The following is a 72,089-nucleotide window of genomic DNA, read 5'->3' on the forward strand; positions in this document are numbered from 1 at the left end:
CAAAACAAAACCAGTGACTCACTACCTTCAGGCCCTGTGACATAGTAAGGATATCTAGGGGGTACCATGCTCACCATAGGGCACCACCTCTGCCTGAGAGAGGGGCCAGGCCTGGGGAAGAGCAACAGGAACAGGGGAAATCCAGATTCCCCATGACCATTCATGTGTACAAAACTTTTCCTGGTTCTATTGTCTCTCCTCTAATTCTGGTCTCTGAAAATTAACCTTTCAGGACTATTCAGGTGCCCAGCAAAAGTGACTGTTGCAATGCTCCAGAAACAAACAAAAAAACCCAGAGAGCTCACCAAGTCTCCCAGATCTGTTAAGAGGGACAAATGAAATCTCAAAAGCTACCTAATACCTCACATGACCATGGAAAAGATACTTAAGCCTTCGTGGTCTTAGTTTCCTCATTAGTAAAATTAAGAGCTTGGACTAAATGACCTCCAAGGTCCCTTCTATGATTTCATTTAAAGTTGTTCCTAGTTTTCTCTAGGATCTTGAAGAGGCTTTCAGAGCCTGATCTTAAAGAGAGAAAAAAGCAAGAGAAAAAGGAGTTCATTAAAATACACCATTTGATTCATACAGTCAGTCCGCAAAGGTTACCCTCGGTCTTTGTGATGAGAACAATCATGATGATAATAATTCATATATATATACATATATATATATATATAGAGAGAGAGAGAGAGAGAGAGAGAGAAAGAGAGAGAGAGTACTCCATAATTAATAAAATATTTTCTTCATAATCACCCTGTGAATTAGGTAATGTAAGCGTTATCATCCCTGTTTGGCAGTTGAGAAAGCTGAGGCACAGAGAAGTCAACTGATCTGGCCAAAGTTGCACAGATAATGTGAGCAGTGATGATTTGAACCTAGAAGTTCTGATCCCAAATCCAGTGTTCTTTCTTCCACACAGTGCTGCTTTGTAAACTGCAACACACACACACACACACACACACACACACACACACACACACAGCTGGCTTTACAAGTGTGATTCAAGCTGCCCCTGACCCCTTTCTAATGCCTTTTATTTGAATTTTTACTATTAGAGATCCATTCCTTTGGTTCTTTGGTCTACCTAATCTCTCTTAAAATGAAATTATTCTTGAGATTGGTAACATGGGGCAATGAAGCAGTCTAACACTTCTGTGGCTCTGGATAGGAGGGTAGCCAGAGAACGTGGAAGGGCTTTGAGGGATGAGAACAAATATTAAAAGAAGGAAAGGGAAGAAGAGGCATTCTGAGACCAAAACATGTTCCTTTCCTCTGTTCTCAGTACTCCCACTATGTATCTCTCACATTGCAATTTATATCATGTGTATCTGCATATATTGATCATGTCTCAAGAAGCACACTTTTTTAAGATCAATATTTTTCCAAAGATGTTATATGTCTATGAATCACGGAACACTACAATCCCCCAAGAACTGAAATTAAGGACCACTTAAGGTCACTGGCACAGGCAGCTAGATGGCACAGTGGATAGAGTGCCAGGCCTGCAGTCAGGAAAACTCTTCTGAGTTCAAATATGGTCTCAGACACTTACAAGCTATGTAACCTTGGGCAAGTCACTTAACTCTGTTTGCCTCTATTTCTTCATTTGTAAAATGAGCTGGAGAAGAAAATAGCAAACCACTCCAGTATCTTTGCCAAAAAAAAAATACCAAATGGGGTCAAGAGTTGGACAAGCCTGAAAAACAGCTGTTACAATGGATAGGAGTAGCAAAGGATGGATGCACCCAGATAGGCTACAGTCTGCATCACTGGTGGGAGTACTCATCTTGATAAGACTGCAGACCATTGGAATATTGGAGTAAATGTTTCATCACTTACAAGGTTGTAAACTCCAGGGGTAGAGGAAACATATCTTATTCATCTTTCTATTTTCCCAGAGACAGGTCAGTACACAGAGCAGCCACTTAAAAAAATGTAGGATCAGTCACGTGCACGCACACACACACACACACACACACACACACAGAGTCAGGGGGGAAGAAACACTTTCAAAATCAAAATCGGAAACTAGGACTTAAAATAAAAGGATTTTCCTTTAGTCCTCTGCTCTCTGTGTGGCAGAGAAAATCAGCCCTTTCTCCTATTCCATGACAAAAGTTCCATTAGCACTTGCCACCTCGAAGAGTATATTTGGGGTAAGAGACCTTAATAATGTTTCTTGCATAAATCTTATTAAGTATATTCTTTTATAGATGGCTTGTGTTCAACCTGGGGTAGCCAGCTGTGCCTGGACAGCTGCTAGATTAGAATGGTCTTAAATCAGCCACAGATGTCTAAATGTTTATTGCTCTAAAGTTCTACCAGCCGTGGCCCCCTCCACCAGCCAGATTTTGATGGTATTTTTTAGAGCAGCTTCGGGGCCTTTTGATGTTAGGAGCTCTGGGGCACGCCGGCTGCTGGAGGGGAGTGTATGTGCATGCACACATCGGTATCTGTCTGCAGCACAACCCAAAGCCAGTCTGGCACACACTTTGCTTGCCTTTGCAGATGAAAAAAGTAAGAAAGAATGACTGAAGGCTTCAACACAACATCAGCTGTCTCTGTCTCACGTTTAAATACACATACAAACACACACACACACACACACACACACACACAAAACCTAGGGAGTACAGTCTGAATAAGGTATATTAGCATATCAGAAAGCATTTCATGCACCAAGGAATGAGGAATTCTATCTGACCTGTCCCCTTTCAAAATCCCAACCTTCGATTTTGAATGATGTAGAGAAATGCCCTCCACCAATCTCTTGTGGGTTCATCTCTAACATGATCGTCCTAGAGAAATAGCCGGGGCACTGAGAGGCTGTGACTCGCCTAGGGTCACACAGACAGTACACACCAGAGACAGAACACGAACCCAGACCTTTCTTACTCCAAGGACGGCCTTCTCTCTTCCATACCATGCTGCTTCCTGTGTTGTTTTATCAAAAATAAGTCAACACTAGGTACGCCAAACTGCTCTTCACAAAATATCCTGATACCAAATCCTCAGGAATCCTAAGCAGTCCCTCCCAGGATCAGAAACACTGTCCTTTTAATTCACACCAACAGTACAGTGGCAAGTGGAGACCCGCATGAAGAAAAACCTTCTCAGTCCAGCTGGCCTTTCCCTCTGCCCCCTCCTCTTAGCCCATTCAGTGGCCTATTCTTGGTCCTCACCCCTATTGATCTTTGGCAGGATCATCATAATAACTGACATTTATATAGTGCTTTAAATTCTGCAAAGTCCACCCAGAACTCACAATGCCCTGTGAGATGTGCTCTGCAGCCATGATTATCCCCATGGCAGAGATGAGGAAAGAGGTTCAGAGATACCGGATCATGCTGCATGGGGATGTGCTAGGTTGGGGTTGCGTACAGAGGTTACAGAGGCAGAATCTGAACCCAAGTCTTACTGGCTCCAGTGACACCCCCCTCTGTCCATTATACCATACTGACTCTCTTGAATACTCATTGGATCACAGACTTTAGAGCTGGAAGGAACTTTAGAGGTTACCTGGTCAACTTGCTCTCCTTCAAGTATAAGAAACCAAGGCCCAGAGAAACAGATTTGCCCAGTTACACACTGATTTAGTGGCGAAACCAGAATTCAAACACAGGTCCTCTGGGTTCTGTGCTCTTTCTGCTGTAATTGATGTTTTCACCAACCACCTCCCCATATCTCTCTCTCTCTCTCTCTCTCTCTCCCTCTCTTCTCTCTCCTTCCCCCTCTCTCTTCATCCCCCTCTCTCTCCCTCTAAACCCCTCTCTCCCTCCATCTCTCTCTCTTCTCTCTCTCCCTCTCTCCTCTCTCTCTCTCTCCCTCCTTTCCCCCCCTCTAAATCTCTCCCTCCCTCCCTTTCTCTCTCCCTCTCCCCCTCCCTGTAACACCAATGTTACTTGCAGCTGCTGTGGAGGTATAAGGCCAATAACACCAGCACACAGGAGGGCTGCTAGCACAGATTCTTTGATTAAGGGGTTTACAATCTCACTTTAATTAAATATATATATCGTTCACTTAGTTCAGGGGGAAAAGTCAGAACCCTGCACACTTCAGAGAAAACACAAGCAGAAATTATATAAACAGAGCAAATAACACAAATCAGCAGACAGGGCTTCTAACTGTCTATCCAGAGAAGCACCAACATCTGGGTTTTTAAAGACAGGGGGCTCCTTAATGGCTACCCAGAGTCTCGACTGGCCGAATCACATGAACACTCTTCCAATGAGGGAACCCCCAATCAAAATGCTAACCTTAGAGTATATATACTGTTTCCAATCAAGGACTCTTAATTCAATCAAAGACTCTTGATTCAAACAAAGGCAAGACTCAATCAAAGGCACTTGATTGCCTTAGTGCTGAGAAGCACTCCAAAAGAAAAAACAGCAAAAAGTCCCACTTTGCTTGCCATTACACTCCCCTCCCCCATCTCCCTCTCCCTCTCCCTCTCTCTCTCTCTCTCTCCCCTCCACTATTCTCACTGTCTTCTCCTGCCTCCCCTTCTTCAGTTAATAAAACAGTTAGCATATAGTAATTACAATAATAATAGCTAACATTTATATAGGGCCTACCCTATGAAACTTTCTATATAACTCTTTATATTACTCTTTCTCTCCACAATTCTCACTGTTTTCTCCTGGCTCCTCTATTTCAATTAATAAAACATAATAACACTAATAAATACCAATATTTATATAGGGCCTACCACGTGCCAGGAACTGTGTTAAGCACCTTATAATTATTATCTTATTTGATCCTTACAACCACCCTGGGAAGGAGGTGCTATTTTTATCCTTATTTTACAGATGAGGAAACTGAGACAGATAGAGGTTAAGTGACTTGCCCAAGGACACACAGCTAGTAAATGTCTAAGGTAACATTTGAACTCAGATCCTCCTGACTCCGGGTCCTATGCTCTACTCACTATGTTATTGGCTGCTTACTATGAGCCAGGTACTGTGCTAAGTACTGTGAAAAAAAATAAAACTCTATTCTCCAAGATCTTATATTCCATTAAAGGAGACAAGATTAATATACGTACGTAAATATATACAGAGTAAATACAAATATACAACATAAGTACCAGGTAATACCAGGTAGTGGGGAAGGAAGGTACTAGCAGCTGCGAGGCTGGGAAAGGCTTCGTGTGTAAGGCTTCAGCGAGGTACACCTGGAAGGAGTACATTAGAGAGGTGAGGGAGAAACAAGCAATACCACTGTTAGGCCTAGATCCCAAAGAGAGAAAAAATTTTTTTAAAAAAAGGGAAAGGACCTATTTGTACAAAAATATTCACAGCAGTTCTTTTTGTGGTAGTGAAGAATTGGAAATTGAGGGGATGTCAATCAACTGGGGAATGGCTGAACGAGTTGTAGTACATGATTTTGATAAAACACCGTGGTGCTATAAGAAATGACAAGTAGGTTGGTTTCAGAAAAACCTTGCAAGACCTACGTGAACTAATACAAAGTGAAACAAACAGAACCAGGAGAGCATTGTAATACTGTATGATGATCACCTGTGAATGACTTAGCTATTCTCAGGGATACAATGATCCAAGACAATTCCAAAGAACGCATGCTATCCACTTCCAGAGAAAGAACTGATGGAGTCTGAACACAGATCACAGCATACTGTTTTTCACTTTATTTTCTGTGAGGTTTTTTGGGGGGAGCCTATATCTTCTTTCACAACATGACTAATATGGAAATATGTTTTTGCATTATTTCATGTGTATAACCTATATCAAATTGCTTACCATCTCAGGGAGGACTAAGGGAGGGAGAAAGAGAATTTGGAACTCAAATTTTAAAAAATGAATGTTAAAAACTATTTTTCATGTAATTGGGGGAAAAATAAAATACATTTTTAAAAAGTTTTCATATGCACTCCACATCGATGAAGATCTCAAGTCCCACACGCTGCCCTCTTTGGGTAAAAAGAATTCTAGAATGCCATAATCCCAGTCCTGACTGCTAGGCATTCAAGTTGACTTTATTAAAGCTCTTCAATCTATTATTCTATATCCCGGTGATTTTTTTAATATCACCACAAGTATTTGGGAATGTTTCATCTTGTGTTTAATAGAACCACATCCTGCTCTCTAGCCAAACTCACCTTAAAGTCTTTCTCCTTCATGATATGTTTCTTGATTAAGTGACTTTGAGACATCATATTCATCCTACACTTTGTATGTTTGATACTTTATTGTGTTTGTGGAGGTGACCCTGGATTCTCAGTGGAACACAAGCTCTGCCAGATCCTACAAACCTGAAACCTTTGGATCCAGCAATGGACTATGTGTCATCAGAGAAGAAGCTTCATTAAATCTGGGAAAGCTTTCCAACAGAGCGTTGGACACCAGACAATACTTTTTTAGCCACAACAACTCATGAAGACAGTCTCCTAAGGAGCTGAGGTATGGTGATCTATATCCAGTAAGAAATTCCCACAGAATAAAATCACAGATCCTTTGAAGTATTGAATCTAGCATGACTAACTTTAAGTACATACACACTTCATCTCTTTATCATAAGATGAAGGCCCAAAGGTGCCAAACACACACACACACACACACAGAAACAAAACTACAAAATGGTACATTTTCTTTTGAAATGCACCAGCACCACAAATCCCTACAAAATGTCATATTCCTTTTGTGTTGTAGCTTTCTGAAAAACCACGATGCTATGTCCTCTATCCAAGCTTATGAGACTTTGGAGGATTTGTCACAATTACAGTGGGGCACAATTAGGCAGTATGTGAGAGGAAAAGGAAACTTAGGATCCAAGGACCTGGAATTCATCTTGGATACTTATTATTTGTATGACCTTGGTCAAGTCACTTTGGCATAAGTTTTCTATAAAATGAGGAGACTGGATCAGATGATTTCTAAGGTGCCTTTCGCCTTTAAATTCTATGATCTAGTGCTCTATGGACCACCGCAGTTCAATGAGGTGAAGGGGGAGTAGAATTTCATTAAGGCTACAGAACCTAATGCCAATTTACATAGGCAATAGTTAATACTAATTATTGCAGAGAACAGTAGTGACAGACAAAGCAACAGTGATATTCATAAAGGCATATTTCTTATGAATATTCAAGGATTGCCTCTTTTAAGAAGAATTAAGCACATGGTGCCTGAATGAATAAAAAGGCAATCAGCATTAGCAACAGATCAGAACATGCAAAGATGGCAGGTGGTGCCTGGGTTAAGGCTGCATGGTCAAGGACTATATATAGAAATAATTTTCCTGAGAATATTTGTATTTGGATCTCAAAATTCCCAAAACAGGAGGCTCAAATCGGGCATCTGGGTTATTTTCTTAAAAACGTTTACTTTGCAAACAATTGAAATCTTTTGCCATGTTTTTCTACCCCTCGTGCAGTAAACACACCATATATGATTCGACTATCAGCCATCAAATGACTACTATCCAAGGCTGATCAGTTAGACATATAGAGCTAGGAAGCACCTTCAAGATCATCCATTCCAGTGCCTTCATTTTACAGATGAGGAGACAATGGCCCAGAGAACAGGTACTAAGAAGCAGAGCTGGGATTTTAACCTAGATCCTCTGACTCCAAATCCAACATTCTTTCCACTAAACCACTCTTCAGTTCATTTATTCTTTCAGTCCTTGTTCTTGTGCTATTCCTCTTACCTGAGGAACCTGAACATCTCCTCTCTCCCTTCCTTTGTGCTGTCTGGCCCCAATTCTTGGGATGCTCCCCTAAATCCCTGGCTTCCTTCAAGATCCAGCTCAAATATGCTGCCTTTTACAAGAGGCTTTTTGGGTCTCTCTCTATCCCCCACAGCTGCTAATGCCTCTGAATCAGAGGTCTTTAATCTCTTTTTGTATCATGGACCCCTTTGGCAGTCTGGTAAAGTCTATGGATCTCTCCTTAAAATTTTAAATGACTAAAATATATGATTATAAATAAAAAGAACAATATTGAAATAGTTATGCAAACTAAATTTTATTCACATCCCCCTGAAATCTGGGGGTCTATAGCGTCCAGATGAAATTACCTATTACAAAATTACCTTTTATCTATTCTGTATCTTGAAGGTATCTATTTACATGTTGTCTTTCCCATTAAAATATATGTTATTTAAAGTCAGGGACTGTTCTTGCTTTTCCTCTGCCTCCTCAGAGCTTAGCACAGGGCCTGGTACACAGGAGGTGCTTATTAAATGACTGTTGACTTTCTACTGCACCACACCGGTGACTGGATGGATTCTGACAGTGCTCAGAGGATTACCAGTTGTTGTTTTTTGTCCTTTGCTCTCAAAGAGGATCAATGATATCAGGAAGGCGATGTCTTGACTTGCAAGTGAGTTGGATTTAATAGAGGCAGAGCTGTGTGAATTCATCAGCCCCACACTCTCCTCCAGAGTCATCAGAATCCAGGGCAAGACATAGGTCAGGAAGACTGGAGGTGGCCCCAGAAGCAGTGGGAGACCTTGGCCTTTTTAAGACTAAGGTTTTTCCCAGGTCTCAGTTTATCTGAGGCAAGGTCCATTCAGTAGTTAATGGCTAGGTAAGAATTGAGGTAAAAGATGGCCAATTAAATGCTTGTTGACTGACTGACTGGCTACTCCTGGTCCCATTTCTGGAGTTTGGTCCCAGCTCTGTGGGGAGGAAGGGAATGTGGACATTTGCCTGGATCCCACCCTCCCAGATTGATTTTTTTTTGACTAGATAATAGAGGCCATTCTCTGCCTCATTTCTTACCTAGCCTTAATCATCGAATGGGCTTTACCTCAGACAAACTGAGACCTGGGAAAGAACTTGGCTTCAAAAGGCCAAGGTCTCCCACCGCATCCAGGGCCATCTCCAGTCGTCCTGATCTATGTCTTGCCACTGGACCCAGATGTCTCCAGAGGAGAAAGTGAGGCTGGTGACCTTGCACAGCCCTGCCTCACTTAAAACCAATTCACTGGCATGTCATGGCATCACCTTCCTGATGTCATGGTCCTCTTCGAGAATGAAGAGCAAACAACAACAGCAACAAACAGGGAGGGGAAGACCCTCAGAGTTTCTGGCCAGAACAGAAACAATTGCTATTTATGCTCACTCTGAGCCATCAAATCAAAACAATGAGCAAGTGAGGCTGAGGATTACAACTTCTTCCTTTGACACCACCTCAACAGCATGTGCTCAGAGAGTGTGAACTTGTTGCCAATTTACATAGGCAATAGTTAATGCTAACTATTAACATGTAACATGCCCTCCAAACATAAGGAGGAAGTTGAATTTGCTAGGGGAATAGGGAACATAAGCATCCGTTCCAAAGATAAAAGCAAATTACCTTTGCATTATCTGCTGCCTTCCTAATTTTTGCATGGTTAATTGGGAGTTAAACATATGTGTACACAACATGGGTGAAATACAAAAGAGAACTTTTGCCTTTGGTTTGGTCCTTTGTAAATGGAGGTATGTCTGAAATTCCACAAGTCTCACATTTCATACCAGGGGGCTAGGTTCATCAAATGCTTTGATTCTTACATAGCTCTAATCAAGGTCAGATGCCTTATTTTAAAAGAATCAATAATTATAATAGATCTTCAAAATAGACACAAAAACAGAAGCATAATCCCCGAGTTGGCTCATGGTATTTCATGTCATTGCAAGCCCATGAGCTAGAGTTTGGGCTTTAGCTATTAGACACATATGCATGCACACCACATGTACACATACATGTGTTTGCAGAAATTCATAGCCAGAATGCTCCCTCTAAAGATCATCTAATCCAGATTCCTTGTTATACAGAGAGATTAGAACCCAGGCAAGCCTTCCTACTCCTTATTCCATTCTTCCAATATTCTACATTTTCTATAGCCTATCAGCTCACTAGAAGGGGTCTGGGAGAGCAGAGAATTGCCTTAGGTGAAACCCTATGGGGAGGAGGGGGGAACCTGCGGCCTCGAGGCCGCATGTGGCCCTCTAGGTCCTTAAGTGCAGTCCTTTGCCTGAATCCAAATTTAGAGGGCCACATTTGAGGACCTAGAGGGCCACATGTGGCCTCGAGGCCACAGGTTCCACACCCCTGCCCTAGGGTCACTATGAGATCATGGGTTTTAGACCTAGGAAGCCCCTTAGAGATCACTTAGTCCAATTCCTTAATTTAACAGAGAAGGAAATTAAGGCTCAGGGTCTTCCTTGAGTGTGACCTGCCCAAGGAGACACAGACAGCAAGTAGCAGAAGCAGAATTTGAACCCAGGGCTTCTGAGTCAAAATCCTGCATTCTTTCCACTGTACCACACTACCTTCTCACAATGCCAGCCAACTCTCTGCAGCTAAGAGTTAATGGAATCCCAATAAGATACAGGAGATGTGGAGACGTGTAGAGGCTGAATACTGCAGTGACATGTAATTTAGAATGATCTTATGACTCATTAAGCCTTCAAAATTCAAAAAGATGTTTATCTTAAACCACATCTAAAAATTAAGCAGTTAACATACCCTTCAACCAACATGATTCTTCATGGGCACGACAGCTTAGCTAATTAGTGTGCTCGACTCTCACCTCTGGAATTAAATCTATCTTCAGTCATAACAGAACTAAATTTAATGGCTTCAATCTAGACTCTGTTGGAGAGCTGCCTACCATTCACAGAGAGGGACCTACACAGAGCCAGGCAAGTCCACTTTGGAAAGAACTTTGGAGGGGGCAGTGAGGAGAAGGGGGAAAGGCCCTTTGCAGGTCATTATAAAGCCTATATGGGCATCTAGGTATCTCACTTTATTGCACCAGAGAGGATGGATGGCCTGCTATCTAGGTAGCCAGAAGATAAAAATGGAAGACCACATACTTGGTAAGATTTGATGGATTGCTAAGTAGGAGCTTCTGTCCCCTACTAAAAAAAAAAGTGATCCTGTGATTATAGCTCTGTTCTTTTAAGGTTCAAAAGGCTTTTTCTAGCTTCCAAAGTCCTTTTAAAATGCAGGTACCTCTGGGAAAGGGAGGGATCCTGAACCCCATTATCAATTAATAAGTTAGAAGCTAATAGCTAGGCAAGGATTGTTTTAAAAGAACTGAACAAGAGGACAGGTGCTCAAAGGAGGAAGAGGTCCCTGGGAGAAAGGAAGGAAAGAAGAAGAAGGAAGAAGAATGTTGATAAGATAGGGGAGTAGCCTGGTATGGCAGAAAGAGCCCTATACTGAGAATCGCAGATTGGGGTGCTTAGTCCCAGATTACCACTTATGGGCTGTTTGACCTTGAGAAAATCACTTTCCCTCTCTGGCCCTCAGTTTCTCCATCTATAAGATGGGAGGGTTGGACCAGATATTTCTAGAGGCCTTTCCATCTCTACCAGTATGTGAGTTTAAAATAGGTTAAAATTCTAGCTGGAAGAGGACTGGAAGAGATGCAAATACTATCCTCAAGTCTGATATTCATTCACAACTTGCCTGCAAGTGTTGTTGATTTTCTATAGGAGAAGGAAGAATCTCTGTCCTAGGAAGTCTTTCTAATAAAAAAGAACTCCCCCCGCCTCTCTCTCTCTCTCTCTGTCTCTCTCTCTTTCTGTCTCTCTCTCTGTCTCTCTCTGTCTCTCTCTGTCTCTCTCTGTCTCTCTCTCTCTCTCTCTCTCACACACACACACACACACACACGCGCGCGCGCGCGCGCGCGCATGCACGCGCATGCACACACACCCCTCTCCTGAATTTTATTACTGCTAACCCCATCGCACTTAGAGAAAGAGGGCTGGACTAGAGGATAGTGTCTTGCAGATATGGAGATTCCATGAGACTATGAATACATCTATGGTCCTGCCAAGGTTCCAAAGGAAAAATCTGAGTATTCAAATTATGAGACTTTGGCTTCCAATCTAGGGTTCAAAGATTACAGAACGTTAGAGCTGGAAGAAACTTTAGAACATAGAACATGGAATGTTAGAGCTAAATGGGGCCTTATTCTAACACCAAGTCCAACTAGCAATCTAGTTAAACTCCTTTCTTTTACAGATGAGGAAACTGAGGCCCAAAGAGGAGATGTGATCTGCCCATGGTCATACTAAGGTCACTACTGTCATACATGCCCAGCTCATCTGCCTGCCTCTTCCACTCCTATCAATCGATCCTGTATATCTTAAAGCACAGCTTTAGTTTTATCACTCCCAAATTCAAAAACTTTCAATGGTTTCTCAACCAGGCATTCAAGGCCTTCCACAATATGGCTCCAACTTATCTTTCCAGACTCATCTTCTACTGTTCCTAACAAAGAAATCCTCTACTTCAGTGAGATGATGCCTACCACTGTCCCCTGAATACAGAAGTCATGTCCCCAAATCCTTACTTTATACCATTCCTTTTGCATGTAATATCCATCCTTTCTGCCTCCCTAAATCTTACCCTCCAGACTGTCCAGCCCAAGTCCCATCAGCTTTCAGTGATTTGCCATCGCCTATCAAAGTATAAGCTTCCAATTCTGGCAAAAGAGGCATCCAATAATCTGGCTCCAATCTACCTTTCCAGCCTTGTGTCATACCAGTCCTTTTCACATACTTTGGGTTTGAGTTCAACTAGTCTAGTACTTATCTACTAGTCTAGTTTTACCCTCTTCCCACCTCTATGCCTTTCCTCCCCACTTTCCCCTACTCTGGGACTGCATTCCCACCCCTAATTCTATTGAAGTCTTTCCTTTTCTTCAAGACCCACCTTGAATACAAGGCCCACAATTCAGGGGCCACCTCCCCCATGAAGCCTCCCCTGACCATCCCCACTCCCACTATCCTGGTGGAAAATAATCTCCCACTATGAATTTCTTATAACATTTTTCCCTGGACCTTTCTTTTGTATTTATCTCCTTTTCCTTTGTATCATAGACAATATACATCATATGTATACATATAATTGCTCCTTTCCTCATTAGACTGTAAGCTACTTGAGAATAGTCCTATGTCATATTTATCTTTATATCCCCAGCATCTAGCAACATGCTTGAACATAACAAGCCCACCCCAGCCCATATTATTCTCTCCTCCTTTCCTTGTCCCTCTCCCTTTCTCCCCCCTTCTCTCTCTCTCTTTCTCTCTGTCTCTACCTCTCTCTGTCTCTCTCTCTCTGTCTCTCTCACTCTCTGTCTCTCTGTCTCTCTCTGTCTCTCTGTGTGTCTCTCTATCTGTCTCTCTCTCACTCTCTGTCTCTCTGTCTCTGTCTCTGTGTGTGTGTGTCTCTCTGTCTGTCTGTCTGTCTGTCTTACTTTCTCTCTCTCTGTCTCTCAACTCATAGCACTTACTATTAGCACTAACACATTTATCTTGTGGCATCTGTTGCACCAGCAAACTTGTATCATTAGCACTTGTGCTGCTATTTAACTTTTCATATGCCATGAACTCATCTGCCCACTAGATTGTAAATTCCTTGAGGGAAAAGACTATAATGTCTTTTTCATCTGTGTATAACTCCGTAGTGTTTAGCAAGGATCATAGCATAAGCACCTCATAAATATTTGGCTAATAAATTCATGACATTATTCACAAGACAAAAGTCACCTGAAGGGAATCTCAAATTCCAAGATTCCTCACAGTTTTTAGATTCTCTGTGGGCAATATACTTGGGCTGACCCCTCCTTGTTGGACCAAAATAGTCTTCTACATCACATCACAGCTCTTCAACTCTTCAAACCTTTCTTTGGGTTTTTTTTTAAAGAAAAAATTTCTTACAACTTCACAATATTTATCTTCTTCCAACCCCTGGTAATAATAAAATGCCATATCATTCCCAAAACTGAGAAGGGAAAGAGAAAAGAAAAGAGAATGTTGTAGGCAGCTTGTTCTCTGCATCCTCCCCCAGGGATATGGATAAATTGTCTTCGATAAGAAAGGAGCAGAAACTACATTTGACCCCCTTGCTGTAGAAATGATCACAAGTGGTGGAAGACCCATCTGTTTCCCACAGACGCCAACGGATTTGTGATTCTGACAGCTCATCACTGGAGACTTTATGTATTCATGCCTTCGCAGGCCTCTGGGCACATGGCATATTCAGATGTGTCTCTGGTAATTAATGTCACACAGCAGACAGGAGAAACTCTAAGAAGCTCCTCCATCTCTCCTCTTACATGTTACACACTGATCTACAGCCTTGATCACATAAGGGAGACACTAGAAAGCCAGAGTGTAAAACAAAGCCCAGTAGCCAAGCTGAACACCTGTCAGGAGCAATCTCAGAATCCAAGTACTTAGAATGGTCTTCCACGTGTCACCAGCCAACCAACCAATCAATCAATTGACAAGTGTTTATTCAGCATCTAAGTTTTGGGGATTTAAATGCAAAAGTAAAACAATGCCTACCTTCAAGGAGCTTATAGTCACAGTTTTTAAAGTGCTAAATTTGGAGGTACAAATCCTGGTGTAGCCACTTACTACTTGTATGACCTTAAATAAGCTGCTTATTTAACCCCTCTGTGTTTCATTTCCCTCAACTGTAAAATGAGAGGGTTGAACTAGATGACCCATAAGGTCTTTCTACCTCCAATGAACATTTTATATTACTAGGGAGAGACAGCAGAAGAGTAAACACTGGGCAAACATCTAACAATCTCTGGCAAGGTTGGCTGGCCACAAACATCCTGAGATTTGTAGTTCCCCCTAGCTAAGAAAAAGTCAGGAGAGTAGAGGTCTTTCATGTACAGCTCACAGTGGAGTTTCTGGAGGAACTCTCAAAGGATAATGAGGAGAGGAGAGGAAAGGTAGTGATCATCCCACAGCAGCAGCAGCAGCCTGATTCCTAATTCCATGGCAGCCTATGACTATAACATCTGTAGTTCCCTTTTTCAAGACCATGAGAGATAACCAATACTGGTTGTGAGGAAAGGTATGTGACTATAAAGTCCCCCTTCCCCCTCCCACCTCTCCTCCCAGCACTAGAATACTGAGAGAAAACAAACAAAAGGAAGTGTTTTCATGGGCATTCAGAAGATCTTGAGTTCATGTGGGCAAAATTACAAAGCTTGTTAGATGAAATTGGGTTCTCAGGGCAGTACAATCAATCTACTCTTCTGTCACCTTCATATCACACCTCCTCATTCTATCCTCTTCTTCCCACCAGGAAATACTACTCTCCCTGGGGCCCTGATCACCTGATTTCTGGGAATTTTCCATATCTAGCCGAGACTCCAAACCATTGCGCTGTTCTCCAGTCACCTATATGGTCCCACGTACCATCCATGACTTCTCAGACTAAACCATCCGTCCCTGGACACGATTAGCCTATATGTGCTGCATCCTGTGATTAGAATGTAAGTTCCTTGAGGGCAAAAATGATCTTGTTTTCACAGTGCCCAGCGCAGCCAATCAATAAATATGTATTGAGCTTATGTTAATGCCAGGGATACAGAGAAAGAAAAAAAATGTCCTTGCTCTTAAGGGAGAGACAACGGGAGAGACAATATCTAAAGAACTTAACTACATATAAGATATATACAGTGTAGGTAGAAAGTGGTTCATTCATTCATTCAAGAAACATTTACTAAGTGCCTATTCCATGCCACGCACTGTGCTAAGTGCTAGGGATACAAAAAGAGGCAAAAGACAGTGCCTTCCCTCAAGGAATTCATATTCTAATGGCGGAGACAACCTCGAGGCAACTCATTATATACAAGATACATACAGAGCGGATAAGAGGTAATATGGGTAATACGGGAAGACTGGAAAAGGCCTCCTGCAGATGGTAGGATTTAAGTAGGGTTTTGAAGGAAGGAAACAGAGAGACAGAATTGCAGGTATGGGAAACAACCAGTGAAAAGAGAGAGGGATAGAAGTTAGAAGTTGTTTGCAAAGAACAGGAAGTCAGCCAGAGCGGTTGGATGGTAAAGTGTGTGGAAGGCATATAAGCCTGGAAAGGAAGGAAAGGATTGTGCCAAACTATGAAGTGCTTTAATTGTCGACATACCATATTTCATCCTGGAGGTAATGGGGAGCCAAACAGAGTTTGTTGAGTAGGGAGGTAACAGAGGCAGACTTGTGCTTTAGAAAAATCATTTTGTCAACTGAGTAGGGGATGGATTGCAGTGGGGAGAGACTTGAAACAGAAAGACCAGTTAAAAGGCTATTAACGATAATTCAGGTAAGAAGTGATGAGGGCCCGCACTTTGGTTGTGGTCACATGAGCAGAGAGGAGAAGACGAGTGTTCGGGGTAGATGTTACGAAGGCTAAACGAACAAGATTGGGTGACACATGTCGAGTGAGCTGGAAAGAGGAGCTGAGGAGGATGCTGAGGTTGTGCATCTAGGTGACTGTAAGGATTGTGGTGCCCCCCAAAGTAATACGGAAGTTGGGAAAAGAGGAGGGTTGGAGATGGAGGGAGAGAGCGAGACCTGTTTTGGACATGTTGAGAACAAGATGCCCATAGGACATACAGTTCAGCATGTCCAGAAGGAAATTGGTGATTCAAGACCAGAACTCAGGAGAGAGGCCAGTCATAATTGGCAGTACTGGGATGTGAACCTAGGTGTTCAGATTCCCAACCCAACTCTTTCCAACAGACCGTGCTGGCTCCCCAGCTATACATTGCTGTCTCTCAGGCTACTGTTTTCCAATACACCACACAGTCTCACAGAAAGAGATGATAAACATGGAAGTAAAAGCCAGGTGATTGAACTAAAAACTTAATCACAGGGTATTTCAAGCTGATAGGCTTTCATTTTTAGCTACGATTTTTACAAATAGTAATAACTAACATTTTGTAAAGTGCTTTACAAATATTATCTTAATTTATTCTCAAAACAACCCTGGGAGGCAGACGGTATTAGTAATTCCATTATACAGATGAGGAAAGTGAGGCTAAGTGACTTTACCCAGGGTCATACATGTATGTGAGGCAGGATTTGAACCCAGGTCTTCTTGACTTCATGTCTAGTTCTCTATGCACTGTGCACCTAGCAATTCATTTCTCGCCTTCCTTTGTCAAGAAGAAAAGATAAAGCATCAGCTCCGTGCTATATATAACCACATTGCTTTCCTGGTCTTGGGCCAGAAATGACTTCTCCCAATGGGAGAATAGGGCTGGAGAAACCCAACACAGGAAGATGGCTCCTACCATCCTACCCCTACCAAAAAAAACCCCACAAAATAGAAAATGGCTTTCCTAAGACACCCAGCAGCAACAAAGAAAATGAAGCTGTGCTTGTGACAATATTAAAAACGACACCAGGCCTTCCCACAAAGTTCAGTTTCTCTCCTCAGCCCTCCCTGCCCTCTGCAGTTTCTCCAGGATGGCATGGCTCTTGGTTATTAGAATTAATGGGTTCAATTCAGTCTCTTTCACCAAAGGGCCTTGAAAAACTGCCACAGCAGCTCTGTTTACAAAGGGTGAACAGATCAGTAACAGCCTCATTAGGTGTCTCCGCTTTTATTTTTTAAAGAATAAAATACAACCCTCTCACCATGATTAGCGTTACCTTAGCAAAACGTCTTTAATCTTAAGATCAGAGCCACAGAAGAAGAGCTCTTACAGGTGGGTACTTTCAATGTTCTCCTTCTTCCCAGAAGCAATTAGAGGTTTAAGCAAAAATGGAATGAAAATATTAAGTGGGAAATTAACTAACACTCTTTGTGGAATCGTAGAGACCCAACATGGTCTAATTTAAATGCTTTACATTTAAAAGGGTATCAGAGACTAATGAAACTAATATGTGGTGAGATCTGGGTGGAAAATGATACTGGCCTTCAGAGGAAAGACCTCTAGCAAAGGAATATGAAGGCCCTAATGGGGATTCCTGGATGGCCTGTCATTTTTCCCCAGATTCCCAGTAACACAAGACATCCAATAACTCAGCCATGATGCCACAGGCTAGTGACAAGGAGCCAACGGTGAAAGGAGCAATGGTAACTCAGTTCCAATACAACCCTTCCAGAAAGTTACATTGACCTTCCCTCCCACTCCTAAACCTAGAGCTCAATGTTCCTTCATCTGCTGAGGATGAAACGACTAATATTTGTTCTTCTGTTCTGAGCTCTCTCTGGGCACAAATTGCTCTCCTTTATCTCCCAAGCACGAGGAAAGGAAAAAGGCAGACCCTTAAAAAATCATCTTTATTAGCATCTTTTGTTTTCACCTCATCTTCATTTCCAAATGTCTCCTTCCACTTTCCTTCCCAAAGAGTTGGCCATTATAGTGAAGAATTTTTTTAGAAAAAAAAACAGTACAAAAAATTAATCCACGTGTTAACTGAGTCTGCTGATATACACAATGTTCCACACATTCATTAAACTGACTTTTCAACAAACAATTGAGGTGGAAAGAACACTGAACTCAGAGTCAGTATTCTACATGCTGGCAATTCAAAGACAAGAAATGACAATCTCTACCTTCAGAGCAGCACATATATACAAGGTGGATTGGGGTACAGGCAAAGTGTTAGGAGAAATGCAGAGTGGGGAGAGGTCACTCTTGCCTGGGAAGGGCTGGGAGCATCAGAGAAGACTTCATGGAAGAGGTTACATCTTACTTGCCTTTAAATGTCTTACCAAATAACTACTCAAACTCCCCACACCAACTACAGACACTGATGGCTGGGCAAGACACTTAACCTCTATTTGCCTCAGTTTCCTTATCTGTAAGATAGGAATAATAATGGCAACTACCTCCCAGTGTTGTCGTGAGGATAAAGTGAGACTTTTATAAAATATCCTGCAAACCTTAAAAAGTGACATAAATGCTGGCAATCATAATGAAGCCAAGAGAAGGAAGGCTTTCTCCACCTGCTCCGTCCAATCCAATAACTCCCAATGAAGTAGATGTTTGTTTAATATGAGGATATTAGGGTGATGTATCTTAGCAGTACAGAAAGCAAATTGTTCTCATTTTAATAATTTCTGAGTTTTGCAATTGAACTTGGAGAAATGAAATTAGAATTTCTGGGGGAAATCATTGGGTTGAGGTTTTTTGTTCTTAGAAAAAGTTTCAGTAAGTCCTGACATTTAGTCATGAAGCTGTTATTTGCCATTAAATTATTGCTAAACCCAGGAAAGAAAACAAGCTGGGTAGATTTGTCTGGTGTGTTAATACACATTATTTACCCTGGGGTGACATTTTAATAGCAAGGGAAAATATGAGCAAGTTCCAAAGGCTTGTTGTACACATTTTGCCACATGCCGATCTGAATACATAAATTTAGGCTTTGTCAAGAGTAATGAGACACCAAGTGCAGACACCTGCTGAGGCCCTTAAACTTTTCCCAAGGAAAAAAAAATATACATAATTAGGGAATTGCAAGCACTTACCTGTGATTTATTATTAAAACAACACACCTAGGGCGTCATTTGCACCCTGTTCCCCTTCAAACTTGCAGGAATTAAATAGATGAGTGGTTAAACATTGGCTTCCCAGGGCCTCTCCAACCTTCCCTCTTCAAGCTTCATCCGCTATACCCACCTGCCCTGAACAAAATAAATTATTAAATAAACAAACAAACAGGTTCTTTGGGACTAGAAGAAGCAGTGATTGTCAGTGCATGCTATAAAGACTTTGTTATAAAGTCTTCCCTCTTTACCTCCAAGCCCTTTTTCAAAGCCATCCTCTTCCAAGACCAGAATTCTATGGCTTCCCATCCTTAAAGAGTCCATCTCAGCAGCACCACTATCATCTTTCCCCCTCCAGGAAGCCTTCCTAAGCAAGACTTCATACTGAATTTGTGTTAATGCAGACTACCATCACATTAACAAAAGGATGTCCTGGGAAAGGCAGTCCTTTGTGTCTCTGAAAAAGCAAAGAGATTGGTACTAGGGCAATGGGTCAGTATAAGTCAGGAACAGTTTAGGTGAGGACTGGGATGGAGGTAGAGAGTAGAGAGGAGGAGGAAGGTTTGCCAAGAAATAATGTTTGCTTATTAAAACTTGCCTCCAAGAGGGTGGCATATTCTGCATGTAAGCAAGATGATAAATCTCAAACACACAGCCAAAACTTGAGCACCTCTATACCATTACTCATGCTGTTCATTCCACCCAGGCTACTAGTCAAAATTCACCTTCAATAAAACATTTATTAAGCTCATACTTACTGAGGTAGAGTTTGAATAACTGGCAGTTCAGCTTGAGAAAGGACCTCAGTGTCTGGCACCTTATCTCGCCAGATCATCTTCAGAATCTCTCTAAGATAATTCCAATGGAAGCAATTCAGTGTCCTAGCATGGCACGAGTAGAATGCCCAGGTTTCATGGGAATACAATGATAATGTCAGCACAACAGCTCTGTAGACCTTCAGTCTGGTAGGTGTCTAAAACCTCTTCTCTCCCACACTTTCTTTCAGAGCCTCCTTCAATGGGCGGGTCACATTGTGTGAATACCAAACATACATTTGCCTAAAAGATTATTTTACCAAGAACTCACACAAGGCAAGCATTCACATGGAAGTCAAAAGAAGTGATACAAGGGCACTCTCAAAGTTTCTCTGAAGAACTTTGGAATCGATTGTGAGACATGAGAGACGCTGGCACAGAACCATCCAGCATGGCGTGCCTGCATCAAAGAGGGAGCTATGCTCTATGAACAAAGCAGAATTGCAGTAGCTCAAAAGAAACATGAGATGGTCAAATTTGGAAACATCTCCACTCTAATTGTTCATATGGACTATTTGTGGCCAACCTGTGATAGAGCCTTCCCAGCTCATATTGGTCTGATCAGCCACAGGCAGACATGCTGTACCTTGACCCCGACATAGTGATATCATTTTGGTCCTCTTTGAGAGGACAACAACGAACTTTTCTGAGGTACTAGGTAGGCACTGGGTATACAAAGATAAAAAAATGACACTGTTCAAAAAGCTTAGAATTTACTGGCAGGGAGAGAGAAGCTATGACATGCAAAATATCATAATATAATATAATGTAAATATATTCAAGGAAGGGAGTGATGGGAGAAAGAAAGAAATCCAGACAAAGAGTTCTAGGAATAGTGAAGTGGAAGAGGACAGTTTCAAATGAGAGATAAAGAAAGGTTTCTTGGAAGATATGATGCATCAGCTGAACCTTGAAGGTACACAAGGATTCGAAATGGCAAAGATAAAGATAGAATACATTCCCAGTATGGAGGAGGGACATGTGTGTGTATGAGTGTCTGTGTGTGTGTGTGTACACATATATACACATACCTACACATATGTATGTATATGTGTATATATAGGTATGTGTGTATACGTGTATGCATGTGTGTGTGTGTTTGTGTGTGCACCTGAGTTCACATTCAGCTTCAGACACTTGCTAGCTCTGTGATCCTCAGCAAGTTACTTAACCCCTGTTTGCCTTAATCTACTGCAGAAGGAAATGGCAAACCATTCCAGGATCTTTGCCAGGAAAACCTCCTGGACACTATGGTCTGCAAGGTCAGTCAGATGTACCTGGACAACAATTGTCTCTTCCATTCTCAATCGATGAACCTCTTCAGCAGTGAAGTTGGCTAAAAAGTTAGGACATGTTTGGAGGACTTCACCCAGCCTGGATCAGCTGTTAGAGCTTAACGAGAGACTAGGGAGAGCCAGGATACATTAGCAGGCATAAATCCCCTGCTGCAATCCGATGGAGATAAAGACTGACTCTTAAGCATCTTTCCCCTATGTTCAATTTTATTATCATGTGGATTTCCCCACAATTAAACTCTCCCATTTAGTGGGTTTTGCTGCTTCATGCCCTGCAGGGTCTAATCCTTTTCTTCCTCTTGGCTGTGCTAAAGTGCATACTGTTTCCTTATTTGTTTTGCGATCTTGAAGGAGGTTTGGTTTTTCTTCAATCATGCTCAAGTGCAAATGTGGTGGTTCGGCCTTCGCAAGATAATTTTCACCTAAAATCATCCCCAAGCCTTTTGAAAACACAAAGTGGTTCTGAAACATCACCATTCTCCTTTTCTTCCATCAAGTACTCAATCAACAGGCACTTATCAAGCACCTACCAGTCCTGTGTTAGGCCATGTATTGGAGATAGGAATTGAAGGTCACCGGTTTCAAGGGCTTTACAACTCCACTTGGGAGAAGAGACCAGGAAACGTGAGATACACTCCAAGAAAAGAAGACTTGGGAGAGGAGGAGCGTACTAACTTCAAGTGTTTGAAGATACTTCATATGGAAGCAGGATCAGACTTTTCTTGGCCTCAGAGGGCAAAATTAGGAGCAATGAGTAGAAGCAACAGGGAGCCAGATTTGGGCCTGTCCCAGTTAAGGCTTCATGCAGTCTTTATTTCCAACATTATCTTTCAAGCCCTCCCCTGAAGCTTAGTTCTAATGCTTCATTTGATGATCCTGGGTTCTCAAAGTCCATGCTGGGAGGATCATAAGCTGTGGCACATCCTACTGTAATGGGAATATTTTGAGACTCTGATACTTAAGCTACCTGTATGACCTTGGATGGGTCAATAAGCTTCCTGGGATTGTTTCCTCATTTGTGGAATTGGGAGGAGGAAGGGTAACTTGTGTTGGGTGGTCCCTTCCTTTCCCAAATCTACTATTCTGTCATCCGTTGTTTGTTTAGCCACAGTCAAACTTCAAAGATAATTGCTCTATACCTGGAGGAGACCTTAAATTTCATCTAGTAAAAAGTAAGTTCCCCCTCCTCACTTTGCAGATGAAAAAATGCTGCCCAGAGAGGTGGTGACTCACCTAAGCTACCACAGGTCCACCATCTGAGTGTTAAGGTACCCTTAGCCATGAAGACTCTCTACTAAGGTGCATGTGTCATGGACTCCTCTGGCAATATGATGAAGCCTATGGACCCCTTCTCAGAAAAAATGTTTTTAAGCATATAAAAGACAACAGATTACAAAGGAAGGAGGAAAAAGTGCTGAGCCAAAATGAGATGGCCTGCCTTTATGATTAGTGAGTTTTTTAGAACCACTGGTTGGAAATGTTGTAAAGGAAAGTCCTATTTCAAGTTTGGCTTGGACTAGATGCCCTCTAAGGGACCTCTCAATTCTAAGATTCTCCAATTCCATGATTTTCAAAGAGTGTAAGATAGACTATGAGAGGCAGGTATGATGTCATGGATAGAGAACTGGCCTTGGAGTCAGAAAGATCTGAGTTCAAGTCTCCCTTCTAACACATAATGACTATGTGACTTTGGGAAAATCATTTAACCTCATAATGCCTCAGGAAATTCTCTAAGACTATAAGGAGCAACAGAGTTGACTGCCTCAACTGATAGAGGAAGTTTGTCATTGGGAGCTCCTTATATCAATGAAATCACGATGCAATAAAGAGGGAAAAAGATAAAATATAATCAAATGCTAAATTTTGTAATATAGGCTTTAAGTCCTAGAACAATTCAAAGGAGAAGGAATTTACTGTATGGTGAAGTGTCAGGAAAAGCCTCCTAGAAATAAGACATGAGCTCCCTCCCGAAACATTCCTAGAATTAAGACAAAGAAGGAATAATGGGAAGGAACATCTGGTTGCATTGGCCTTTTCTACCTAACTTCAAAATGGTGAGGATCCAGGACTTCTATAACAATATATGGCAAGGCTCAGATTCTATAAGCTTCACATCTACTTAGTTTCAGGACACCAGGTTCTACACAGCCCAAGCATCTTGCCATCTTCCTTGCCACCAAGCATGTCCATCTCCCCCAGCCTTCGACTTTTTGCTCTTGCTTTTAGAACAATAATCAAATCAATACTCTCATTGATATCGGAAAGGGCATGATAATCTACTATACTGTCCTATGGTTCCACTCACAATTCCTGTGACTGCCTGGACCAAAACCCACCTTTACTGACCACCATTTCCCTTTATGTGCTCTGCTCCCCTGATGGGATGTAAGTTTCTTGAGGGCTGAAACTCTCTCACTTTTGGATTTGTATTCTGAGATCTAGCACAGTGCAGGGAACAGCCAGAAGAGGGGTCTAAAGTAACCTTCACAACCCAAAGGAAGAAAGCACAGAGCCAGCAAGGTTCTGTAGGATGACATGAACTGAACACTTTCATTGGGTTTCCCAATACCTATTTTCTGCCTCTGTCTAGGCAGCTTGATTTCTCTCAGAGAATCTCCACTGCCATTTTGAGAATTTTCAGGCCAGGCCCTTTCTCTAAAGATGCCACATTAGACCAGCCCTGCCTTTACTCATTCTGAGCATGCTAAATTCACACATTAGGCTGCCAAAACGATCCTTTTTATTCTGTGTTTTCCCATTACTAGGTAACCATTACCTTGCCTGATCATATTCCATTTTCCCCAAAGCTATATCATTAACTGAAGAATATGCTCTGACTTTATCCAATAAAAGTGTTTAACCTTTTTTAATGTTTTATTGATTCTCAAAGCTTTGGTTCCACCAGAATATCCCAATTGCTACATTAACAAGCTCATTGATATTCTTTAAACAATCTCCCTGCAACTTGTAATGCAGTGTGGGAGAGATAGCTCTCCCAACGATCTGTTAATCAACGGGCCTATCTAGCATCCACCACACACACATGCACGTTGGAGAACCATATTTAATGAGAACAGTGATCTATAAGTGCATCCCAATGTGGGCCTTAGGCCTTAGGCACAGATTATCAGCCTCGAAAAGACTAGAAGAGATGTCCTCTTTCGGGGTCTCTCCTTCTTTGGAGCAGGGCAGGTTAATGGTAGAAGGAAGGGAAGGGGGTTTCCAGTATTTGAGCACCTCTGGCAAAGGGAAAGGTAGAGTCCAAGGATAAAGAAAGGACTCTAGCCTCTGCAATTCAACCTTCCCCAGTAAAGACATCTGTACTCTAGCTCTTCTCTTCTGGTTAATGTTAATTGAATGACTTTGTAATTTGGGCTAGTCACCTTGGGGCATTTTATACCTGACAGCCCACTGACTCGAGATCAGAATGGGCCTAGGTTTGGGGGGTTGCAACCAGGGAGGAAAATAGTAACATGTTTAGTTTTAGGTGTGGGATCAGGGACAAGTCATTTAACTTCTCTTGGTCTGTCTACTCATTTGTAAAATGGAAATGATACTTGTACTACATACCCCATCAAGCTGTTAAAAAGAAAGTTCTTTGTAAACCTAAAAGCGCAATAGAAAAATGAATTATTTGATGATGAAATACATTCCTTGGATTTAGTTTTGCTAAAATGGATCCATGATTTTTTCAATTCAATAGTCCCCTCTATAATGCAGATCACAACTCATTCACGTCTGCCATTTTGTGTAACTCTTGCCTAGGTCCTTCCAAGATTTTGCTATGGGGGGTCCACAAAACATGCTAGAAATATTCCTCGATTTCTTGAGTGTACTAATGGAACAATCTGACCGACTACCTGTCATCCCTCACTCTTACTCCATGACCAGCCCATCTTTTCTTCCCCTACAACAGTCCAATTCTAATGCCTCAGTATGGCAACTTTGGACTCTCAGTGGTAATGCTGGTAGGAGCTGGCCTTTTCAGAAGCTGAAAAGACTGCAGGTGTAGTCCCAGAAATCTGATCTCATCCGTTTTCTAAGAACCAGACCAGCCAGTAATGGAGAGGCACATAATCAGTTGGTTAGCCAACTGGCGACAAAACTTTTTTAGCCATAGCAACCCATGACATTGAGGGGAGTGGGAAGGGGGAGGGATGTCCTTCAATCCCATATGGCTCCCTTCTGCTTCTGCAGTAACTGTGGCAAAGTAGTGGGAAAGAACATAGAGAGTGTGAAAGAATCACAATTGTTCACTATTGACAAACACTGCTGGGATAACTGGAAAGTTGTCTGGCAGAAATTTGGTATAAACCAATATCTCACACCATCTACCAAGATAAATTCCAAGTGCATGTGTATGATTATATGAAATTTAAAATATTTACATAAATAAAACCAATACAGCTAAAACTAAAAGGGAAGCCTAGCTGGGGGAAAAAATCTTTGCAGCATGTTTCTTCAATAAAAGTCTCACGACCAAGAAACTGATTCAAATTTAGTAAGTATAAGAGCCATTCCCAAATAGATAATCAAAGGATATGAACTAGCACTTTTCAAATAAAGAAATCCAAGCTAGCAACAATCATATGGGAAAAAAATGCTCTAAACAACTACATATTAGAAAATGTGAATTAAAGATACTCTTAGAATCTACCCAGGATATCCACCCAGAGGTTGATAAATATTGGAGGGGTTTCAGGAAAACAGGCACACTAATGCACCAGTAAATAGAATTACAAATTGGCCTAGCCATTCTGGAAAGCAATTTAGAACTATATTCCAAAAGACACCAAACTATGCAAATCCTTTGACCCAATGATATCTCTAGCAAGTATAATACCTCCAAAAAATCAAAGAAATAAAAAAGTGACCCATATTTTTTGTAGTAGCAAAAAACTGAAAACTAAGGGGCCTACCTACTGGGGAATGGATAATTGTGATATAAGGAATGTAATAGAATATTGTTGCACCATTAAAATATTATGAAATAGACTACTTCTGAGGAGACCAGAAAGACTTGTATGAACCGATGCAGAGGGGAGTGAATAAAACCAGGAGAACAATTTATATAATGGCAACATTATGAAGGAAAACAACGATCAATGCAATGACAACCGAAATGACATCAACACTGACTATAGCAATCTTATTCATAAATTAAGCTTACTTAAATTAATTGCTACAACAAGAAGTCCAAAAAAGTCCAGAAATTGCCTTAATTAGTAGACATTTTGCTAGCCACATGGACATAGATGACTACCGAAAGCAACACTGGGTTAGAATATAAATTTATCTATAAAATCTTATGAAGGATGATAGATATGAGTGCTGTCATTTCATAAAAACGTAGACAAAAAGAAGCAGTGAAGAATAAAGCTGGTCTAAAGAAAGAGTGGCAAGATATCCAACTAAGCAAAATCATCCCAAAGGCATTTAAGCATCAAATGGAAATGGGATTACAAACAGAAGAAAAAATGGAAACAATTTGCAAAAATTATTACAGAAAACTATTTTTTTTCCATCAAGGATGGTGGAATTGCCACAGTTGGACCCTAACATCATAGTCCGTGAGATGCTTACAGATGAAATTAAAAATGGCACTAAAGAGAACAAATATGGGGAGAGTTGTTGGACTGGATCAAATACATACAGAGGAGATCCATGTTGGAGGCATACAATTGTGAAGATATTGAGGAAACAATTTACATGATATCTAAAGGAAGTTAAAATACCAAAGATGTGGGAGGAGGGGGAAATCTCAGCCCTTACTGATTCCAAAAAGAGGTGACCAAGAAAACTTCAAAAGCTGCCTACCCATATGCCTGTTCCCTCATTTATGCAAAATCTTTATGAGAGTCTTCTATTTACAAATTACAGCCATCTTCAATGAGCGTATTAGTATAGAACAAGCAGGCTTTCACAAATGATATCAAGAATAGACGATGACTTTACCTTCTCACAATTGACTGAAACATGTAGAGACTATAAGATCTCATGCTTTTTGTTGTTTATTGATTATGAAAAAGAATTCAACTCTGTGACTAAAACAATGAGTAAAGACCCTTTTACAAGATATTATCCATCTACATACCAAGATCATTCAAGATTCCTTTAAAAATGAACCAACACGGAGTTGAGAACTGATCCAACCATTTTGGAGAGCAATCTGGAACTATGCCCAAAGAGTTATAAAACTGTGCATACCCTTCAACCCAGCAATACTATTTCTAGGTCTGTATCCCAAAGAGATCATAAAAATGGGAAAAGGACTCACATGTACAAAAATATTTATAGCAGCTCTCTTTTAGTGGTGGCCAAGAACTGGAAATTGAATGGGTGACCATCAGTTGGGGAATGGCTGAACAAGCTGTGGTATATGAATGTAATGGAATACTATTGTTTCATAAGAAGTGGTGAGCAGGCAGACTTCAGAAAAACCTGGAAAGACTTATATGAACTGATGTTGAGTGAAGGGAGCAGAACCAGGAGAACATTGTACACAGTAACAGCAACATTGCGCAATGACTAACTTTGGTAGACTTTGCTCTTCTCAGCAATGCAAGGATCCAAGACAACTCCAAAAGACCCAATGATGGAAAATGCTTTCAACATCCAGAAAAAAAACTATGGAGTCCGAATGAAGATCCAAGCATACTATTCGCTCTCTTTTTTTGTTTGTTTCTACTTTCTTGTGGTTCCTCCCATTGGATCTAATTCTTCTTTACAACATGACTAATGTGACAATATGATGAATGTATATGTAGAGCCTATGTCAGATTGCATGCCATCTTGGGAAGGGAGAAGAGGAAGGAAGGGGAGAAAATTTAGAACTCAAAATCTTACGGAAGTGAATGCTGAAAACTAAAAATTAATTGATTTTTTAAAATGAACCAACAGAAATAGCCCTGCTCAATGAACTTCTTATAGTAAACATCAGGTAAGATATGAAACAGGAAGATGTATGCTTATCAAACATTTTTACTACTGTGATGGTGGAAATCCAACACAGAGTCCAGGTCTAGAGGTGATTCTCTGTGTATAGAGAAGTCCCTCCTGGTTGTGGATGGCATTATATTTATTGCATCTAGCCTCAAGACAATGAAGAGACTTCTGAAAGATATCGGTCATGACTCAAAGGAATTTGACCTGTCCATCCACATATGAAAGACAAAATGGATTAAGAATGTCTATTTCCAGATTTCGATATACCTCAAAATGCACACACTATAGAGCTTTCCAACAGTAAGTATATCTAAGACAGGCAATAAAGATGGACAATGAGCTGTGCCCAGGATTGTGAAAAAGGAGAAGAGCAGGCTGGACAGCTTTCAGGAAATTACAACTGACTCCAAGTTTTCTATGTGAGCAAAGGCCCAATTTTTCAATATATTTTACTAGTATGATCTTACTCCAATATATTTTACATGCATCCAGCACTGATTTCTTCTGCTGTATAGCAACAAGATCTGAAACTCCATTGCCTCCAAAGAATTAAAGATGAGCATCACCCAGAAGATAATGGAAAGACACACAAACATAGTCACAGAGGGTGATCAGGCTGCAACATATAACTCTGAAGAAAATAAGTAAAGAATGTCATCAAATAAGTGATAGAAAAATATAGTTGAAATTAAATTTATGTAATCGATGAATTAAGTAGAAAAAGAACAAAGCACAGATCCAGTTCATAGTGTTGAGGGACATAAAGGGAAAGGGATGGGAAATGTTTGGCTAGTTCATATAGAAGGAAGATTGGGATCATTTTTTTCTCTTTAGTTCAAGAACCCTGCTTACTAGCAGTAAGCTCTATAGTGTTTTTCATTTGCTGTTTATGCTTCTGATCCACATTATTTCTTTTGTTGCTCATAATTCTGCTGAATAGCCTTTAGAAAATAAACCATATTGTTCAAGAGGATTTTAGGGCATGCTGCCATAAAAAGTCCTTCTGTTCAGACAAGAGCAGTGGCAGCTCAAATGCTTTTTTGCTGGTAGGCATTTCAAAGGAGAAGCTCACCAGACTATGAGTGAAGCCCTGAGGAATGGAGTTGCCGCCTTGGGGTCCGAGCTCTTGCGACATGGGCGGGCTGGTGGCGTAGGCTCCATTATCCTCAAGGTAACAGCAGTCCCTGGATAGGAGGGTTTCAGGAAGGGATACCACCCATAATTAAGTATTGCAAAGGCAGAGAGAAAGAGACAGTGAGAGAGACACAGAGAGAGAGAGAGACAGAGAGAGAGAGAGAGACAGAGAGAGAGAGAGAGAGAGAGAGAGAGAGAGAGAGAGAGAGAGAGAGACTGAGAATTAATAGCCCCAAGAGCCCAAGAGCCCTGCAGACCCCAGGAAACGGTTCACTTCTCTAGCCCTGCTCACAAAATGAAGGCAATATCAGAGGACCAGGGGGAAGCCTTGGCCACAAGGAATTGTTACCTTAGAATTCCTAAAGGAGTTGGCAAAGGGCTCTGGGGAACTAGTCAAGATCATGAATAGATCTTATTTCATGGAACAGATCAGTTGTTTTATTTCCCTGAAGGACAAAAGTGCGTCGAGTGAGATTCCATAAAGGACCACCTAGTTGGGGAATATCCTTCCTGATACTAACCTAAGACCCAGGACATTCTCCAAACCATTCCAGCTTCTTTTCACAAACCATCATAGACCCAAGGTTTTATCCCAACCTTCCAGAGTAATAGAATGTCAGGAGAGCCTCAAGAACATAGGAGCTTTGTTGCTGTTGTGTTGAGTCACGTCCGACTTTTCTTCACCCCATGGACCATAGAGTTTTCTTGGCAAAGATACTGGAATCATTTACCATTTCCTTCTCCAGTCAATTAAGGCAAACAGGTTAAGTGACTTGCCCAAGGTCACATAGTTAATAAGTGTCTGAGGCTGGATTTGAATTCAGATGTTCTATCCACTGAGCCATGAAGCTGCCCTATATATAGCAACTAGTATTTCCAGGCAGTTTTCCATCCAAGTACTAACCAGGCCTGACCCTACTTAGCTTCTGAGATCGGAAGTGATTGGATACCTTCAGGGTGCATAGACATAGTATATTGGTGTGCTGATTTAGAGTTGGAAGGCCCCTTAAACACTATCTAGTCCCACCCCCTCATTTTACAGATGAGGAGAACGAGACTCAAAGAGTTAAATGGAGCACACGGGTGGTAGTGGTGGCTGACGGTGACATAAGGCTGGAAGGTTTATAAATCACTTTACATACATTATCTCATTGGATCCTTACAATGATCCTGAGAGATTTTTGCTGTTGTTTCAGTCGTTTCAGATGCTTGGTGACCCCATTTGGGGTTTTCTTGGCAAAGACACTGGAGTGGTTTGCCATTTCCTTCTCCAGCTCATTTTACAGATGAGGAAAGAAGGCAAACAGGGCAAAATAACTTGCCCACGGTTACATAGCTAGTAAGTGTCTTGGGCCAGATTTGAACTCAAGTCCTCCTAATTCCAGGCACCACATTCTCTCCACTGCACCACTGAGCTGCCCCAATCCCAAAAGGTAGGTGCTGTTATTACCCCCATTCTGCCAAAGGGGCAGGGCATAAGGAGCCTTAGTATTTAAAGCTAGATGACGCTTTTGAGATCATTTTGTCCAAAGCAGGGGTAAGGAACATGCAGCCTCGAGGCCACATGTGGCCTTCTAGGTCCTTGGGTGTGGCCTTTTGACTAAGTCCAAGTTTTGCCAAACAAATCTTTTTATTAAGGGGATTTGTTCTGTGAAGTTTGGATTCAATCAAAGGGATGCACTTGAGGATCTAGAGAGCCACATGTGGCCTCGAGGTCACAGGTTCCCCACCCCTGGTCCAAACCCTTCTTCCCAATGGAATACCTGAGGCCCAGAGAGAAGAAGGCACCGCCTACAAGGTCACATAGCAAGCCAGCTCCAGAGCCAGCCCTGGAACAGTAGTATCCTGCCTCCTGACCTAGCTCTCATTTCCCTATACCCAGCTGCCTTCCCTTTCTTCTTACATCTAAACCTTTCTGTTTTCTATTATTTATTCTCAGTCCTGGAGTATGGTTCCTCTGTGGATGAACTGTTCATGGTTCTGAGCCACTGAGGAGGAAAAAGAAATTAAATTTCTTTGCCTGGCCTTTTAACGGGGGCAGGCTGCCGTGGTCCCTTTGGGTTTGACTTGCGCTGGGTTATAAGAAGGCCTCCGTTATGGGAAAGCACCTGGGGCAAGCATCAGGGGGTTGCCACGGTTTGCTAGGGGAACCAGCAGCGTGACAAAGAGACCCTGGGTAAAGGGTACGGATTGGGGAGGGGGAAGCATGTTAATGAATGCCTCACCCCTCAAGAAGCCATAGTCACACATGCCTGCAGTTTCCTTGCCACAGTAAGGAGTCCGTGCATTTATTAAGGATTCATTTGATAGAAGCTGCTCCTGGCTTGGTAGCAGCTACAGACTCTGTGATCTGAAAGGCTCCAAAGTTTATTTACAGCTGCAACTGCCGCCACAGCTGGAAGCACATCAAGATCAGATCTCCATCCCAGGCATAGAAAAAGAGAACCATCTCAAACTCCTCGTCTGTCTGTCTCTCCGGGTTCCCAGGGGCTGAAGGGAGCACAGACAGAGATGGGTCAGCAGCCTCGGGGGAGCATCCAAGGAGTAAATGAAGCAGCATAGACTCAAGGGGCTGATGGGGCAGCTCCATGTTCCAAGGACTGCTGCACATTCCTCCATCCCCGCTGCCTTATGAGAAATCACCTGGAATCACAAGATCATAGATTTAGAGCTGGGAGGTATGTCCCAGGTCAGCAAATTCAAACCCTACCCTTTATAGAGAAGGAAAAAGGCACAGAGAGAAAAAGGACCCGGTGGTGAAGCCATGGAGGTTATCTAGTGAGGGGATGGGAAGGCATTACATGGGTAAACAGGGTCATTTCCTAGGGAAAAGAAACTGAAGATAGGCCACCTGCCCTGAACTATATTCAGTCCATCAAAAAGCTTCTGTTTAACACCTACAAGGTACCAGGCTCTGGAAATAGAAAGACAAATACAAAAGTCCTTGGTCTCAAGGGACTTACAACTTATGAGGGAATCAAGTACATATATCAGGTATAGCCACTGGATCCGTGGTGCTTTCATTGGTAAAGGGAAGTCCTGGGGGAGGAAACTCCTTCTGCCTAATGCAAGTTGGCAGCTTCTCTGAATTTATGGTATTAGAGAGTTGCCTAGAACCGTGTCCAGCTGCAATTAGCACTCAAGTCAGTTATTAAATATTCTGTAGGAGCACTCACACCTCAGAAATCAGCACATGCTACAGATCAGGGCTTGATATAGTGCTTTGTTGATTATCTAGAGTTAAGAAAGTCTAGAGAGAGAGAAAATAATAAAAATGAACTTTTAAAGAAATCTGGTTGTTAAACATTTATCATCACACCCCTGACTTAAAATATTTTGTGACTTGCTCAGGGTTACACAGCCAATACAAGTCAATATAAGCTGCACTTTAACCCAAGTCTTCCTGACTCCCAGCATGACTCTCTATATATTACTTAACACTATTTTTTCTGTATATGTATGTATACATATACGTATACTTGTACACATTTGCATACACATATACAAACACATTTATGTACATATACATAGATATATTTATATGCAAATTTACACAAAATAGATAAAGTTGATGGGGGCGGGGGGGGGGGGAATCACTAGAAGCTGAGACAGATCAGAAAAGACTTCAGATAGGTGGTGGTACCTGAGCTGAGTCTTGAAAAAAATAGAGATGAGGATAAAATGTATTCAAGGAATGGGGTAGTGAAAAGCCAAGGATACAAGGGATTAACTACTGTGTATGAAGAACACTAAGAAGGCCTTTTGTCCACATTATAAAATATGTGGAAAAGAATCATGAGACCACCAAGGCTTTTGTATGGGAGGGTGACAGAATGATCAGAGTCAGAAGGCACCTCAGAGGCCATGTAGTCTACTTTGTCCTTGGAAAAGAATCCCCTCTTGGACAACATACCTATAGAGTGTTATCCACCCAACCCCTGCTTGAAAGGACTAGGAGAAAGGGACCCACTACTTTCCCAGGCAGCCCATTCCTCTTCTAGATTGTGTGTTTGTCCTACATTTTCAAAGAGGACCATGACATCAGGGAGTGATGACATGACTTGCAGTTGACTTTGATTTGGGTGAGGGAGGACTGTGCAAGGTCACCAGCCTCACTTTCTCCTCCAGAGCCATCTGGGTCCAGTGGCCCAATATTCACCAGGACGACTGGAAATGGCCCAAGATGCATTAGGAGACTCTGGTCCTTTCAGGCTAAGGTTTTTTCAGGTTCTCACTTTGAGTGAGGTAAGGCCCATTCAGTGAATAGGCCTCTTTAAGAAGTTAATCAAGAGATGGCCCCTTTAATCAAAACTCAAAAAAAATCAAAGTAGGAGGGGAAGACTCTCAGGGTTCCTGGCCAAAAAAGAAACAGTTACCATTTAGGCAAGTGGTCAGAACTGTGCACAAGATTATTTGGCCAGCTATGCCAATGATGGAATAGGGAGGGGACTAACTGTAAGGAAAGCAAGATAATAATGACTAATAATGACAATATAGTGCTTACTATGTGCCAGGCACTGTGCTAGCACTTTGCAATTATTATCTCACTTTATTTCATTTATTTATTATGTAATATTATATTTTGTTATATTTACATTATTTATTATATAATATTATATATTATGCTCACTACAATATTGGAAGGGAGGCGCTATTATTCTTCTCATTTTACAGATGGGGAAACTGAGGCAAAGACGGGTTAAATGACTTGCCCAGATTCACAAAGCTAGTTAAGTCTCCCAGGCTGGATTTGCACTCCAGTCTTCCAGAATCCATGCTCAGTGTTCTATCTACTGCACCACCTAGCTGCCACCTACAGTACCCAGATTATTATAATATTCTGAACCTAAATTGTGGTGGTGTTTGCATTAGTGGAGAGGAGACAAATGTAAGAGATTTGTGAAGGGAGAATTTAGAGAACTTGGGAAATGATTGGATATTAGGGAGGTGATGAAGAAAGAAGTCAAGGATGATTCCAGTGTTCTGGATTCGGTGACTTGGAGGATGATCGTGCCGTCAACAAAAATAAGTGAGTTCAGAAGAAATGAGAGTTTGAGGTGTGTGATGATAGTGGAGGAAAAGATGATGAATTGGCTTGAACCTCCGGATGGAGGTGTCCTGCAAGCAGTCAGAGATGTGGGGTTGGCGTGCAGGACAGAGATTAGGGTTGCATATATAGATTCACAAGTAACATTTGTGGAAATGAATATTGAATCCATGTGAGTCGATAAGATAACTAAAAGCACAAGGCAAGGGGCCTCTGGTCAGAGCCAAGAGTGATCATCAATTTAAAGCACAAAAGGTGGATGGTGATCCACAAGAGAAGACAGAGAAGGAAGTGAGAGTAAAAGGAATAGACACTTAAAGTTTATTGAATTGGGGTTTTTTTCCTTCCCTCTGAGACTACATGAAAAGACAAAATGCAGCTTCTCCTGATTCTTGAGGATGCAGGGGGCTGTAAAGTCTGATCAGCGCAATAACCAATCATGTCTCCAAAGGACCTATGCTGAAGCATGTTACCCATCTCCTGACAGAGAGGTGATGGACAAATGATATAGAAGGAGACATAGCATCTGGGTTTGTTGTGCTTGGTTATGTTTATTTGTTTCAAGGTTTTTTCCCTCTTTTTCTTTCTTTTGGTTTTTCGTTAAGGGGTGGGACTGCAAAGGTGGATTAGCAATCATAATATCACTTTCCAGAAAAAAGAGGAACACTGTAACATTATTTTTAATGCATGGAAGAGAAGAGAAGGAAATTTGGAAAGAAGCACAGGAAAGCAGGACAGTTTTGAAAGTAACAAGTAAAATCTATTGTATACTTAAAAAATAAATTGTATGTAATCTTTAAAGATTGATTGAGATTCGGGATTTCATATAGAATCCCCATTTTGTGTTCTGCCGTGTATATGGAAATGCTTTTTTTTTAAGTTCAGAATAAAAATATTTTGCAAAAAAAAAAATAAAGAAATTTAGTGGGAGAAAGTTACCAACCTTATACTTAAATGTTGGTATTTCCTTTAGTCTCATTTTACCTTTTGAAACCTTTTGTCTATAGCTAGCAGTAATTCATGTACATTTAAATAATTTATGCTGCCAATTTAATAAAGTGGTGATTTTGAGGAGGAATGTTTGTGGGACAGAAAAGAGAATAAGAGAGTAAATTATGTGCTAATATATGTTTCCTCAGGTATGCACAACTAGAGAAAGCCTAACCCAAGGCACTGCTTGTCTTCTGATGACAGCTACACAAATTTCGAGTCACTCCCAAGAAGAATTAATTAGCTTCTCTCAGGCTAGTCTTGCAAATCCAAACCTATGAAGTCATGGCAAACATCATGCACTGATCCTTCTAAAGGCCATATTGATTGTGATGACATTTATTTCCCAAGCAAAGAGGATTTTCCACTCATTTTCATCAATTAGGCTTCACCAGAACCCTCCATAGTGACCTGCCTATTTTTTTAAAACCCTGCCATCTTACAGAGAGCAAAATCAAGTTTCTGAAAAAGGCACAGTAATTTGTTCAGAGTCACACAGCATATCAGTGCCTAACCAGGAGAAGAGACATCAAGCCCCGTTATGTGCCTCTTACAGAAGATATTTTGAGAAGGCTCACCAGAAAGCAGAATGAGAGATAACAACTTGAATCTCTGTAATGGAGACAACATGGTCTTATGAAGAAAAGGGGAAGCACCCTGGACAAGAAGCCCAAGGGGCTGGGTTCTAGTGCCAGCTCTTCCACTTGCCCTCTGAATATTCTAGCACAAGTCACTTTCCCTTTCAGGGCCCAGTTTCCCTAAAGTGTTTGCAGTTTGTCCAAAGAGTGTTGGACTAGATGAGTGCAGCTCACTAGAAAAAGCTTTGGCTCTAGAGTTTGAGGACCTGGGTGTAAATCTTACCTTTCAGATGCTTACAACCTGTGTGACCTTGGACAGATCACCTAACCTCTGTGTGCTTCAGTTTCCTTATCTGTAAAGTGAGGGAACCGGACTAGATGACCTCCGGAGTCCTTTCAAGCATTAGATCAAGGAGACTATGATCTCTAAGGTTCCTTCTAGCACTGACATTGTATGATCTTCTCTTTTGAACTTTTCCTCCATGATCCTTCACTCCTTTTATGTCAAAGGAGTCTGAGTTGAGTCTCTAATGTCTGGAATGTTGAACATCTCCATTCCCCATACTGACTCAGGAGTTAATCACTTTTCCAGAACCTCCAGCCAGCAAAGGAGTACCCAAGTGAAATTACAGGTCTCTCACCTCAGGAGCCTGGGACACGGGGCTGCCTGGCATCTGGCACAAAGCCCCAAGACACATGCCAGCTTGCTGTTGTCACAGCCGTGCCCCCCTTCCTCCCCCAGAACTCCATAGGGCCTCGTGGTGGAACCACTTGCAAATGTACATGACAGCAGCTAGGCTGCTTTGGGAGTGGTTTGGTTGCCAGCTTCCTCTCAGCTCCTTTGGCCCAGCACTGTGCCCCTTCCCAGTCAGCCAGAGCCTGCACATCTGCAGAACCTAGCCGTTCTCATCCTGTTGTTTCCCTTCCAAGATATATGTCCCCAAATGGCATTTTCCCTGCCAGCAGACAAGTGACTCAAACTAGTATTACAGCTCTTTAAAAGTCCCCAGGCCCTGAGAACATGAGGGAGAAAGCAAACTAGCTGAGGGAGACTCCCAGCTCTTAGGGAGCCTGGCTTATTGTGATGTTGGGAGCTATGGGGCCTCTCTGTGTTTTAAGATGGAAGCCTGGGAGAGCCCGGGAAGTCAACTCATCCCTAGGCTGCATGGCAAAGCACCCAAAGAATGTGGCATTGCATACTAACCATTTTAAAGATTTAAATTCAGCTTGAGAACTTTGTAGTTGAAGATGACTCCTGCTGTGAGAAGGGAATATGACAGATGGCATAAGATATTACAGTAATTTTACTGACAAAGCACAGAGCGTATCACAGGAGAAGCTCAGAATCAATTCATCTGCTTCCCAGCAGAAGCGAGTTTAACAGGCATCCAAGCATAATCTTGATAATGTAGTTGTTCCAAAAGAAGAAGGAATTAACTAGGCTGCCCAAAAATGTATGTGTGTGTGACATTCTTTTTTGTTTCTGTTACCCAGATAAAGACTTAAAAATCCCATTTGTATGGAAATAAACTGAGCTCTGGATCTGGGGAGTTATCTTCTCGTTCTGAGGGAGTAACATTAGGAGGTCTGCAAAAGAACTCCACTCTGGCAAAATGGGGTTTTAAGCTCGGCCTGCTGGGAGGTTTCTGCTTCTGCCCTTAAAGGAAAAAAAAAAACCAAGGTCGGCGCCTCCTCACCTGGGCTACCCCTAGCAAACCAATCGTGGAGAGTCAAGTCTCGGTGGGGAATGTGTCCCTCAGCCTACTCCTAATGAATGGTTAGAGAAAAGTTTGAAAACCAAAAGATAGAGAATGACCCCAAATACATCAAAATATTCATAGTAGCACCTTTTGTGGTAGCAAATTAGAAAGAACATATATACCCATTGATTGGGGAGTAATTAAATAAACTGTACTTGTTGTTTAATCAATTAATTGTATCTGACTCTTTGTGTTTTGGGGTTTTCTCGGCAAAGATACTGGAGCAGTTTGCCATTTTCTTCTCCATCTCATTTTACAGATGAGAAAACTGAGGCAAACAGGGTTAAGTTAAGACTTGCCTAGGGGTACATAGCTAGTAAGTGTCTGAGGACAGATTTGAATTCAGGTCCTCCTGAGTCCAGGGACAGCTGTACATAAATACAATAGACCATCACTGTACCATAAGAAATTAATATGAAGAATTCAAAAGTATAAGAAGACTTATATGAACTGATGAAGAATGAAGAAAGCATTATATTCAGCAACTACAGCAATGTAAACGGAAAACAACACAGCATGTCCATTCATGTGTGTGGCTGAAGAAGACTTGGAAGGGGTTAGAGCCAAGATGGGGGCATAGTAAGAAGTGCAGCCAAACACTCCACCACAATTCCTCTGCGAAGATCTAGAAAACACTAAGTCAAGTCTTCATTGGGAAATCCAAGGAAAAAAATCACGAGTCATTTTGCCAGCCCAGGTTGGCATAGGGATACAGAGGAATCTACATGTACTGGGAATATAATCTAGTCTGAGCACCTTACTTGGAGCTTTGCAGTGAAACTACTTGAAAAATGGTCCAGGCTTTACACCAAGGCAAGAAGAGGCCTCAGACCCACAAAGAAAGGCCCGACCTTGTGCAGGATAAAGAAACAGACACCAACTCTCAGCTCTGTCAATCATTACCCAGTTCTGGATCACAGATCCAAGATAGACTGAGGAGCGGATGGGTACCTAGGAGTCACATTCCAGGGTGAAAAGCAGTCATGGGCCTTAAGCTGGGTACTGAGCAAAGAATAAATTTAGGAGCAAGTAGCAGCCGTGTACCTCTGACACCAGGAGTGGAGTAACGTCTCAGTTCTAGGCCCAAACTCAGCTTGAAGCAGAATTGCCAGGGCAGGAATTGCAAATCAAAAGAGAACCTATAATCCTGTCATTGAAACTGCAGAGTTGCATCTAGCAGCAGTCTGCCCCCGAATAGGGGCAAGACCACAGGTGTGTTACTCAAATGCAAACCCAAGTCAGGAACTTTCAGAGCTCAGACCAGAAGGGCACTGATCAGACTTGGCTCTGGATCATACCATTTTGGTAGCATTGAAAACTTGCAGTTCCCCATCCTGAGCTGTCCCTGGGATCCTAGAATAACACAACACTTAATACCCACCAAAAACGCAGAAGAAAGACCCAAGGGAACACAAGCTCAGCCCAGGTATTCCCTCCAGAAATGTGCAGAATCTGATCCAAAAATAAAGTCCAAAATTACGAAGCAGACTGGAAGAATGAGCAAACAAGAAAAGAATCCCACAATAAAGAGTTATTATGATGACAGGGATGGTCAAGATGCAATCTCAGAAGAAGACAATGACTCCAGAATATCTACAAGCAAAGTCCCAAAGAAAAAGACAGCATGGGCACAAATTCAACTAGACTTCCTAGAAGAAATAAAGCAAGAGTTTAAAAAGAGTTATAAAATTATTTTTAAATTCAAATAAGAGTGCTAGAGGAAAAGTAGGCAAAGAAATGAGCATAAAAAGCTGTATAGTCTGCTTGCCACGATTCATACTGGAACTATATGAATATTGCTACAAAGTACTCTTTACACAAGTAAAGAAGGCAGCAAGGTAGCATAATAGAATATTTGGCCTGGCTTCAGGAAGATATGAGTTCAAATCCATCCTCAGACACTAAACTAGGGGTGAGATCCTAGGCAAGTCACCTAATCTCTGACTGTCTTGATTTTCCCATCTGTAAAATAAGGATAAGAGTAGTATGTATTTCCCAGGATTTTTATTAGAATTAAATGAGATAATATTTATAAAGCACCTAACACAGGGCCTGGTACATACTGGACACTTAACAAATGCTTATTCTCTTTCCTAAAGACAGAACTAAACAATTGGAGAAATATTTTATTGCTTGTGGGTAGGTTGAGCCAATATAAAAAAAGTGACAATTCTACCTAACTTAATTTACTTATTCATTGCCGCACAAATCAAGCTACCAAAGGATTACTTTACAGAGCTAGAGAAAAATAATAACAAAACTTATCTGGAACAAAAAAATCAATAATCCCAAAAGAAATAATGAAACAAAATGAGAAGGAAGGGAGCATCAGAACCAGATTTCAAACTATACTCCAAAGTAATAATCATCAAAACAGTTTGCTACTGGTTAAGAAATAGAGAGGTGGAGCAGATTAGGTACACAGTGTACAGAAGCAAAGTAGCCCTGTAACCTAGTGTTTGGTAAACCCAGAGATCACAGCCATTGGGGTGAGAATTCCCTATCCAATGACAACAACAACAACCGGGAAAACTGAAAAGCACTCTGGAAGAAACTAGGCATAGACCAACATCTCATACCTTATACCAGGATAATCTCCAAATGGATACATGATTTAGATATAAAAGGTAACATCATAAACAAATTAGAGGAACAAGGAAGGAATTACCTTGTCAGATCTATGAAAAGAGGAAGAGTTGATGAACAAACAAAACACAAAAAGAATCACAGAAGGTAAAATGGACAATTTTGATTACATACAATTAAAAAGTTTTTTTGCAAACAAAACCAATGCAGCTAATATTGGGAGAAAAGCAGATAAAAGGTGGGGGAGGGAATCTTTGCAGCAAGTTTCTCTGGTAAAGGTCTCATTTTGAAGATATGTAGGAAATCAATTTAAATTTATTAAGAATAAGAACCACTCCCCAATTTGTAGCCAAAGGATATGAATGGGAAGTTTTCAGAGGATGAAATTCAAACTACCAATCATCATATAAAAATGCTCTAAATCATTACTAATTAGGAAAAATACAAATTAAGATAGCTCTGAATCTGAACCTCTCAGATTGGCAAAATAGACCAAAAAAAAAAAAAGGAAAATGGTCAATGCTAGACGGGCTGTGAGAAAACAGGCACTGTTGGTGGAGTGATGAACTGGTCCAGCTGTTCTAGAAAGCAATTCAAAAGTATGCCCCCAAAAGCAGTTACACTGTACATACCTTTTGACCCAGTAATACCATTCTAGGTCTGTATTCCAAAGAGATCAAAGAAAGCTTCAGTGTCTTCATTTGTAAAATAGTGATAAAAGGAATACCTATTTCACAAGGTTGTTTGGAGAATCAAATGAGATAATCAGTGTAAAGCACTTAAAGCGTTGACTACATACAAAAGTGATAAATGCGTATATGCAAAAATATTGATAGTGTATCTTTTTTACAGGCAAAGAATTGGAAATTTAGGCTTGCCTCAGTTGGGGAATTGTTGAAGAAACTATGGCATATAAAAATGTGATGGAATACTATTGTACTGTAAGCAATGATGAAGGGGATGGTTTCAGAGAAAGCTGAGAAGACTTGTGTGAAGTGATGCAAAACAAGCAGAACCAGAACAATGTATATGATAACAACTTAGTGAAGACATAGAATTTTGAAAGACTTAGGAACTCTGATCAATATGATGACTAACCACACTTTCAGAGGATTCATGATGAAACATGCTATTCACCTCTAGATAGAGAGGTGATGGGCTGACTCAGAGTACAGACTGGGACATACGGGGAGTGGGGCATATGATTAATGTAGGTGGTTGGTTTTTCTTGCTTTTTCCACGACGGTAGGGGGAAGTGGGGAAGGTGGATTTTCATTTGAAAAAAAAAGAAGACTGGAGACAAATCCTGGAAGTTTCCTGGAAGTTAAAGAGGTTAAGGAGCTTGTAAATCAGGGTTTTGGAAGGAGGTAGGCATTGATGAAGAAGATTGTAAGCCAGGTACTAAACACATTGAAGAGAAGAGAGAATGACCTTGAGGTCTGTACATGAAAGCAATAAGAATCTGACCAAGATGGAGTGAAATATGGAGGAGGAGAGGTAGTTGCTAAGTGCTGGTGACAGAAGGACGACCTGAAAATAGCATTAAAGAGCACAGAATATGCCAACTCCTTTGCCTGGTCCTATGTGTCAGGGACATGAAAGAAGGAGCAGAAAATCTTGGAAAGGATGGCCGGAGATGTGGTATTTTCAGGAGAAAGTTATGTTTCAAGGACCACAAAAAGACTGAAGAAATATAAGAGGAAGAGTGCCAGCAGGCTGAATTGAATAAAAATGAGTTTGAGGGAAAGAAGCTCCCAACAAACATTTGTTAAGTACTTATTGTGTACTAGGCATGATGATAAGTTCCAGGGATAGAAGTGTTAATAGTAATAATAATATGTAAATATCACTTTACATATGTCAACTCCTTTAATTCTCACAACAACCCTGGGAGATAGGTGCTATTATTATTCCAATTTTACAGATAAGGAAACTGAGGCAGACAATGATTAAGTGACTTGCCCAGAGTTATATGTCTAGTAAGAGTTTGAGGCTGGATTTGATCTCAGGTCTTCTCAATTCCATGTTCAGCACAATTATTTACTGCACACCCAGCTGCCACAAACAGAAGACAGTCCTTACTCTCAAAGAGAAGACAGTCTAGTGGGGGCAGACAACATGCAAACAACAATGTATAAACATGAAATATATATATATATATATGTGTATATATATATATATATGATAAATTGGAGATGATCTCAGAAGGAATGCATTAGTGACTTGAGGCCACATGTTACCCACCCCTGGATTAAGGTACAACAGAAAGATTTGAAGGGGCCAGGTTATAGGCAGCTAGATGATACTGAGAGTAAAGTGATGGACTTGGAGTCGGGATTGTGCCCCAGATACTACCTAGCTGTGTTACTCTGGACAAGACACTTAACCTCTCTGTGCCTCAGTTTCCTTATCTGTAAAATGGGGAAAAAAATAGCACCTACCTCCTACGGTTGTTGTGAGGATAAAATAAGTTAACATATGTAAAGTGCTCTGAAAACCTTAAAGTGTTATATAAATGCTATTATTATTATGTAAATCCTATTATTATTAAATACTATATGTTTATATAGATTAATGCTGTAATTATTATTAAATGCATACATTATTCAAGGCTTTAAAAGGATTTTACAATGATCCTGGAAGCAATATGGAGTCATTACAGTTTATTGAAGAGGGTGGGGAGGGTGATATGGTCAGTCCTGTACTTTAAGAAGATAAATTTGATAGCTAAATAGAGGATGGACTAATGTGGGGAGAGACTTGAGGTGGGGAGACCAACCAAAGGCCAACGTGTAAGGTGATCAAGGACCTACACCAGAGTGGAGGCAGTGTTAAAGGAGAGGAAAGGGCCTGTATAAGAGATGCTACAGAATTGACAGGACTTGGCACCTGATTGGCTATTGGGGTGGGGGTGGGGGAAGGGGAAGGGGGAGTAGTGAGAGAGCAAGAAGTTGAAGATAAAACTCAGTTTGGGACCCTGGATGGCCGGGAGGATGGTGGATCCCTTTGTAGTAATAGGGAAGTTAGGAAGACAAGAGGGTAGGGGGGCGGGGAAGGAGAGAATGACCTCAGTCTTCAACTTGTTGATGTCTGTGGAACATCCAGTTCAAGATGTGCAACAGGGAGTTGAAGATGGCAAATTAGGGATCAGGAGAGAGGTTAGGGCCAGATAAATAGATCTGAGAACCATCTGCTTAGAGGTGACAGTTAAATCCATAGAAATTGATGAGATCATCAAGCAAAATGATATAAAGGAAGAAGAAAAGAATGCCCAGAATAGATCCTTGGGGGATTGCAGATGCTTAGTGGTCCAACCTGGAAGAAGATCTAGCCCAGGAGACTAAGGAGTGGTCAAACACTGAAGAGGAGAACAAGGAGAGAACGGTGTCCCAAAAACCTAGAGAGAAGAGAGTAGTAAACAGTGTCAAAGGCTATAGAAAGGACAGGCAGAATAGGGACTGAGAAAAGGTCATTAGATTTGGCATTTAAGAAATCATCGATATCTTTAGGGGGGAAAAAAATTTCAGTTGAATGATCTGATTGGAAGCCAGAGTGCAGAGGCTTAAGAAGACAGTGAATATGGGATAATATATAAAAATGATTGCCTTGCTGCTGTGAGGGCCCAGTTGAAATTATGTAATACAAATTTGCAGAAGACCCAGTCAGCACTGTTTCATGGTTTTTTGCAGCATCATTCAGAAGCATATGAGTAAACAAATACAACAGATAGTGGGAATGATCCAAGACTAAGGCTTGGTAGGGCAATATCCCCAATAGGATAAGGGGGCAAAGGACTCAAAAGAAGAGAACAGTGTAGGATGGAGTTGTGAATTGACTCAACCATTCTGTAGAGCAATTTGGAATTATGCCCAAAAGGCTATAAAACCAGGCATGTCCTTTCACCTAGAAGTACCACTACTAGGTCTACATCTCAAAAGAGATTAAAAAAAAAAAACAAAAAAGAAAAGGACCTGTATGTACAAAAATACTTATAGCAGCTCTTTTCTGGGGATAAAGAATTAGAAATTGAGGGGATGCCCATCAATTGGGGAATGGTTGAACAAGTTGTGGTATGGGATTATGATGGAATACTATTATGCTTTAAGAAATGATGAGCAGAAGTTTTAAAAGCAGATGTCAAAAAAAAAGTTTTTGCATACAACTAGGAAATAAGATATACAGGCAACGGGGCATAAAAGTCTATCTTGCCCTACAAGAAAGTAAGGGAAAAGGGGATGGGGGGGAGTGGGGTGACAGAAGGGAAGGTTGACTGGGGAACGGGGCAATCAGAATATATGCCATCTTGGAGTGGGGGGGAGGGTAGAAATAGGGAGAAAATTTGTAATTCAAACTCTTGTGAAAATTAATGCTGAAAACTAAAAATATTAAATAAATAACCAAAAAAAGGGAAAAAAAAGAAATGATGAGCAGGATGCTCTCAGAAAAACCTAGAAGGACTTGCATGGGCTGATGCAAAGTGAAATGTACTGTGTACAAAGGAACAGCAATAGTGTAAGATGATCAGTTGTGAATGACTTAGCTATCCTCAGCAATACAATGATCTAAGACAACTCTGAAGGACATAGGATGAAATATGCTATCCATCCCCAGGGAAAGAACTGATGGTGTCTGAATACAGATTGAAGCATACTTTTTTGCTTTTTTTCTTGAGGTTTTTTATGTTCATATTTTCTTTCATAACATGACTATTGTGGATATGTTTTACTTGACTACATGTGTATAACCTATATGGAATTGTTTGCCTTCTCAATGAGGGGAGGGTGGGGAAAGAGGAAGGGAGAGAATTTGGAACTCAGTTTTAAAAACAAATGTTAAAAAAAATTACATGTAACTGGGCAAAAATAAAGTACTAAATAAAAAATGTATAATTTTTACAAATAAATAAATAATTTTTTAAAAAGAAAAGAAGAGGAGGGCAGTGTAGAGTTGAATTGATTCACCAAGGGGTCAAGTTGGGGAAGGGAAGATATTGTAGCCAGTGCAGAAGTGATGACCTGTAAAAGAACTGAGTGATAGAGGAATTATAGGTCTCAGTGAGGACAAAAAAAAAAAAGGATTAGAGATTTCAAGACAGAGGGAAGGATAGAATAACAAGAGATGATGATCAGATAAAGGAATTTCAGAGTTTATCAAGATGGAAGTGGAACACTTGTGGGGATGATGATCTCTAAGTGTTCCTGAGGTTGGGCGGAGCAACTCATCCCCGGAAATGAGTAAATAAAGAAACTGTGAAGCTAGCATGTTTGAGGGAATATCAGTAGATATGTGGAAGTCCCCTAAGATAAGGACAGCAGAGGGTAGAGAAAGAAAGACTAAGCTAAGTACTGAACTCAGTGAAGAAAGGAGAGTGTTCTAATGTTGGTACATAACAGTTACCAGAATCTTTACTGAGTGATAAATATATATATATATATGTATTGACAGAACCTCAAAGGAAAAGAGGTTACTGGGTGATGTTATTTGAGGGAGAGTCTGGATTAACAAAGGGATCGATGCAATTACAAAAGATGAAATAGATAACTTTGATTATAAGAAATTTAAAGACTGCTATAACAACAAAATTAATTCACTTAGGATAAGGAAGTGGTCAAATGGAGGTGGGGGAAATCTTTTTATCAAATCTGATAAGGGTTTGACTTATAAACAATTTATTCACATATACATGTGTGTATCTATATAACTGTGTGTATACACACACATAGATGTGTGTATAACCAAAAGTCATTTACCAATAGATAAATGATCAAAAGATATGATCAAATAGTTCTCGAAAGAATTACAAACTATTAACAGCCATATGAAAGACTGCACCAAATGCTCCAAATGTTGATTTAGGATGGCATAGAGAAACTTAATATTGGGTCTATACAAGCAAAACACCCAAAAGTATATAGATCCATCTAATTCAACTGCTCATTAAGAATGAAGAGTAGATAGCATTCTCCATGGACTCCAAGGACTCATGATGGAGAATGCTATCTACATCCAGAGAAAGAACTATGAAGTATGAATGCAGATTGAGGCGTACTTCATGCTAGCCTTTTTTTCCCCTTTTTTTTTCTTTTTCTCTCTTTTGTTCTTGTTTTTGAGTTGGGTTTTTTTTTTGGCCCTGTTTCTTCTTTCACATAATTCATTTCATTGATCACAGTTCTTCTCCATAACTTGACTAGTGTGTAAATTAATTCAATGCGAAGTTATACGTGAAAGCTATATGGGATTCCATGCCGTCTTGGGGAGGGAGGGAAGAAAATCTGGAACTCAAAATTATGTAGAACCGAGTGTTGTAAACTAAAAATAAAAAAAATGCTATAATAAAAAAAGAATAAAGAGTTAAACTACAATAAATGTAACCATTATAACTCTGTAAGTAAGAGAATGTCTCAGTGGATTGTAGATCAAAAGGGAAAGAAGTTTTCTACGTCTTATAGCCAAGCTTTTCCAAAATTTTCCTGACACATCACATCCTGGTTTCTGACTCCTCAGTGGCATAATCCCAAAATATACCATGTGGCAATGTGCTTTAGATCCTTTAGAAGCCACTGAGTTCACTGGGATTTTTTACTTTCAGCTTTATTAATATCACCATTGATTTTCAGGATTTCTATTTTGGTGTTCAATTGGGGGTTTTAAATTTGTTGGATTTCTAGAAGTTTTTTTAGTTATACACTGAATTCATTGATCTGCTCTTTCTCTCTTTTATTGATATAAGCCCTTAGAGATATAAATTTTCCCCTAAGTACTGCTTTGGCTGCATTTTAGTATGTTGTCTCATTGTTGTCGTTATCTTTAATGAAATTATTGAGGATTTCTATAATTTGTTCTTCGACCAACTCATTATTTAGGATTAAATTATTTAGTTTCCAATTAATTTTTAATCTTTGCTTCAAAGGCCTTTTATTGAATATAATTTTTATTGCATTATAGTCAGTAAAAGATGCTTTTAATATTTTCCCTTTTTGCATTTATTTATGAGGCTCTTGTGCCTTAATACATGGTCAGTTTTTGTGAAGCTACCACGAACAGCTGAAAAATAGGTATACTCCCAAGGAGGCTATTAATAAGAAGAAAGTCCCCACATAGATCAAAATATTTATAGTAGTACTTTTTGTGATATCAAAGAATTGGAAATAAAGTAGATGCCCCTCAACTGGGGAATGACTAAAAAAAATTGTGTACATGAATGTAATGGAATTTTACTGTTCTGTAATAAAAAAAAGATGAATACAGAAAAGAATGGGAAGACCTACACGAATGCAAACAGAGTAAACAGAGCCAAGAAAAAAATAGACACAATGACTACAAGAATTTAAATGGCAAGAACAACCCAAAAAAGTGAATGTTACAAAATGATAGAGAACAAGCGGGATCCAAAAAAGGGATATGAGAAGACATCCCCACCTCACCCCTTTGCAGAGGTAGGAGGTCCATGGGTATGGTATGTTACATATATTTTTCAGACTTTTTTGATGTATTGGTCACTTTTGCTAATTTTTTTTCTTTTTTCTTTCTTTTTTAAAAAAATGTATTTGTTATATGGGATTGTTCTCTGGGAGGAGGGGGCAGGGATAATGAGGGAAATTTTGATGATATAAAAGACAACAATAACAATTTTTTTAAAAAAAGAAAAGAAAATACAACCTGTACTGGAAAGGGTGGCCAGGAGAGCAATGTTATCAGGAGGGAGCCAGATCTCAATGAGTGGAAGAAGTTAGAAGGGGTGAGAAAAGGAGAAAGTTTGTTACCTATAGAGCAGGCATTCCAGAGAGCACAGTAGAAGGGATATGTAGCTTTAGAGTTGGGAGTGGGATTGGGTTGAGGGTATGAGAACAAGTAGAGGACAGAAAATAGGTTTGAATAGTAACAGTTATTATTGTCCCTAGGAAATCAGATGTGTAGGTAGGACAATCTGGTAGTAGAGTGAGCATTAAGGCTGAGACTTCTCATAATAGAGAGGTTCATCTTAAGGGTAGAAAGACCCTGGGAGTCAGGCAAAGTGTGTAGCTCAAAGCAGGGCAGGTGGGAGGGGGAGGAAGAGGAAGGGGGAGGAGAGAAGACCGGGGTACCCATTCATTGAGGGCAAGGCAACCTGTGTAGAGTGCAGAAGGCTGGAGAGGGTGCCCAACACTCAAAGGAATGATTGGCCCAAAAGAGAAAAACAGGGAAAGAGGCAGAAGGGAGAGAGAGAGAGAGGCCAACCCTACACAAGAGAGAAGGTGATCTGATTCTCCTACAAATTCTAACGACTTTTATCCGCCAGCATGGGCAGGTGGTTGCTGTTGCTGCTCAGTTGTTTCAGTCATGTCTGACTCTTTGTGGCCCCATTTGGGTTTTCTTGGCAAAAATACTGGAGTAGTTTCCCATGTCCTTCTCCAGTTCATTTTACAGATGAGGAAACTGAGGCAAACAGAGTTTAAGTGACTTTCCCAGGGTCACTGAGCTACTAAGTGTCTGAGGCTGGATGTGAACCCATGAAGATAAGGCTTCCTGATTCCAAGCCCAGTACTCTATCCACTGCACCACTAGAACCAGGGAGCTGCATACATGCAAGTGTACACATGTCACCACTTAGACAAAGTCCTGGCTGCCTTATCCTATTCTGATTCCAGATTTTAACCCAGTGCCTGGCACATATTAAATAATTAGTAAATGCTTTCTGACAACTTTTTCACTTGGGGTGGGATCGGTCGTGGGATTCAAATGAATTAACAACTGGTTTTCCATAGAACCCAGCCAAAGCACCGCTCTGGCCACTGACCTGGGGGGTGCAAACCCCGCCGCGCTAACAACCCATTCACAGAACTCAACCTAAGATGAGGTACCAGTTCTACTGAACCAGTGCAAACCGGCTGAATCCCAGCAATGGACCGTAGGATCAGAAAAGCCTTCATGAAGAAAGAAGGTGAGACTTGATTTCATCCCGAAAGGCTTTGGACAAATGTGTATGAGAAGAGGAGGGGTTCCATGTGGGGAAGCAGAATGAGAAAAAGCCCAGAGCAGTAAAAGAGTAAAGTGTGTAAGAGAGAGCTAATGAAGAGACTGACCAGTACTACTGACAGTAGCTTTTGCCATAGAAGCAAAGCTCTAGCCAAGGCATCTAAGATAAAAACTCAGTCAGAGACAGAAGACAGAGGCATTGCTGGAGGAGTAAAGAAACTATTAGACTTCATGGGAATACCAGAGGAGCCAATGGTCATGAAAGTGGGAAATGCATTTTCCTCAGGTGCAGGGGCAGGGAGGACACTGGGGAAGAAAGAAAGGATGGATATAATAAAATCTAGACATGGAGGTCACGCCAGCTCACATGTAGCCCTTACCATTGGGATGGTTTCAAAAGCTCTTATGCCCCAGGGTTTGATGAGGTTACAAAAAGAAGTAGCAGAAATATGGAGGAGAATAACAATCCGTCTTCAAGATTTATAAGAATCTGGCTGGATCTGTCTGAGGAAGCAAACATTGTTATTATAAGCATCAGGGCCAAAGCAGGGTTCAAGAAACCAGAGAGCTTGCACTGGAATCCCTGGGAGAGAAAAGAGGTGGAGAGTGCACCCCCAGCCCTGGGGTCATTGGAGAGAGAACTCCTGATAAATAAACAGGTTCTAGCTAAGCCCTGAGAGGAAACCCCTGCCCTGAGAACTGACTGGCATCTCTACAATGTAGGAATGGTGGAGAGGTGGGATAAAGAAATAAAGTTTGCTTTCCCTTGATCTTACGATAAATCTGCAATAGGATCACAGGCCAAAAGCCACAGTCTCCTTTAGCCAGGCAGCAGGAAGCATTGTCTGGGGAAAGGAGGATGTAAATAAAATACAGCCAATTTAAACCCGGGAATATCCAAAGAATGAGTCAGGATGGGGCTGAGGACAGGGGAGGGGAGGCTTCCAGCCAGCCAGGCTTAGCCCCTCCAATCCTCCAGGTAAAGCCTAGGCCTTTCAACAATGGCATTAATAAAAGCTGCACAGTGACAGTCTGACACATTAGTTTGCCAGCCCCAGCCCAGCCCTGCTGGGGCCTTCAGAGCACTCTTGAATAGAGAGAGGAAACGTACACCAGCTTCCTCAATTATTAATTTTCAGAAAGGGGCTGTTGGTAGTTAATTTGTGCCCAGGCTGTTCCATTTTGTGGTCCCTGCTCTGTGTGGATATGCTAGATATTAAAATTTTCTTCATAAGTGCCAGAACTAGAACATGAAATAAACCAGTTTAAGAGGTTCCTGTTACCCGCTGGTCACAAAGGCTCCAGAGAAAGTCCCAGAATGGCAGATTGAGAGCCGGATGTCTAATCCCTCCTTTTACAAAGAAGGAAAGTGAGGCTCAGAGCGTTTTAAATGAGATAGCAAGGTAACACAGTGGATAGAGTGATGGGCCTGAAGCCAGGAAGACCTGAGTTCAAATCCTGCCTCAGACACTTATTAGCCATGTGACCCTGGGTAAGTCACGTAACCTCCTTCTGTCTCAGTTTCCTCCTCTGTAAAATGGGGATGATATTAGCACTGACCTCCTAGGGTTATTATGAGGATCAAATGTGTTATTATCTCAAATGACATGCTATAAGTACTTAGTTGGTGCATGGACTATAATAGTGAATAAATGTTTCTTTCCTAAGGTCCAACAGGTAATAAGTGACAGAATTCAAACCTAGGTCATCTGACTCTAAATCCAATGCTCTTTCTACTTCACTACCTCGTCCACCACTCCCACTTTACAGAGAAAGAAATGAGGTACAGAGAGAAGTAACTCATAGGTGGTGCCGTGGATAGAGCAGTGCAGTCGGCCTGGAGTCAGGAAGACCTGAGTTCAAATCTGACCTCAGACACTAGCTTGGTAAGTCACTTAAGGTCTGTTGGCCTCCTCTTCCTTATCTATAAAATTGGAATGATAATAGCACCCAGCTCCCAGAGGGGTTGTGAGGACAAAAGGAGATATTTGTAAAACGCTTAGTGGGTGTTACTGTTGTAGATCAAGAGGTGGGTGTTATACAGGGAGAGGAAATGAACGTGTTATGGAGGCAAACCAGGTAATCTTCTGGGGAAAGGAAGTGGAAGAGAGGGCACTCTCCTACCGCAGATACAAATGTGAACCTCCCACATAATGATCCCCATTTAAATGGCACTCTATGCTTTTCAAAACACTTTTACGTCCCTCATCTTGTCTGAGAGGAAGCCTGGCTGCCATAACAGCAGCTGCTACAGCTCTTGCTGACATGTATATAGCACTTAAAAGTATACAAAGCACTTGGCACAGATAACCTTAGCTGAGCCTCACAGCAGCCTTTTGAAGCAGGTATTATTGAAGAAACCGAGGCTCAGAAAAGTTAAATGACTTACCCACAGTCACATAGACAGTCAATGTCTGAGGTGGAGTTTGAACCTAGATCTTTGCGGATCCAAGTCCAATCTCCAATCCACTGCAGGTTCTGCCTCAGACACTATCCACTCACTGTGTGACCAGGGCCAACTCACTGGAGCTATCAGTGCCAAAGGTAACTCTTTAAGACTGTATCATGAATGAGTTATTCTATTGCATTGATGGAAAGAACTCTCTAAATGAACAGAGGAGGAGGAAGAGAGGGAGGAGGAGAAAGAGAAAGAAGAGGAGGAGAGGGAGAAGAAAGAGGAGGAGGAGGAAGAGAAGGAATATGAAGGAGGAGGAGGAAGAGAAGAGGGAAGAAGAGGAAGAGAAGGAATAGGAAGAAAAGTAGAAGAAGGAGGAAGAGGAGGAAGAAGAGGGAAGAGGAGAAAGAGAAGGAGAAGAAAGAAGGGAAGGAGGAGAAGATCTCAGGTACAATCTAGTTCCCCTGATTATCTAAATGACCTTTATCATAGAAAACCATAGTCAGAACACCAGGGATCACACCAGACAGATGAGAGTCAAACATGAGAAATTATGGGATTTATCGGAGCAGATATACAAGGCAGATTCAGAAGCTAGGAAATGAGCTTGAGACAGAACCATTAGAATGGAAGCTCCTTGAAGGCAGGGACTGTTCTATTTCTATCTTTGCTTCCCCAGCACTTAGCACAGTGCCTGGCACGTGGAAGGTGCTTAATGGATACATGCTGGATTCACCAGAGAGAATCACAAATCTCATTTGTAAGTGACCTAAGACCTAGTCCAGCCTATACCTGAGGCAAAAACCCTCCTAGATGTTCTGAGTAAGTGGTGCTCTGCATAGGTTGAGGAATTCTCCAGATTAGCCTAATTCCCATAGCTCAGAGGTAGGATCCAGGCAAATGTCCACATTCCCTCCTCCCCACAGAGCTGGGACCAAACTCCAGAAATGGGACCAGGAGCAGTCACTCAATCAACAAACAACAAGCAACAAACTGACTATGTGCCAGGGGCAGCTAGGTGGTGCAGTGGACAGAGCATGAGGCCTGTAGTCAGGAAGACCTGAGTTCAAATCGGGCCTCAGACTCTTCCTAGCTATGTGACCTGGGCAAGTCACTTAACCCTGTTTGCCCCATCTGTAAAATGAGCTAGAGAAGGAAATGGCAAAGCACTATAGTATCTTGGCCAAGAAAACCCCAAATGGGGTCACAAAGAGTCAGACATGATCGAAATGACTCAACATACTACTACACACTAAGTGTTGGAGGCATGCAAAGAAAAGCAAAAACAGTCTCTGTCCTCAAAAAGCTAAGTCTAGCAGGGGAGACAACATGCAAACATCTTTGTACATACAAGACATATACCAAGTAGCTGGAGGACAACTTAGAGAGAAGGCACTGTCAGGAGAGGAGGGAGAGGGGTGGAAAAGAGACAGAGGCCAGGACAGAGAAAGAGTCTTCCTTTGGTCCCAGAGAAAAGGACCCAAGACAGGAATCAGATCTAGAAAGGAGAAACAACAGTTATTGGAGTCCTTGATTATTCTGGAGTGGGAGAATCTGTCTAACCCATTTTGGGGAACTCGGATCATCCCCTCTCTGATACCTGAGAAATGAACTCTAAGCAGGTCTCAAAAAACAGCAGCCCAGGGACTGAAGCTCCCCCACCCCCAGGCTGACTGCTTTCTTTCCATTTCCTCTTCCATATCTTGTCAGGGATCCTGTCAGGACCTGTCAGGAACAGCCAGAGCTCAGGCTCCAGGAAAATGTTAAAACCCATGTTCAATACTGAAACAAAGACAGAGGCAACCATGTTTAATTCAAAGAGGAGCAACTTGCTGTTAGAGATGAGATGCAGTGGACACCGAGACAGGGGATAGCTGTCAGATTCAGTTACAGTAACAAGGCAACACTCCTTATAAAAATTCGCAGCAAGGTGAAGATACCTTCAGAAGCAGGCTTACAACATCTGATCAGGTTAAAAGCAACATTTTGCTAGGAACAGGCAAAGTGAAGGGAGGAGGCAGCCCGATCCACAACCAGCCAAAGAACTGACTTTCAAAAGATTAGTGAAATCCCACCCTCGCTACCATGTAACAATTCACCTAAAAGTCCCCTTCTGTCTCTCCTGGGATTGACCAAATACACTTCACAGAGCTGTGAAAGAAGAAAACCCCTCTTCTACCCCTTTTCCTGGATTCTCCAAGGAGAACAGATGCAAGGCCAACTGCCCCTAGAAAATTATAGAACTTTAGCATGGATGGGACCTTGGAGGCTGCCTTCTCCAACCCCCTTTCATTTTACAGGCTTTTGCAGGCCATTTCAGAGAAGGGAAGTAACATTTCCAATAAATACCACATCGGTAGTCAAGGAGGCAGCTGGATACAGTGGGACAAGCATTGACTCTGGAATCAGAAGACCTTGGTGCAGACCCCACTCCTGATGCTTACTGTGTGACGCTGAGTACATCATTTAACTCTCCTAGGCCTCAGCCTCCTTGTCTGTAAAATGAGGACTCCATGGCTCTAGATCTATGGTCCTAAGTGACGGAGCTGGGATGAGGGATCTTCCCACGCTGCTGTTGCCGCCCATCATCTGACATGGGGTTGTTTTAAGCCTAAATGAGAATAATTCACCTCTATAAGGCAATCAAGGAAGGTTATTGAAAAATGGCATATGACCACCAGAGAGAGAGAGAGAGACAGGGAGAGACAGAGACAGAGAGAAGAGAGGAGGGGAGAAGAGAGGAGAGGATAGGAGGAGAGGGGAGGGGAGGGGAGGGGAGATGTAGCTAGATGGCTTAGTGGATGGAGAACTAGTCCTAGGGTCAGGAAGAGCTGAGTTCAAATCCAGTCTCAGACACTTACTAGCTGTGCAACCCTGGGCAAGTCACTTAGCCTCTGTTTGCCTCAATCCACTGGAGAAGAAAATGGCAAACCACTCCAGTATCTTTGCCAAGAAAACCCCAAGGGCAGTACTGGCAGTCTATGGTCCATGCGGTCATGAAGAGTCAGACATGACTGATACAACTGATCAAGAAAAATAACCAGTTACACTTAGGGATATAGAAGAAAAGTTTGAGAATCATACTCTATGTTTTCCAGCTTGACTTATTTTCTTAATTTTTTTTCCTTCTTTAAAATTCCATCGGACATTTAATTGTTTAAAATTTGAATCATTCCTTCCAACATAAGAGTTACAACTTGAAGAAATGATCATTTTGGAAAAGCATACAGAGTGCAGTTGTCTCGAATCCAAATGAAACTAGCTGTCTCATCTATTGACTTCCATGAGACCTAAAAACGCCATGAATTAACTATTGCTTGGGTACAGGGGGATATCTACTTTACCTCAGCCCCCAACAGAGAGAAGGGAAGTGAGAGAAAGAGAGAGACAGAGAGACAAGGGAAGAGAAAAAGGGAGAAGGGGGTAGAGAGACAGGAGGCAGAGGGAAGGGGGCAGGGCAAAGAAAGAGAAAGAAATAAGCTAAGGAGTTTTGTAGAGTTTTTTCCAACAAGAAATAATGTACTAATATTCAAAATCGCCAACTTTGCCTGTTACTATGGTAACAGACAGCACTAGGTCCTGCTGCTAAAATTTCAAGAGCAGATGACATGAAGTATTTATATGTAATTGCATTTTATGGGGAGAAAGAGCTTTTTCATATAAAAAAATGACTGCATCTCAGATGAGATGGGTGTTTAGCTCACTGTTAGTAGAACAAATGTAACATGTCCCCCCATCCCCACCCCATGTACAGCATCACCAACAAAAAGTGGAAAATGAGACTCCTAACAAAACTTTTTAAGATGACAATCCCCTTTCCAAGGGGCGAATCAATTAAATCAGGTCAAGGCTTCCCCAGACTCGAGAAGTTAATTCAAAGGCCCTATAAGGGACACCCAGTCCCCTGATTGATTTTTGTTGAAAGTCGTGTTCTCTTCAAACAAAACCTGTTCATGCCGCCTTACTTTTCCCCAGATCTCATTCTTTCTTAAATAAGGATAATGGTATTTAGAGCTTGGAAGGGGCCTTAGATGGAATCCAAATCTCTTGTTTCTCAGTCTCACAGACAAGGGATGTATCCAAGGTCACACTGGAAGTAAGGAAGTAAGGCTCTGGAATCCAAGGCCAATCACTTGATTTTACAACTCAAAATAAAGTCCAAGGAGGTTAAATTGCTTGGCCAAAGTCACACAGGCTGTAAGCTTTGCGTTCGAATCTTGTCTCTGATGCTTGCTACCTACGTGCAGTGAACAGCAGGGCTAGGCTCATACCCAGACTCTCCAATTCCAAAAATCTCTCACTCTTTCTACTATGGGTTCTGTTACCTGAAGCTGGCACCAAATATCATCTACCTCCTTAAAAAAAAACAGCTCAAAGCTCTCCCACTCTTCATCACACACAGAGCTGGTTCTATACTAATTTTTACTTGGGTTTTTTTTTTGTCTTTTTCAATGAAAACAGAATATATTATTGAGCGCCTACTGTGTGCACAGACCTTTGCAAGGCACTGTGAGGCTGCAAAAGAGTACAAGGAAGACACAGTTACAACCTTCTAACAGCTTTCGATCTTTTCCACTTGTGTTCGACTTCTTTGGGAATATTCCAAGCTCAAGTACAGCCCTCACATCTACCATTTTTTCATCTCCACAAAGGGCTCAGAAAAGTACTCTGCCTTCTTTAAAGGCTATCGACTGGTTCCAGACAAATAGATCTTCAGCTGCCCAATAATCACTCTTCAAAGTTTCCTTTTCTTCTGCAATAGTCCTCAGGTCCAATAAATAGAGAAGTGTTCAATAAATACAGAAATGAATTTCTGTGAATTTGGAGGAGGGCTTGAGGTTTTAAATTTGGGTGTAATAACCCCTAGAGAGGTTATTAAAGGAATGAAAAAGTAAGGATGAAAATACTGAAGCTAAAGCTGAGTTTGCACAGAGAAAGTCCTTTCTGTGATATATTTTATTTTGCACTGTTAAGGTTACGCTTACAGCAGTCATTTTCTGAAGAAAGTTAAACCCAAAACCTCACACAAAGAATCATATTGTTTTTAGAGTTGGAAGAGCCCTTAAAAATTACCTAATCAGGCCTTCTTTTGTAAATAGGGAAACCGAGGTCCAAAGAAGGGAACGGATTTACCCACGAGCATGCAGTTAGTAAGCAGCAGAACCAAGATGTGACCCTAAATCTTTTGACCCTCCTAATGGCCTTTGCATTATATCCCAGGACAGAGAATCAGGAGATTCATCTCCTTTACTCAAACTCAGCTTTGCATTCTGCAGAAACGTGTGCTGTCTCAGGTTATGGCAAAACTATCCACCTTAATACACAAGTTAGTCATGTTTGCTATGTGACATAGCTGCAAAGAATGTCAGTGCTGGGGAGAAAAACCCCAGGGAGATGATCTAACAAGACTCCCTCATTTTACAGAGCAGAAAATGAAGGTCAAGAGAAGATAGGTGAAGGGATATATCCAGGGTGACACAGGTTAGTAGTGGCAGAACCAGAACTAGAACACTGCCCTCCTCAAAGCCAGTCAATGACATCTTCCGCTATATTATTTGGTCTTCAGGAACAGTCAAAACTGCTTTCAGGGCATGGAGAAGACGATAGTGGACAAAGCAATCATCAGCCACTAATTACATTGCCAGGGCTGGACCTCAAAAAAAAAATGAAGTCGATAAAAATTGTCTTCTATTTCTTCCATTTATCGGTACTCCTCTTCTTCATGTCCCTAAAGTCCTACCACTTATGGCTCTCCCACCTCCCTGTCTTGGCATACACAGTTCTCTAGGCCTGAAGTGCTCTCCATCTCTCTCTTTGCCTGTTGAATTCACATCTGTCCTTTAAAATCCAACTTAAATGGCACCTTCTCCATGAAACTTTCCTTAATCCTTCCTCCTCTGTCTTTCCTATTAGTAAGGGTCTTCTGCCTCTGACCACAAAGCACCTGGTTTTCTACCTCATTAATGAACCATCCATAATAGTGTGGGCAGCTAGGTGACGCAGTGAATAGAGTGCTAGGCCTGGAATCAGGAACACTCATCTTCCTGAGTTGAAATCTGGCCTCAGATACTTACTAGCTGTGGGACACAGGGCTAGTTCCTTAACCCCATTTGCCTCAGTTTCCTCATCTGTAAAATGAACTGGAGAAGGGAATGGCAAACCACTTCAGTATCTTGGCCAAAAAAACTCCAAATGGGGTCACAAAGAATTGGATATAACTGAACAACCATAAGAGTGTACATTATAGGTCTCTATATTTGTTTTATCAGTCAATTAAGAGGCATGTATTAAACACCTAGCAAGTACCAAGCATTCTGCTAAGAGTTGGAAATGAAAAGACAAAAATTAAATAATTCTTGTCCTCGAAGAAGTAAACATTCTCTCATGTATGGGATCAGAATAGGTGCTAAACCTGTGATTTCATTGGCATAGGAAACTCCTAGGTACGGGGACTCATTTTACCACTGTAGATATAAAAGCAACCTATAGTCTTGGAAAGTCACCAAGGGTGACTGAGAGGTTAAGTGATTTGCCCAGGATTACAGCCAGTATATGTCGAAGACAGGACTTAAATCTGTCTTCTTGGTTCCACAGCCAGTTTTCTATCTACTAAAATCAAAATATATGCAAATATGAGGTACATTTACGTGAATAGAGGATAGTAGATAGATTATTTGCACCATAAGAGCAGAGACCTTGTCCTATTTGAAATTTGTTCCCCAGCACGTAATAGTGTTCAATTTAATTCCATTCTGCGCTAAGCACATAATAAATGTTTGTTGAAAAAAGCTGAAGGAATATTTATAAAGCCAGTCCTCAATGTAGGAATGAAGTGGAGGGATCATTCAAAGGGAAGAGCACTTGATTGAGAGTCTGAAGAATCAGGTTCAAATCTCTATTCTCTTACTGTGTGACATTGAGCCAGTCACTTAAGATCTGGAAGATCACATGTAAAATGAGGAGGTTGATGATGGAAAACCCTATCCACCTCCAGAGAAAAAAGTGATGGGGTCTGAATGCAGATCAAAGCATACTATTTTCAGTTTATTTTTTTGCATGTGTTTTTTTTCCTTTTGGTCTGTTTCTTCTTTCACAACAGTACTAACATGGAACATATAACATGTTTTACGTGATTGCATGTATATAACCTCTATCAAATTGCTTACTGTTTAAAGAAGCAGAGTGGGAAGGAAGAAAGGGAGAAAAATTTGAATCTCAATTTTTTTAAAATGAATGTTAAAGATTGTCTTTACATGTAATTAGAAAAAAATAAAATACTATTTTTTAAAAAATGATTAGGTTGGACTAGATCTCTAGTGTCCCTCTCAGCTCTAAGTCCTGAGAGTTTATGAGGAAGAAAACCCAAGGCAGCTTTGGTCCCTGTAGCTTTACTTCTTGGTCAGGTCGTGAGGGTGGGCATGTCTTGGAGACATGCTTTTCCCAATCTTTTCCAGCTAGCATAGTTAAGCTTCGATTGCACTCACAAGTTTCTCCCGCATATGCCGCCTCTGACAGCCCACCAGAGCCTGCTAAGGCCCTCTCACTGCCTCTGGCTTAATTACATCTCCTGGCTGATCCAGAAACGTTCTCTGGCTGCCTGTCTCCCTTATCGGAAGCACGAAGGTTCTTCACGGTCTGCTGGGCTGCTCAGAACGCACTCCCCATCTTGTTAGCCAAATCGTGTCTCACTTCCGCTGATAAACAAAGGCAACATGCCTTGATTAAAGATTTCCCTCTTTCAAGGGGCAGAGCAGGCTGCCTTCCCTTGATTAAAATGTTTGCCAGCTGTTTCCCATTCTGGTCTAAAACTGGTCTGCCCCTTCAGGAGAGTTAGGCACTTCCTTTCCTAGGTAATTATTTCTATTAAAATCTATCTTTTCTTCCTAGTGATCAATATGCAATTTTCCTTCAAACTATTTACCCATTCCTGCTACTTCCATCATCTTGGCTTTCATTTTGGTCTTTACTGCTTCTAATCATCTGATCTTAGCAGCTATTAGAATTAGGTTGGAGAAAAGGATCACTTTGTACCTTTGGAGTTTTCTTCTTAATGTATTAACCCTGTTCCACAAAAAAATAAGAAATGACCTTGAGTTATTCCATTACCATTAGCAGCGTGTGAAGGGGAGTATTTCTGGGCTTTTTTTCCCTTTTCCTTTTAATTTTCCTTTGTGAAGATTCACACACTGGTGATAACCTGGCACGATGACTTTGAGGATGAGCTGAGTAGTTTGTGGCAAAAAAAAAAAAAAAATACCGTGCAGAAGAAACAAAACTTCCTAAGTTTACAAAGTGTTGTTAGTATATTATTACTGGATTTTCAGCAGCAGAGCTGGGTCGTGAGCAATTCTCTGACCTGCCTCACACAGCCTCATCTGAGCCCCCCAGCCCTGGAGGAACTCACTTTGTACATACCTCCGAGGTTTACTTAGCCCATGCGGGCTTTGTGCGCCCTCTGACCAATCAGAACTCAGACCCGATCCACTATATGGCTGGTTAGAGAAGGAAGGAAGGGAACCAATCATATAGCTGATAGACTGCTGGATTTGGAGTCAGAAAGACCTAAATTCAAGTCCCTCAGACGCTATATAGACTAGTCTCCATTTAACCTTTCAGCACCTAAAAAACCCAAAGTCCCTAAATTAATGGACAGACTTTTAATGGGAAAGAAATAAGGATTTTTTTTTCGGAGGGGAAGGGTGGCCATCAAGCACTGGACTTGGAGGCAGAAAGAGATGGGTTCAAATCCTACCTCTGACATTTAGTAGTTATGTGACCCTAAGCAAGCCATTTAAACCTAGTTTTCTCATCCACAAAATTGGGATAAATCAGCACTGGCATCACAGGATTGTTGTAAGAATCAAATGAGATAAAAATGTATGTGGGGTGCTCTGCAACCCTTAGAGCAAAATATGAATGTGAGCTATTATTATTCCAAACCCTTCCATGTTGAATAGATGAACCACAGGTCCGTTCACGGAATACATTAAATCTTCAGTTCTTATAGTATACTGAAATGCTGGGGAGGTTGGAGGCAACAACCTGATCTTCATATTCTAAAACATCAGTCTGTGATTGAGTTCCACTATCCCCAAACTTTCAATGATATAGAATAGATATCTTCCAGGATAAAATCCAAACTCCTCAGCCTAAAATTGAAAAGCTTCTTCAACCTGCTTCCGAGCTACCATCACAACCTTATCTCCCTCCATCCCCTTTCACAGACTCCATTTATGACAAGCAAGCTGGTATATTTATCCTCCAAACACATGATTTTTGTCCCGCCATCACACCTCTGTGTGTATCCCCCTCTCCCGCCCCCATTCTAGCTTATGGAAGTCGTTTCTATCCTTCAAGGACGGAAGTCTCAAAGCCTCACGGATCCTAGGAAGCCTTCCCAGATCACTGCAGCCCTCCCCTCTTAATTCATGAAGCACTTCTGCCTTTGAAACGTCGCTTATGCTACAGGTGATGTTGCTTATCTTTTCAACTTGCTGTCCTGTTTCTCCAACTACATTGTAATTCAATTCAATGTTTTTAACCATCTATAAGACTATTGTAAATATCCTCAAAAAGAGGGAATGTCTTAGACTTTCCTAGTTTTCATCTTGTTTTTGCCTCCCCAATGCCTAGTATAATGCCTAATACATAGTAATTGCTTAATAAATGGTTGCTAAATGGAAGGCTGAGAGGTAGCACAGTGAACAGAGCGCTGGCTTAGAGTCAGGAAAATTGAAGTTCTAAGCCTACCCTAGGACTAGTGATCCTGAGCAAGTAACTTAACCTCCAAGCCTCCGTTTTCTCATCTGTAAAACGGGAAATAATAACAATATGTACCTTGCAGGTTTTTTGTAAGGATCGAATTTTTTTAAAATACATAAAACATTTTGGAAATCTTAAAGCACTATGTCAATGCCAGCCATTATTATAGCTGTTGCTGAATACCCCTAACTAAAAGCTTTACACCATGTAAGGTGCTCAGTAGTTCCTTGTTGCTGCTCATGACGATGGGTCGGGGCATCATTTCAACATAGGAAAGCGTGTCATAGGCCTCTATTCAAGGAAGTCAAGAGTTGAAAAACTGGCTCCTAGTTCACATTCGCTTATTCTCAGGATCCTAATTAATGAGGAGGAAGCATAGCACACTGTGGAGCAGCAAACGTAAGGGTTCTGAAGTCAGAACATTCCAACTCTGCTACTTATCACCTATGTGACCTGGAGCAAGTCACTCCCAATCTCTGGGCCTCAGTTTCCTTATGGGTAAAATGGTCTCATCAGTCATTCTAGAATTCTAAGTTCCCTTCCAGCTCTGAGATTCTGTCATTAATCTGTCTTAAGTCATGTCTGAGACTCATGTCTTTAGAAAGACCTTTGAAATCCTCTCCCCCTCATCCCCGTTCTCTCAAGTGAACCTCTTTTATATGGCAAGGAAATGAAGCTGGGTTGCTTTCTAATTCTTCAGATCTGTTTGGCTTCCTTTCTTTTATCACAAGGCAGCTTATTGCTTCATCTTCAAGTACAGCTTCTGTACTTTGCTGGCCTCCAAGCATCTTGTCAGTCATCTAGGGCCATCTATCTTGTTGAATAAGGCCTAATTCTTCTTCCTCCCTTTCTAATTGGCACAACACCACCTGAAATTACTTTGTTCAAAGCTTCTGGAACTTCCACAAATGGAGCCCCAGTATTTAACTGCATTCTCGTACAATGAGGCTCCCTCTCCCAGACGTCAGCCTTGGCCTCTTGCTCTATTCTCTTTCATGTTCTATTCTTTCAGAAGTTTGGTCCTTGCCTATGAGGCCTTTCCTCTCATCCCTGGACATCAAAAATCAGTTAGAAAGTTCTACCCAATGTTGCCAGCATGTTAATATTTTTAAACTGTCTCATTCTTATTCCTGTTGTGGCAAAACAAACTCCCAGTCTCTGCTGCTCCCTGTCTTCTTTAACTAATGTAATCTGCCTTGCCTTTCCTCTATCTCTGTGGCTATCAAGTTTCTGTCCTATACCATAATTAAAATTTACTGCATTCTAAATTTTGTCATCTGGACTGTTCCATATGATCAAGAAACGCACAAACTTGGAATTGTTTTCCCTCTAAATTGCTGTAAAATTGTGACTTATGGCAATTAGAGGCAAGCTTCAATTACCCAAATGCACTAGGGAAACATGACAAAATTCTGAATAAGTTAAGGAAGCATATAAAGAGAAGGGTAGGCCATCAAGAGAATGACCAGATTTCAGACCATGTTTCCTTTACATGAGAATCTGTATCATACCAAAGTGATATTCAAGAAGAGTATTTGAGAAAACTATTTTCCCAGCTAAGTTACAAAAGAGAGTAATTCAACTTGCTTTTTACAGAGGACTGCTCACTTTGAGAAGATTTCATCCCTGTGTCTCTATTATAAATATATGCCATATTCTATTATGCTTCAAATAGGCTAACACTGCCCCCTCCCACCAAAGTAATTATTTACATTCATTCATTCATTCAACAACAGCTAAGTTACCACTGGTAGTCATTCAATTTCAAGAGAATTAAAGAAAGATCCCTGGTATAGGGGGCAGGCTTCCCATGGCAGGTTTATAGGAGGACTGGGGCAAGAAGAAGACAGGATGGGTGGATATGGATGAGGTGGAATCTGTAATATTGGTGAGTATGCCTATAACAATAAGATCACAGACTGATTGAAGTATCAAAGTACCTTGAACAACAAATATCTTCCAGGCGCCTGCCAAAGGAATGCATGTTTTAGCAGAGGTCTCAAACTCTTCAAGCTTGGGGACAAAACTCCCAAGCACTGAGGGAACCAGACTAAAATATAATAGGTAAATGTTTGACAAAATAAATAAAAATGCAGCACAAGATTGATAATGTTAATCTGTAGTTTTCTAAGTCAATATGTCAAAGGCAGGGATCTGTTTCTGTTTGATACTTTAAAGGAATTTATCATTTCCTTCAAATAATTAAAAAATGAACACAAATAAACATGTCCTACTCACCCTTGAACTTGTTTCTCATAATCAAAGACAAATTAGAATTTGTCAAGTGCCCAAGAAAGAGTACAATGAGGTCTGAGGTCAGATAATAATTGTTTGCATTTATACAGTGCTTTACATTATCTCATTTCATCCTCATAACAATCTTGGGAGGTAGATGTTACTATTATTATATCCATTTTTCAAATGAGGGAACTGAGGCTGAGTGGTTTGCCCAGGGTCCCACAAAGAATAACTATCTGAAGGAAGATTTGAACTCAGGCCTTCCTGACTCCAAGTTCAGCAGTTTATCGACTGTTCCACCTGGTTGCAAATGAGGCAACATCCATCTGATGAAACAAGCCTATCGTCCCTCATACAAGGTGAGCAACCTTTAACCTACTAAAACTAACCTTGAACCTACTGGGAATTGACCCGGTCTACCTGGTGCAGATGAGTGCATTCATCATGTATCTGTCAACCTCGCTCCCCCATTCTGGTTGTGCTTCCAGGGAAATAGCCTTCAAAAAACAAAGGACATACCTAAACCTTAAGCCAACATGAGAAATTTCTGCTTACAAATATTCTTGCTCTGGTGACTGTGAAACCTGCTACCTATACCTTAGAGAAAGTATGAATGCTACCCAAATAAGCCTAGCAAGATAGCTTAGAAGTGGTGAGACTCCTTACACCATTCCATCTCAGAGGATGTGCAGGGATGGTGTTCTAGCTAGGTATGCACCATGAATTGTATGGAATCTATCCTTTCAGTTACACCTGGATAGAGAAGCCTATTGAGGCTTCCATGGTGCACCTAGGCCATAAAAAGAAAAAAAAATTAGCTTGATAACCACTGCCCCACTCTAAGTCTGAAGTATTGGATTCTAGTCCTGGCTCCAACAGCAACTTGCTGTGCAACCTTGAGAAAATCATGTCCATCAAGCAATCAACAGTCATTCGTTAAATGCCTAGTAATGAACACTCCCTAGGCCTCAGTTTCCCTGAGGAAAGCTCAATAAATGGGTTGGGCTTAAGGTCGCTCACTAAGCCTCTTTTCCTTCAAATATAAAATGAGCCTGATTTTACCAGCATGCTATCGTTGTGGAGAAAGTGTTTTGTAAACCTAAAAGCCCTATAGAAATGGCAGTTTTTCTCCCAATTCTCTGAGTCTAGAGTGGAGAAGTTAAGTCAGTACTCCATTTAACAGGTAACAAGCAGGCAAGGGGCAAGCCAAAGCATGTCTCTTTTAGTTTTTTAAGTGTTTAATCAACTGTAAACACCAGTTATCTGCTTCCAGGTTCCCAAAGGCATCTCCATTATCCTTAAAATAATAATGACAAATTGGGAAGGCTCAGAGGATGGCTGCAATGTGAAGCCAACTGTTAAAAACGGCAACAAGAGGTGGCAGCAGGTACGTGAGGACGAGAAACAGCATGGCAAAGTGGATGGAGCATTGGACCTGGCGTCAGGAAGACCTGGCTTGAAATCCCACCTCAGCTGCTTATTAGCTGTGTGATCCTGGGCAAGGCACTCTGTTGCCTTGGTTTCTTCATCTGTAAAGCAGGAGTTGTGGCAATTAAGAAAAGGCAAGCCCCAATTACTTAAAGGCATTATCCGGAACAATGTTTCCAGAGCAATCTCAAATGTATTTGGAGTAGAGAAACTGTTAACAGTTGCAAGCAGGCTTCAGGGATCATAGTCCAGCCTCCTCATTTCCCACATAAGGTAAGCTCTGACCTCCTCATACCCACGTATCCTCATCTTCACCCAGGCTGGAATTTTCCTCTTTACCCCTGCTACGATTTCATCCTCCAAACCAGATCTCCAGAGGCTGTGCCCAAGAGGAGCTCTGAACTCCCTGCAGTCCTCACCTTCACCCCAGCCATTTTCAGGCCTTTTGATGCCCTGCACCTCCAGCCACACTCCTTCCACCCCTCACTCAAAGAACTGAAATCAAATCAATACAGCCATTGCTTTGGGGGAAAGAGGACTCAGAAGACCAGTCTCCTGTTCCACGGACCATCCCTGTGACTTCTCTGGGCAAATCACTTAACAGCTCTAAGCCTGTGTCCTCATCCATAAAACGTAAACACTGATAGGATAGCACTTGCCTCCCAGGGCGGTTGTGAAGTTCTAAGAACTTTGCAGCCTTAAAGGACTATATAAATGTTAGCTCTTGCTATTTCAGTTGTTGTTGCTATTTTATTCGTATGCCCAGGCATTGGGTACACTAATAAATCAATAAATGCTGTTGTATTCATTCATTCTTTTATGAGCCTCAGGACAGGTTATCTTAAATCAGTTGACGAGTCTTGTCAATTCTACCTTCACATCTCTCAAATTCATTAATAATAGCTGGCACTTATGTAGCACCTACTATGTGCCAAGCACGGTGCTAAGTGCTTTACAAATATTATTTCGTATGATCCTCACAACAACCCTGGCAGGTAGGTGCTATTCTCCTTTCCAGGTGAGGAAGCTGAGGTTAAGTGACTTGTCCACGGTCATACAGCTAGTAAGTACATAAGGCAGGATTTGAATTCAGGTCTTCCTGACTCCAGGCCCAGTTGCTATATCTACCATTCCCTTCTTTCTATGCATATAGATTTCACCCAAGTTCAGACCCTTATCACGTCCTTGAAATATCCTCCTGGTTGCTCATCCAGCTTCCAGTTGCTCCCCTCTCCAACTCACCCTCCACAAAGTTGCTAAAATTACACTCTGAAAGCACAAGTCTAACCACAGGCTTCTGAAACCTCCAGAACCTTTCTAGAATAAAATACAAAATTTTTGCCTGGTATTTAAGGGCCTCCACAATTTGACTCCCATTTTCCATTCCAGCATTTCATATTATTCTGCTTAACACACTCTACGTTTTCTAGCCAGATTGGCCTGATGCATGATCCAAAAACCCAACATTCCATGACCTATAATTTGCACTTTTGCCTTGGCAGTACCCTATGCCTACACTACACCCCTTTCCTCACTTCCACCTTTGAGATTCCTTAGATTCCTTCAAGGTTTGGGGCAGGTACTACTCACATACACAAAGCCCTTCCTGATCTTCCCAGTAGCTGGAGCTTTGTTCCCTCCTCAAATTGTCTTGTATTTGTGTGTTTTGTGTGTCCCCTTCACCTTATCCCCACCCCAACTCCCCAGTAAGGTCCTCAAGAGGCAAAGATTGCTTAATGTGTGTCTTTGTACCCAGTATCCAGTATGATGCTGAGCATATAACAGGTACATAATAAATACCCGTTAAATTCAATGACTTCACCAAGGTCACACTCCAAAATTCTAGAATCCCATGACTTCTCATCAGCTCTTAGATCCCCCTGTTTCACTTTCCTTAGACTCAGTTCACCAGGTAAATAAATGTGGCCACTTTAACTCTGAGCCCACAATACATCCATCCACACTTCTCTGACTACACTTGCCCTGTCTGATGTGTTCTGAGTCTCAACTGGGCCCTCGGCACTAGAATGACACTGACTTCAATGTGATTTCCCAATCCTCTTAACAAAAGAGAAATCTCTTAACCTTTTGCCACTCTCTTTCCTTCCTCTCTACCCCACCCTTCAATTTATTTCTCATTATTAACCAAAGACGAGCAAGAAAGCAGCTTCCAGTGTAAACAGAATAAATCAAAATGATGCTAACTTCCCCCACTAATGTTCTCCATCAATCATGGATGACTTGAGCTTTTTAAACAGAAAGATTAGGAGAGAGCACAGTAAAATCCTTAAACTGTTACTGCTTTCCCAACTCTGTTACATTAAAGTGTTGAAATTGATTTGTCATTAAAAAGAGAAATACAAGTACTTTATATGCTTAGAGGGAGGGAAAAAAATCAATGAAAAAGTATAGAATTTGGGGTGGGGGGAGATGAAGAAGGGAAGGGGAGCAAATTCTTTATTGATTCAGAAGAAAAATGCAATAAGGAGAGTCAAAACAACTTCATTTAACGCCTCACTTAACCACTGTACAGGACAAGGTGACCAAACCTGACATCCGTACGTAATCAAATGGCCTGAATCAACACTGTAGATGTTAATCCTCAATACGGTTTGTACCACTTGGGTGATGCTTGGGTGATGGACTCCTTCATTAGTTCTGCCTCCACCCTTCTAAGTCTCAGACTTACAGTTGGGCTGTTTTGCTGAAAATCTGAAATACAAAATGGAAGTAGACTAGAAGGGTGGGAAGAAGAAAAGGAAGACGTGGAGAACTAGAATCCCTCCTGTCCAAAGGAAGTGGATAAAAACCATTGGTGCTGGGTCAGAGGATTTTCAAAGAAAATAACTAAAGCCCTAGGTAATTAAAACCCCACTAATTCAGGATCCAACAATCTTTGCATCAATTAATAAGAAAGGGTTTGCTGAGCAAATGAATGAGATAAAAAGATTTCAGGGGAAATGCTTAGACAATTTATCTATTGGCATATTTAGTCATATGCATACAAATAATTAATGAACTAACTAGAAATGCCTTTATTAAAGCAGGTCCAATTTAGCAATACTCAGGAAGCTGCTAATTTTGTGTAGAAAAGCAAATATGCATCTCTTTTTAAAATATTTTATATTTGAGTCTTTTCACGAATTCAAATTGATCTTCCCCCACATCCTCAACTAGGACAAGTAAGAGAAGTTTGACTATATAAAAGATGAAAAAAATTGCCTTTTTCTTTAAGCGATATTTAGCATATTATGTTGCTATTTCTCTACTTTTTACCCAACGGTGGAAAGAACATTGAATTTGGAATCAGAAGATACTAGTCCAGAGTGCAGGTCTGGTACTTCCTACTGTTGTGTCCTTGGGTAAGTCAGTTACCTTCTCTGATACTCCGTTTCTTTATCTGTAAAATGAGGGCATTGCACTACACGATTTCTGAGTTCGGTTCCAGCTTTAGGAATCTATAACTTTCTATTAACTATTCATTGACATATAAAGGGAAAATGTGTTAACAACTACAGGGTAGCCCAGAAGGAAATGTTGCTGCCAGGAACATCCTCCAATATTAAAGAGACTATTTTTTTTTATCATAGCAATGAAACTATAGATTCTGTGAAACTTAGAGAACTATTTTCCACAATGACACAAGATGGTTAGTTTATTCCATCTTCCAAAAATTAACTAGATAAACAAAAAATTGTGAATGATTATTAACCAAGAGATACCAAGTCAATGGTATGACAAGGAATTACACTTAGCTCTCCTAACTCCCAGACCAATGTTCTATGTTACCTATATGGGAGTTCCTTATACACAGAGACTTCATTATACCTTATTTATATACCCTCAGAGAGCCTGTCATAGAAAGAGGCACAAAACAAATGTCCAATAAATATGCAGGCAGCTAAGTGGCTCAGTGTCCAGAGTGCTAGACTTGGAGTCTTGAAGATGTAAGTGAAAAATTACTTGTGAGGAAGATGGATTGATGAAGGAGAAGCAGAAGGTAGGGAGAAGAATTAGGAAGCTATTGCAAGAGTCTAGGTGAAGAGTGATGAAGGCTTGAACCAGGGTGGTAGTTATGAGTGGAGAGAAGGGTGAGATGTTGTAGAAGGAGATTCAACAAGCCTTAGCAACTGATGCTGGGTGAGAACTGAGAATGACTCCAAAGTTTCAAAAGTGGGAAATTTGGAAAGATGGTGGTGCTCTTCCCAGATAAACAGAAGTTAGGAAGAATGCTAGGTTTAGAGGAAAAGATTAGCTCCATTTTGGAACTCTTTGTGATTCTGCTTGGTATCTTGGTCTTAACTCCTATCATTTCCCTCCAGTCACAGCAGCGTTCTATGCTTTTGTGAAACTGGACTATTCTCTGTTCCCTCCTGTCTCCAATCCCAAAATATACACTGTACTTTCCTGCTACCATCCTTTTATTCATGATGTTCCTTGTGCCTGGAATGTCCTCTACTCTGTTGAACTGAGGGATAGTGAGGCATTTCAAAGAATTCGCCAGACTTGGGAGTCAGAAAGACCTGGGTTTGAGTCCTGCCTCTAACACTTACTATCTATATAACCATGAGTACATTTCCTTACCTATAGAAAGCGGATAAAATCAATAGTACTGACATCACAAGTTATGAGGCTCATAGGTGTATAAAAAAAACGCTACAAACCCTAAAGTGTCAATTAATTTAAATGGGAGTTATTACTGATTTTCTATTCATCCTTTAAAGCCCAATTCAAATGCCACATCATCTATGTAGCTTTCCCTGATCTCCTGCTGTCTGTTACAGGGTCTCAGGACCACATGAAGTCTAAGGAAAGGACACTGTTTTACACCTAAACAAGCTATAATCCATAATATTATATGGTCAGTTAAACTATGTTGCAGTCTTATCCTCCTACTAGACAATAAGTTCTATAAGGGCATAAATGATTGTTTTAGCTAAATTTCCACAGTGCTTTGCATGGAGTACTTTTAAAAGTTTTTTAAATGGAATCTTGTTATATATACATTTTAAATAAGCATTTTTATAACATTTGGGGGAATAGGATTTCTCCATCTATGATTTCACCAATGTGGGGAACTCCCAGTATGGGAAACCCCGCCCCAAGCAAATCAACAACTAATTGGTAAAGTTATGATCTGAGAGAGCTGTCCAGGTCACTGAGAGGTCAAGCAACTTGCCCATAACCAAAAAGCTCCAAGAACAGTCCCTCTCTCCTCCACACAAAGCGTTCTAACAACAACAATGACAACAATTGAAATCCAGCACTTCACAATTTTCAAAGCTATTTCCGCATAACAACCCCTTCAAGGAAGGAGTGCTGTGAACCAAGAGAGGAATCTAGAAATCAGAACTTGGTTCAATATTTATCCTAGTAATAGGTTCTAAGGACAAGGAATACATATTCTGTCTGCATCTGTGTAGTTCAAAGTACTCTCCAAATGATCCCTAAGTCTAACAACGTTAACAAATGTGAAAATGGAAACCAAAGCACAAGGAGCCTTTTGGGAAAGGAACTGGAAGTACTCTTATCCCTTTTTAGACTTCTACTTACTCCAGGGGTCCACAGCTCTCTTATTTTATTTGTAGGGTACCATCTCCTAGGTGGCAGGAACCTGGTTTTCTGTCTTAACAACATATAGTTTTGAACATATCACTGGAAAGACTAAAGCCCACGGCCTACAATGACAAAGAAAAATTATTAAGACTGTATTAACTTTGGTGATGATGAAGATGAATGTTACTTTTCACCCACAACAAAGGGATGGGAGGCTTAATGAGTTAATGTTTTCAAAAGCTTTCATAACCACTTTGATGAAAGCAGCTGTATTACTACAAAGCAACCTTTCATCTATGTGGCTGAAATACAGATGCTCCCTCTCTAAGCCCTCCAGCTACCACCCTTCCTACCCGTCCCTTGTCTTCCAAGAACAGGAGGCAAAAGGACAGAAACTGCCCCTGCTGCAGCTTCCTCAATCCAGATCAGAGAGACCTCTTTTGGATCAGAGATCACATTATTTTTTAAGTTTGACTAATACATCTTGTCTATTTTTTTCTTAAACAACATCATTGATGACACACGCAGATGCTTTACTTGGATGCACAGGGCCATCTGAGGAAAGGAAAAAAATCTTTCTCCTTGAAAATGAATGCAAATAGATTCCAATCAACAGGAAGAGCTCAATTAGAGCCAAGTTCTATATGCTCCAAAGGTGTTGCTATTTTCTCTCTGGCTTTCACCCATTTCCTCTGACCTTGGGGGTTGGGGGGGGCAGGCAGAGGAGGGGGAAGGAAACAGGGAAAGATTAATGGTGACAGGCCTAATGGAAAATAGGTCATTGAGCACAGTATTAGATATAAGCCCAGAAAGAGGGAGCCAGGAAGAAGGGCAATCGGGACAAGTAGGCCTATGGCCCCTTGATATTAAATTTGAGGGCCTATACTGCTCCAATGTTCCAGACCTCATTTATAAAGGGTGCAACCTTAGTAGGGAAGACTGGCCCTCAGTTGGCATAAGACAAGTGAGACTCCCACATCAAAACTATCCCAATTTCAACACATGAAGCTAACCCAGTGAATTAGATTAAGTTCTTGGGTTGGACCTCTATAAGGGTTAATTCCATACAAGAAGGAAGGAGTAAGCATTTATTAAACACCTACTATGTGCCAGGCACTGCACTGTTTTTACAAATATCTCACTTGAGACTCCATTCTACAGCCAGACATTAACCCCACCCAGCTGTCTTCTAAATAGCCATGTGAAAAGGGTGACTGGACAAAGAAGATGGCTCATCCCAGCAATCCATCCCCACTCTAGAACCAATTCAAAGTCATGCAGCACTAAGAATGAATCAGCATGCTATTTATATCCTGGTATAGTAGTGGCTTCTTAGTTATTTGAAGT

This window comes from Trichosurus vulpecula, chromosome 3 (assembly GCF_011100635.1).
Source record: "Trichosurus vulpecula isolate mTriVul1 chromosome 3, mTriVul1.pri, whole genome shotgun sequence".
NCBI lineage: Eukaryota > Metazoa > Chordata > Mammalia > Diprotodontia > Phalangeridae > Trichosurus > Trichosurus vulpecula.